This window comes from Polypterus senegalus, chromosome 18 (genome assembly GCF_016835505.1).
Source record: "Polypterus senegalus isolate Bchr_013 chromosome 18, ASM1683550v1, whole genome shotgun sequence".
NCBI lineage: Eukaryota > Metazoa > Chordata > Cladistia > Polypteriformes > Polypteridae > Polypterus > Polypterus senegalus.
In genome coordinates, this window is record NC_053171.1 from 40,523,030 (window position 1) to 40,595,118 (window position 72,089).

Below are 72,089 nucleotides of genomic sequence, written 5' to 3' on the forward strand. Positions count from 1 at the left end.
GTTTGTTTGCCCAGTTGATTTCATACAAGGGACGCTATTGGCGGATGGCTTACAAGCTACCAAGTCAGAGCACGTATTACTGATTAAATAAAACTCCTCAATGAGATACGATATACTTCCCACACGGTACTTGATTGTTTGCATTTCTCTGTCTCTCTCACTCTCTGTGACATTCTCTGCGCCTGACAGAGGGTGTGTGAGCAGAGGGGCTGTTTGCCTAGAGGATATGGCTGCTCCTCTAAAAAATGCCACTTTATCGCGGTGCTTCGGCATACTTAAAAACCCAAAAGCACATATTGATTTTTTGATTGTTTGCTTTTCTCCCTCTCTCTTGCTCTCTCTCTCCGACATTCTCTGCTGCATGTATTCTTTGAAGAGGAAGATATGTTTGCATTCTTTTAATTGTGAGAAAGAACTGTCATCTCTGTCTTGTCATGGAGCACAGTTTAAACTTTTGACTAAAGGGTGTTATTTCATGTTTAGAGGGCTCTAATAATGTTAACAGTGTGGGAGAGTTTATAAGGACTTAAAATATATAAAAATAACCTTACAAACATATGGTTTCTACTTCGCGGATTTTCACCTATCGCTGGGTGGGTATGGAACGCAACCCCCGCGATTGAGGAGGGATTACTGTATAAAGAAATATAAAAGTATTGTGTGGAGTTGTGCGTCAGGGGATTGTGTTCTGTCTGTGGGTACGGGGAAGACGTAGCCACAGATGAAGAAAATAAATAATTATTTGTTTTATAAGTGTGCCTCTCGTGTCTGTCTATGTCGGGTTGGCGCTCATATAGTGCCTTTTTGTCACACCATGTAAGAGGAAACATCATCCTTGAGAAGGCTTTTCATTCTTGTTTTTGTGCTTGTCCTCTGTTCTTTTCTGACTCATGCTTTGAAAAGAGATGCTATGGTTTACAACTGGAATGTCCTCACCCAGATGACGCAGGCATATGATGTTTTCATTGCCCGTGGTTCATTGGTGGCACAGGGGTTAACAATGTGCCCTCACTACTTCAGAGTTCTGAGTTTGTGCCTGTGTGGAGTTTTACGTTCTGCCCATTTTAACCTTGGGACTCTCTGATTGTCTTTCTAGCACCATGCATGGTAGGTTCACTGGCAATTCTAAATGTGCTGTGTATGTGTGAGGTGGGTGTGCACATGAGTGTGCTCTCCAGAATTGGTTCCGATGTTATGCCCAGTGCTGCCCAGACTGGCACTGGCCTGCTGCAGCCTTCTACTTGGTAAATGGGGTAGGAAACGAATGGGTAGAGGTTATCATTTCAGAAACTTTACATTGCCCATGAATGGCAGATTGATAAGAGATTTCAAATTTCTAGAGATGGCTGGCTGTTGACAAAACAAACATGACTTCATTTATGAAGAATATTTTAGAAGAATCTGCTTTAAGAACTATTCTTCAATATTTCATTCTCCAATATCTTTAAATAAATAAACTTTTCATTGAAGATGGCCTGAAGAGCCCTGTGAATACATTCAAGTTTAATAGACTTTTTATTTATTGAGAGGAGAGGGCATAATGATTTGTTTTACAATATGTGCAGTGCTGCACATCGGGAGCCGTTTTCTCTACAAAGGGACCGTCCTTCTGATCAAAGCTGCTTTATGTTTTGCCATGAGGTCCTTGACTTTGTATGCCATAGCCTAAGGCAAGTTTTTTTAAAGAAAATTATATTCAGTCGAAAAGTAAATGAAAAGATGTCACTAAAATGTCAGGTAGTCCATTTTGAATGCCTTTATAAACACAAAACTGTGCATTTTAATTGTGAAAAATCCAGCTCATATAAAAGAGGAAATGAAACAAGCAGATTTTTTTTCTTTTTCAATTTGCTTTGAGAAGGATGTGATAGACAGAGACTCCCTGTAGCGATGAATTAATGAATTAATAAAATCATTTTTTTAATTGGCTTCAGTGCAAATGGACACAAAGGTCAGATGCTTTAGTCATTATAGGATATTGTGCCAACTGCTGCTGGATATGTTCTGTTGTCTGAGAGGTCATGACATATCTGAGAAACTGGCAAAAAATGGCACAGTGCTGTAGCGTATATGAATGTAGGCCACGAACGCTACTGGGACCTGGAGACGAGAGTGGTGGTCACAGACTAAATAGCTGATATTAAAGTTACCTAAAAGCTATGATTTTAGACAGCCGAGGAACTGAAAAAAACAAACAAAACAAAAAAAAAACAAGAAGTGGTGAAAGTCACCACCTAAAGGACATTATTCTAAGAAAAGAATAAGGAAATGGACCTGAGTGACTGGTGGTAAGACCCCTGGCAGCTGGACTGGTCTGAAATGTATGTGGGCATACAGGGCAGGTGCCTGAAGGTGCTATGGTGGATAATGAAGATACAGTTTTAGATTTTTAGAAATCGAGGACAGCTATTTAGAATAAAGGAGTGTATGAATTAAGATGAAAACACTGTGAAGATCAGGTGGTTAAACTGTACATGCAGCAAGCTTGTTGAGTTGACGCTCATTCAGGGCGCGACCAGTGTTACATGGAAGTGACCAATTAAAACACTCCAATGAAAGCCTTGTGGGTATTTGAACCACTAAAGAAGGAGCAGAGAAGGTTTGAAAAGAGTCATTGGAATTAAGATTTGAAAACCATCCATTGATACCAATGTATAATCTGATGCTACGGACAGGTTTTTCCCTTGCATCAGGTTGTTTATTTTTTAAAACACATTTATATGTCTAAAAGGTTTTTTTTTTAGAAGTCTTTTTGATTGTAGACAGCAGAGGCGGCCTTAGGGGTGTGCGGGACCTAAAGCTGACTGACCCCGGTTACGTCAAACACTGTTACCGGTATGTGTGGACTGTATAAACTTGTGTGCGAATTTAATAAAAATAATGTTAACATACAGCGGATTTTCTCATTACAGTATTCAGTTAAATTTTTGCAAGATAACACGCGGACTTTAGCAAAATATAACTGGAGAATATAACTTGACAAATCCAATCCAACGAGACATGCAGACCTCAGAAGCGGGGCCCCCTTAGGCACGGGGGCCTGGGGTGGTCGCCCCACTTGCCACCCCAAATACTGCTCTTGGTAGACAGTTCATTGTAAAGCTTGCTGTCTGTCATCCAGGTTAACGAGCGCACCTCTGATATTTGCCTCTACTTTGAGCACTGCTTTCAAGAGACGTTCACTTGGCTTAGAAATGTGACACTTACTGAACCGTCTAATTGTTCCTACCTACTTTTAAGCAAAAATTACTTACGGTTATTTCCAGACGTCAGTGAGACTACTGTACACTAAGCTGTTAGCAGGACTTTTGTTTTGAATTATCTAGCTGTGTGATGTCATATCCTGGGGAGGAGGAGCCTTCTGAAGTGCTGTTCGGCAGCTCTTAGACAGCAAACTTAAGTAGAATAAACTCTTTTGACATAGAAGTCAACGTTAAAACAGTTAAATATTTTGAAATGCATTGGTTACTTGAGTTCTTATGTTGCAGCAATTCCCATACTATGAAACCTGACATTAATGGAAGGAAACCATTGGGGAACATATAGACTCCACACGGAATCCCAGTCAGCAATCAAAGTAGGGGCAAAGTGAGGTAAGGTGGCAATAAAGGAATAAGCCACTTAACTCACAGCTGAAATGGAGCATAGACTTTGATTTTGTAATTTAAACATTCTCCCTTAGAATATGAATTCTGTTTTCTTGTAGCGCGTAACAAAATGGCATAACCAAACTAGAATTGTATTAAGACTGAATTAAAGCAGGGATTACTGTTGAAACTGGCAGTTAAACTAACCTTTCAGGCATCAAACTATGGGCCAGATATTAAGCACTGCATTGTTCATTTTGTTAATAAGCTTACTTAATATATATGTTACAGGCCAAATCCTGTTTAGGACAAACTAGTTTAGAATAATATGTGTGACCACAGATACCCAAGACAACAGACACAGGCACAAGTCCAGCAGCACACAAGGCTTTTATTCAGGGGGAAACATTTGCCAGTTTCTCATCAGCACTACGTACAATACAAAAGCACAATACAGCACTTTTGTTCTTCCTTTTCCTTCTGTCTTCTGCCTCCATGCCTCCTTAGGCAAGAGTTGTCCTCTCCCTGTTGACTCTGGCTCTCAGAGTAGTGGCATTCAGCTCCTTTTATGTTATCCCCAGAAGTACTGCTTCTGTCCTGAAGGTTTGTCCCAGGAGCACTTCTGGGTAAGGCTGGAGCTCCACAAAGTAGGGCTCCCCAGTCTCCGCAGCACCCCCTGGTGGCACCCACAGAAGCCAACAGGGCTGAGCTGACAAACTCAAAGTCCCATGATACCCTGTCAGAATCTGTGGTGCTGCTGCAACCCAGGTGGGCTGCCATCCAGTGTTCCAGGGAAGTCAATGCCCTGTGCATGCCACCTTCCCTCGTCCTTGACATCTGAGGGCGTCCCAGCTGAACCAGACTCTCTGCCATCTCTCACATATGTTACCGGCCAACCCAATGTTAGGACAGAATAGTTCAGACTTTTTAATAAGGACTATCGGAGATAATGATTAAGGTTTGATTTGTATCCTATCACAATTATTGTGTAAATATGCATTATCAAACTGCCTTACCTTAACCTGTCTTGTCTCTATTTGTTCTGTTTCACTTCTTTTTCTCTTGTTATTTGATGCAACCGAGAAGGCAAATTTCATGTTTACTTGTGTAAACATGAATAAATAAAGCAATGTGGAACCTTGATCCTTGAACCTTGAAAATGCACATTCAGGAGATGGAAGGCTGTTTGAGCTGAGATATTTACACAAAGACACATTACTACCATCTAGTGGAAAAACACAGCTCCTAAAAAACAGCTGCGACAAACATACGCATGTCTTTTTATATAGTATACCAGGTTTAAAAAAAGACCTGTCAGGATAAGACCTATTTGAAGAGAAAACCAATCTGTGAAAATGAAAGACTTAAACTATTGTAGGCCAGTCTTATCTTCTGGAGATTGCTGCATGAGACTCAGTCACTCCAGTCCAGGTCCTTTAAAATGCCAGTGGGCCAATAGGGGTGCAAACCCCACAGGCACAAGATGAGGATTTATTTCCAAATTTGCAGGCAGTTCTAAACTTGGATGGAACACAAACAGAACTCATGGATGTATTTATGGAATTAATTTCACATACTGTGCAGTACTCATAAATACAGAGATTGCTTACTGAAATATGTACGTACTCCCTCACCCTATCACTCCATCACAAAGCAGATTGCTGTGCACAGCATAAGAAAGAAACCCCTGAGGAGCAGCGGTGCTAGGAGGACACTGTCTCATCACTGGAATGTCCTCAGGCAAGGGTATATATGACAAAAATTAATGGCACCAAGGGGAAGAGCAGCACACATAAAGATGAGCCTCTCTGAGCTTAGAGGAGTATGAAGACCCTAAAATATAAAATGGCTCACTAAAAATATTAAAGGAAAAGAAATCAGAGGCACAAGACTGAAATCATCTAGCAGAGCTGTGTAGCCTCTCTGGTATTCTGAAACTCCTTGGGATCCCTGGAGGACAACAAGCTTGTGGCCAGAAATGACAACTAGACAAAGCTATTTTCAGATAAAGGCAAAAATGTGGGGGCATAAAAAACGATCAACTAACTTCAGACTGCTGGAAGGTGCCAGTCTATAAAAATAATTTTATCCTTGGGGTAAATCTACCTTGGTGGAGCAAGCATGTTCCCATGTCTCTATCTTTGTGGTTTACAGTTAATAGAATTAAGAGATTTTGATTTTCTTTTCTTTGTGTGAAATCCTTCAGAACAATCGAAGACATTCATTTAACATATGAAAAATGTAACAGTGCTAGTCTGTCCCAGAAGACATCCATCCAACTTCTTATGCAATTCTGGGCCAGCAGAAGCCATAGACCAAGAAGAGATGAAGCTGCTATGTCACCGCCCTAACATGCATATGCCTAAGTCTCATCTTCTGTGGGATGAAAGCATGTGGCCAGACTCTTCATAGGCAAAGTGGCCTTGGACGTGTCTTCGTTTCCCAGTTACCTGGCAACAGTAAATACTGCGCTACCATATGATCGGGGTTCATATTTGATACTCATGTGTTGAGTCTTATAACTGTCTGATTTGCAGTGTTTGTGACTCCAGCTTATGTTTTTAACTTAATATCTGCATATGAATTTGCCCGGTTTGGAATTTAATCTTCATCCTTGTGCTTGCCTGCTTCTTTAAGATTGTTCTTCATTTCATTTTTGGCTTATATGATCTGATATCATTTTAACTTTGGTTCATCATCTGATGGTTGCCATAATTATCCCCAGAAATCCATCCATAAACTTGGTCTTACTGGCTCTCATCTTATCAGATATTTCCAGAGCTCACCATAGACTCTAACCTCAAAGTGGAATAAACGGTGAGTGCTGAAGAGGTGTAGAAGTGTGGTCAGTGGTGGCATGACACAGACGGGGAGTGGAGTCCATTCAATTACAGAGCACTCACAAAGGCACTTGTTCGAGTGAGTGACCTGGTTGAACTCTTGTAGACAGAAGATGGACACCCCGGAAGAAATCTGCACAAATATAGGAGGTTTGTTCTAAAGGTATCCCTCTTGTCTCAATACCTTTGCAGTCTAGGAGTCCCTTCTGTTTGGATATGATGTTGGCTAAATTGTCTAGGTTGACCTGCTACGGCAAAGAAATTAGTTTCTACTTTGCATCTGTTGTTACCAAGTGAGGCTCCACTTTGACTACTCTTTATCCTAAAGTGAATTAAGTGGGCTTGGGAATGTTCAAATCAATGAATTCACTGGATATTTTATTAAAATATTTGATTTAAGAGGGAGGCGCAACACACAGATCCATCAAACTGGGTTTGAATCCTGCATCCGTTATTTGTCTGTGTGGAGTTTGCATGTTTCTATTATGTCTGCATAGTTTTTCTTCTCCCACACTCTGAAAGATGTGTCAGGTTAGGTTAATGACAGGTTGGTCAAGTGTGAATGTAAGTGTATGTGTGTGTATGAGTGGACCCTGAAATTGACTGGAGCCCTTATATCACTGGGCACTTTGGTTAGTACATGCTATACTTTAGCCATATGGATGTAGTGAGAAGTCAAGGAAAATTACACCTTTAATTGGCTAACTAAAAAGATTACAATATGCAAGCTTTCAAGTTCCCTTCTTCGGGCAAGAGTTGAGATAAAAAAAAGATTACGTGAGGCTGGTTGGCCTGACGTTTTGCTCAGCATTTTGACAAGGCCTATATTGTGATGTAGAAAATGTAGGATTCTAAAACTGAGACCTCATCTGAGACTTGCTGTTTACAGGATTACTGCTTTTTACCAGTGGTTGCTGGGTAGTGATGAGTGAACCTCGCTGAATTTACATTGCCTTGAGTTTAGCAAAATCATAGAAATGTTTGGGAACTCCACCAAATTAAAGAAAATGTACTGAAGTCAAAGGGGAAGGAAAATTGAACTAGTTTTGAATGGATTACAGTGGTGCACTGGTTTCTTAAGTGACCCTGAGGTTTTGAGAAGAGTGTACCAACTATGCTGGCTTGAATATTGTGGCAAAACAGTTACCTGAGCCGTAAAGTTGCAAGGCTAACCAATACACCATTGTACCTTTCTGAGATAAAATTAATAAAATTAAATATCACCTTCTCAATTATTTTAGCAGATCAGGGATAAACCTCACAAGTAAATATAAAGATCATTTTCAACAAAATTTTGCTATCTGCATGGAAAAAATTAAACCAAATGTGAACAGACGGTCTGCCCTCCATCTCACATTAGCAGGCAGAATCAACACTGTCAAAATGAACATTCTTCCAAAGCTTCTACTTCTATTTTGGAGCATCCCCTTTTACATTAACAAATCATTCTTTATGAAATTAGACTCAATTATGACCTAATTTATTTGGAATTCGAGACATCCACACATCCAAAGGGCTACTTACTCTACAAAGACCTAAAGCAGAAAGGGGCATGGCACGACTTAACTTTCAATTTTATTAGTGGGTGGCAAATATATGAGCTATAAAGACCTGGACGTTTGCACAAATTGATGAATATACACATGCCCGGTCTGCAATAGAAATAAAATCCTGCTGTGCTACTTTATATGTCCTACTTTATGCCCCACTAAATGCACATTATTGTCAAAATGCTGTTAATCCAATTGTCCATCTATCACTCAGAATATGGAACCAATGCAGGAAGCACTTTAAGACAGAGGAGCTTTTATCTGTTGCACCTCTGCATGCTAGTCACCTTTTAATACCCTCTCAAACCTACCCAGTATTAATTGCTTGCAAAATGTCAGGGATTAAAACACTTAAGAGATTTTGTATATAAATAATGTCTTCCCATCTTATTAACAATTACATTTCAAATTGAACATCCCCTCAACACAATTTTTCCACTACTTTCAAATCAGAAACTTTGCTAGACTGAACCTGCCTAATTTTCCTCACCTCCCACCCATTTCTATTTCAGTGGCAATACTGATCAGTCTTGAAGAGTCAGACAGTATCTCAACAATATATTAAAGCCTTTTAAAGTCTCTTCCTTGTAAAAATCTAAAGATACATTGGAGAAAGGAGAAATTTGACATCGGAGTGGAAGGCAGCAATGCATAGGATACACTCGAGCTCCATATGTACAAAGCAATCAATCGTCCAATTTAAAATCTTTTATCAAACCCATTCATCTTGTTTAAAAGGCCAAGATTCAACATGTGAATTTTGCAGTCTAGCTCCAGCCTTACTGGACCACATGTTTTGGGCACCAAGTTAACATCATTCTGGACCAAAATCCTTGCATGTCTATCAGACAGCCTCAGTGTCACAATCACTCCTAACCCACTAACACCATGTTTGGTGGACTCCCAGATGGGCTGAAAGTGGAGAAGGACAAGTTGATTGTAATTGCCACTACTATACCACACTACTAGCATGTAGACTTATTTTGCTCAATTGGAAGAATCCCAGCCCACCTCTTTTAAGTCAATGGATGTCCTATAATATTTAAAATTGGAAAAAATCTAATTTTAATTTTTTTTTTAAATGGCAGCATCTAATCAATATAATTTTATAATAAGCTTCTATACTGGGGAAAAGGACATTCTCCTTTCCAGATGCTTTTAAAGATTTGCCTTTGCTGTTGGCTCTCCTCTCTTTCTCTCGGGCAGGGGGTTGAGTTCTGGTTTGTTAAGTTTGACTTGAGTGCATGGAATGTTGTTTTTTTCAAATAAAATCAATATTATTTATAAAAGGATTGACAGAGACATAACAACTGGACAGACAGACACAAAGACACTTATTCTTTTATTAAGGTGGACATTATAAACACAATAAACATATACATGTACATTACCATTACATTGAACTGGATATTGTCTATTCTTTCTGGGGCATTATGTCAATGTGGCCTCATGGGTGATAGAGGCCTGGATGATCAAGCAAAACATTGTCCATTAATGTAAGTCCAATTTCCAATTGTCAGAGATCAGCTACATACTGGAAAGGAAGGACGATTCCATCGGCAAAGGACAACAGTGTGACTTCAATAGAAATATCTGAATGAAAGCAAGTAGTGGTAGAAGAAGTATTGTCACTTGCACAGAGTACAGTATAGCCTCACTTGTAGTTTGACCACCATGCCTATTCATTCTGTATTTGAATGATATTTAAAAACTATTCCCGTGAGGCTGTTTAAGTGCTCATTCAATGATCTTCTCCTCTGTTTGCTTTTTTGAAGTCCATCATATGTGATGATACATCCAGTCCAATGCAGACCAAGTGAAACCACAAACATATGAAGAAAGACAAAATGGCAAAAGAATTAGTAATTGCAACCAGAAACAATTACTACAATTAATTACAAAGTAATTTGAGAGATAAATGAAAAGCAAGTCAGCAGTGCGTCTGCCAAGGATATGCTATGCTAAACTAATCAAGCATTTTATTTCTTTACTAAACATTAAACCCGTTAAAATAACGAGCGCTAGAACAGTAGTGCATAAACATTTGTATGAACAGTCTATATTAAATGGCAAGGGACCTTGTATGTGGCTGTAATATACGTCACTGTATTGTCTGCCTTTAATTTTCTCTCTCAGTAATCCTGGTTTGTATTTCCGTGAAATGCCTGTAATTTTGTCTGACAGTAATACAGTGGAACCTCGGTTCACGACCATAATCCGTTCCAGACCGTATGAACTGTATGTAAATATATATTTTTAAAGTTTTTAATCACAAATATAGTTAACTATACCATAGAATGCACAGTGTAATAGTAAACTAAATGTAAAAACATTGACTAACACTAAGAAAACCTTGAACAACAGAGAAAACTAACACTGCAAGAATTTGCGCTATAGCCTTAATGAGTTTTAAGCACAGGGGAAAAAATGAACATTTGAAAAATCTGTAATTTAATAAACAACCAAGAAAAGTAACATTGCAACAATGCACGCGCGGCTGTGTGTGTGTCTCTCGCGTGTGTGTCTCTTAAGCGCATGCCTCTGTGTCTGTGTGTGTGTCTGTCTGTCTCTCGCCTGTGTGTGTGCGTGACTTGCGCGCGCCTGTGTGTGCCAGTGGTGGTTGGCAGCAGATGCAGTAGGTGGCTGTGTGACAGCTCTGACACAGGCCTTGAGCTGCATAAGTTTATGGAAATGTTGTTGTTTCTTTTCATCTCATTCCCTTCTTTTATATTTATTTACTCTACTTCAGTTGGTCATTATGCTTGTTTTTTTTTTCACCATGGGCACAAACTTAAATTGGTGTGTTGCTAATAAGTTTACATATTATTTTTATTTAAAGAGTTCTTAGTCGATGAAAATGTTGTGTCAACAAATTATTAATAATTATTATTATTAGCGCGCGCGCCTGTGTGTGTGTGACTTGCACGCGCCTGTGTGTGTTTGCGTGACTCGTGCGCGCCTGTGTGTGTGTGTCTGTTTGTCTGTCTGTCGTGCGGGCGCGCCTGTGTGTGTGTGACTCGCACGCGCCTGTGTGTGTTTGCGTGACTCGTGCGCGCCTCTGTGTGTGTGTGTGTCTGTCTGTCGTGCGGGCGCGCCTGTGTGTGTGTGTGCGTGACTCGCGCGCACCTGTGTGTGTATCTCTCTGCACAGGGAATGCACAGGAAGAGACTGAACACGTGCTGTGTGGCCCCGCGCATGCACACTTCACCAGAAGACACACACACACGGACACTGGACGCACACAAGGGTTTTATTAAAGAGGATGATTTTGACTTTTTCACCTTCTACTCGAACTGTCCAAGTTAGCTTGATTATTTTTGTGTTTCTACTACTGCTTGTCCCTTTACGTGGAGTGCTTTAAACCAGGCCTGTGCTAAACTCCTCGCACACCCCCCCTCCTTATTCTGTAGTATAAAAAGCAGGCACATTTGGTTGATGGGTGACATTTAAACTGGCTGGGCGCAGGTCTGTGAGGTTGGTGCCCCCTTGACGGGTTGTGTTTGGCTCCTGCCTTCTGGCCAGTGCTGCTGGGATTGCTCTGGCTGTCTATGACCGTATAAAAGGTCTATAAAGTGAGTGATTGAAGACTGAGCTGAACATGCTGAACCAGTGTGTATTTTGGGTGACAGGCAGATGCTGAGACTCAATTGAGACCCCGTGTTGGACTATAAAGCCCAAGGTGCTGCACTTCACCTCACAACTCACTTCTATACCCCTGACACTGAAACTGACCAAATGGGCTAGAAAATGTATAAACAGCATGTGTGGAAAAGGCTGCTCTTGCTTGCCAAAATGTAATGACGGGTGTTTTAAGTTTTAAAAGACTTTTGCTGGCTTACTTTCTTACCATTGTAATCTGTCTGTGATTTTTCAGGTTAAAGAGACAGACATTTTGAGGCGTGTTACTTCTAGTCACTAATCATAGCGCGGGGTTGACCTGACGTGTTACATGCATGTAAGAATTTCTCTGCACTCTGTACACATGACGATAATGAGCCTATAAACCCATATCTCCTAGTGATCCTACAGCAGAAATATTCCAACTATCATACTTTTCAATTATAATTTAGTTAGTCTTAACTCTTAATCGAAAGACTGAGACCAGTGGACCTTCTATAATATTAGTGATTCAATCTTCTTAGAGTCTGTGCGTCTCAGGGAAAGGAAAAAAACGAATAGCAGAGTCACCTCATCTCATTCATATGGGTATGGTGAGATAACACTGAGATTTTCTTGCTCTGTTGCCACTCTTAAAAATAAAGGTGCCAGAGTGGTTCTTCAGAGCAGTGTAAAGGGGAACCATGTTTGGTTCCCAAAAGGCCCATCTGCATGAGGGTTCCAGAAAGAACCTTTATTAATTTAGATATGTAACATGCTCTATAGAGTTTACAACCATGAATAGATGGTAACAGATTTGTGAAATACCAGTGGCTGGTGATTTTAAAGGGACTCTTGCTGCATATTTACTGTATAATAACACTGGTGAGGTCCAAGTTTTTTTAATCTGTCTTTATCCTGCAAGGTTGCCTACGATACATTAAAGATTTCAGGTTTTTTTTTTTTTTAACAAATTATTAGGAAGTTTTTCAAAGCACAAATAACCAACGTCATATCCAGTGAACCATTCCCAGAATAAATGGTTCTTTGTGAAGCAATGGTTCAACCAGGAACCACACAACCAAGTAATGAACCATAAAATGCCCTTAAAGAACCAGGATTTTTAAGAGTGGGTTTCAGTGGGAGCCTCTAGCTGAATAGATAACTCAGAATTTATTTATTTATTTTCTTGTTATTGTCCAGCTCTGCACTTGTTAATCAGGACATGGATGAAAACTTTTACTTGTGAAAGCACTACTTCAATAGATTAGGCAACAGATGATGGGCATGCGGTGTACACGCCGATTTTAACAAGAGGCTGATAAGCTGGTGTGCCACTTTTCTTTGTACCCATCCTTAAGGTTCCCAGAGTTCCTCCAGAAGATTGCCTTCTGCATTATATTCTTAGCTTTAGAAAATTGATCTGCGCTCAAAGCTGACCTCTGGCCTCTTCAGCCAGTACCAGCAGGAGATCTCGGCTGACTCACAAACAAGATTATACAATTTCTGTATCTGTCTCTCTGCCTGTGCACACAGTATCTTTTAAACTACTGAATCAGTTCAGATCATTGTTTTTGCATTGGATGCAGAAAAGGATATATGATTAGCACACCCAATCTTATTATTAATCCAAAGAATGAGGCTTTAACAGATTAAGAGGTGTACTATTTATTTTACAGCCACTGTGTGCTCCTTATATCATGCGTGTATCGATTAACTCAGAAGCACACTAAGACCCTCTGTCTGTGCCAGTGGTGGTTGGCAGCAGATGCAGTAGGTGGCTGTGTGACAGCTCTGACACAGGCCTTGAGCTGCATTAGTGTATGGAAATTTTGTTGTTTCTTTTCATCTCATTCCCTTCTTTTATATTTATTTACTCTACTTCAGTTGGTCATTATGCTTGTTTTTTTTTACCATGGGCACAAACTTAAATTGGTGTGTTGCTAATAAGTTTACATATTATTTTTATTTAAAGAGTACAGATAAATAAGAGAAGAATGTTCTACGTGGGGAGGTGAATTCGTCAGTGGAGTCCCTCAGGGGTCTGTCTTAACATTCTATTTGACTTTTTAATTGCTTCTGTGCATTGCTTAGTCGATGAAAATGTTGTGTTAACAAATACCCCTAAATCCTTTCCAGAGGTTGCCTCCTGTATGACAGGGTCTCCCATCTTCTATTTATAATTAATGTTCCTTTTTTCCACATGTAGCCAGGAAGCACTTTGTAACGCAAAGATTTGTGGGAATCTGAAACTCTTGACAACCTTTAAGAAGTGCCTGAATGGGATACTGGGACAGCTTAGCTATTAGCTTCACAAATGAGCCTGATGGACTGAGTGGCCCCCTCTTCTTTGTGAAGTTTGCTATTTTCTTATGTATAAGGAAAAACGTTTCATATGTAAACATTTTTAAGATGTTTTACCCTTCCACTTTTTTAAACAATAATATGCTTATATTATAATGTGTATGCTACATACCTGTGTTTATTAATATTCTTGACATTTCCTTTTCTATTTTTAACTCCTTATTACTACACTTCTTGCTTTGTCCTCCATTTTTAGTGGGGTCCTTAACTGGTCTAACCGAGGCTCTGGGTGCAGGCTGGCTTTGAAGTGCCTGTCATGAGCTGCACATGCTCAGTAGTGTTCTGTACTAGGCGATTACTGCTATTTAATCAACTTATGTTTTTTTTTGTTTTTTCTATTGAAAGCCAATTGTAATTAATAGCTCACAGGGAAAAATATTTTTTATATTGTATAGTTGTAAGTTTAATAATTTTTGAATTTTGTAAATAATTTTTCTTTCCAATATCAGTGATATATTCTTGAAGATGGCTGTTTGTTGCTTTGCACAAATTAGTTATATAGTTATAATACAAACTATTAGTTGTAGTTATAGTTAATTGATATTTTAGTTAGTTTAGTTTAGAGTTTAGAGTTATTTTGTTATTCTGTTTATTTAGTTATTCTGTTTGCACTATTATTACTGATCTTTTTAACTCTTTATTACCTTATCGTTATTCCTCTTGTTGCACTGAGCATGTATATGACAAAAGAATTTCCCTCGGGATGAATAAAGTTCCTATCTATCTATCTATCTATCTATCTATCTATCTATCTATCTATCTATCTATCTATCTATCTATCTATCTATCTATCTATCTATCTATCTATCTATCCCCTAAGAAGACACATGAAATATTTAGAAGCGACTGTGAGAATAGCAGTTATCAAATGAACAACTTTACCTTACACCAACTGGCAATGTGGGAGAAGCCAACTGCTAACCAGTAAAATTTAACAACCCAGTTAAATGGATAATGAGCTGACTGAACTCATCCATCCATAATTACAGCATGTCTGCTCAATTTAAACCTCATTTATTGCCATCAGTGTCATGTTGCCTGCACAAACATTCAAGAAGCATATAATGCCACAATCAAAAGACATTCCTCAAGAGCAGAAAATGCTGTTGACTTCTGACAGCCCAGAAAGGCATACAAAGTCATTTTTAAAGCTGTAAGCTTTACACAACAGCAGTAAGAGTCAAAATCCTAACCTTGAAACCTGGAAAAGTATCGAGTCATCACAAGGATTTGCTGGCCTGAGAAAATGACTTTAAGATCGCAGTGTAAAATCATCCAGGAAGTAACAAAGAATCCTAAACAAACTCCAAAGAACTGCTGGCTCCTCTAACCTCAGCAAAGATCAGTGTCCATAACTCAACAGTCAGAAAGACATTGGAAAAAATGGGCAGAGAACAGCACAGTGGAAAACGCTGCTAAACAAGAAGAATATACATTTATGTCTCATGTTAGTCAGGATGTGACTGGATGAGCCTCAGATATCTTTGGAGAATGTTCTATGAACAAATTAGACAATAGAGGATCTTTCTGGATTACATGGATCCCATTATATCCGGTGGAAAGCAAAAGAACCTCATACTTCCAGTCAAGTATGTTCGTGGTGTCAGTGTGGTGACATAGGCATGTTTTCCTGTCTGAGGACCAGGATAACTTTCCATATATGAAGTAACTATGAATTCTGCTCTGTATCACAAAATTCTTAAGGATAGCCTTCTCCTCCCTCAACAAACTGAAAATGAGGTGCAAGGCACAATGCAGCAAAGCAAATCCACATCTAGAAGGCTATAAAGAAGCAAAATCAAAGTTTTGGTGTGATCTAGAAAAAGGTCCACACCTACACTCAATAGAGATGTTGCAGCAGGACCCAAAAGGAACAGTTCATGCTCAAAGCTCACCAATATTTCTGAATTAGAGTAGTTTTGTGAGGAGGAGTGAGCTAAAATTGCTCCACAGTGATGTGAAGGAGGGATACTGAATTATTGGATGCATTTCCAGCAAAAATAGCTCCACCAGTTAGTAAGCGTTTGGGGTTATTTACTTTTTCACGCTGTGTTGGATAACTTTGTTCATTCAATAAATGATGTAAGTAAGGCAAAATGTCTTTTTATTTACACAGTTGCCCTTAGTCTAATAATTACTGTTAAAATAAACATTTAGTGTCAGAAATGAACAAAACAGAGGAAATCACAAAAGGGCAGATACTTCTTCATGGCACTGTATGAAGATAATAATTAAATTTTTTGGTTAGCTACAGAGATATTAGCTTTTTTTCTGTGGCCAAGGATAGATACAAAACCGGTCAAAAGTATTAGAACACCTCAATTTTCCCCATTTTTCTACAAATTGAATTAGTTGAAATACAATGAATGACCTAAAATGGTCAAAGGGTAAGCAGTAAACTACTAGAGGTTTAAATTTAAAGTTTAGGTTAGCAAAAACTGAAAGAAAAAAAATGAAATATGAGAATATTACAAATTGATCTTCCTCAGGGAACAATTAATAGGTTACAACCTACAGAAGTTCGGCAACAATAAAGTAAATGAAGCCTTGCAAGTTGAACTAAAACAATTTGCACAAGTGTCCCAACTTCTGTTGATTACTTAAAAACTCTGTCTGTCTTAAAGCACAGCTGGAACAGACTGTCTAACAGTTAACCTAATTTCAAATTTAAAACATGTGGATAAAAAATGGATTTTTAGAAAAAAAACCCCACAAAACACAAAGCCAGAAACATACCAAGAACAAATGAAAATTCTCAAACTGGAAATTTGCATCAACTGATAAAAACAATGGAATCTTTCTTTTTCTGTTACAAAATGGTTAACTTTCTTTTTTATATTCTTTTAAAAAGTTTTTGGACAAACCAGTCAATTCACATCTTACAGACATACATATCTGACACATGAGCTCTGCTTAACACTTGCTTTAATGCACAAGAGTGCCTGCATTTCCCAGTCATGGCGTGTGAATGAACAACACCCTTTGACTTGTATGATGCGATTCACAGCATGTCTAATGATGACATCACCGTGCAATGCAATCAATACAAAACTCACAAAATAACCAGGAAAAAGAACCTGACAAATAGCAAAAACTCATAAAGACCCTGAGCCCCTGACAGCAGCATGTCTTTCATTTGACGGGAACTGAGCTGATTTGTTACTGGCAACTGACAGTTTTTAGCCAATATGTATGAAATCAAAAGCACAAACCTATCACAATTTGACTCTCCTTATGCAATTTTTATTTGACGTATTTGACACCCTTCCCCACTTTTATGCTTCATTTTTTTAATTCTTCACATATTTTCCAATCATCCCGTATCTTTCATTTTAAAATGTGCCTGATATATTGCGATCAGCAGTTCAATTTTCATTTCTCAACACTTTAAGACTTGCCAATATGTTGCACCATTCGTTGGGAGTATTTGGAAGCCAGTATATCAAGAACACGTTCAATTTAGTCCGCCTCTGGCATGTAAAAATCAAAGTTCTATTTTTCTGTTACAGGTTTTTCATGCTAGTTCTTCTCTCAGGAGGTTTGAGTTGGTGTTGTTCATTAGGCAAGGCGCTAAATAAAACCCACTGAGGTCTGTAAGGGAGCAGAGGGGCTCGCAATGACAGGGTTTTTGATAGTTGCAGGTTTTTTTTGTTTTACAATGCTTCCAGAGTTCTCTTGTTAACATCTTTTACTGAAAGAAGTGCATCAAGCCAAATCCACCCAAAAAATAAAATAATCTAATAATCTTAGCTTTAGGCAGATTTTTTTTTTTTTTGCACGTAAGTCTGGTTGCATTCTCAAAACTGGGAGAAAGATCAATGCCATTTATATGAGCATTGGTATTTCACAATATATTCAGTTGCTATGGTGAACTTATTGACTGCCTGACAAGCTTCGATATTCCCCTGCAGGTTTCTCAAACATGCCGATCTGGCATTTTAAATGAACTCCTCCACCTTTTGACTCTAAGCCTGGGGCCTTTACAGCAAACTAAAGTGACCCATCTTTACCTAGAGGCCAGCCCTTCATCAAATCAGGAGATGTGCAGGACTTGGCAATGTGGCCAGAGATCCGCAGAGAACAACACAGCAATTGAAATTGGAGGGAGAGGAAGAGTCGGCCAATTATTAATGCTTCTCCTGTGACTGACCTGCAACTGGAGACACACCCAGGACACACACTGATCCATATGTACAACCAAACATACAGTGCACAAATTAATAACAATGATGCACATGTAATGCTACTCATAAACACCAGAGACGTGAACAGGATACATAAATACAGACACAGAGAAACACGTAAACATATTAAATGATCAGACATACATATGACTACACTGAAATCATACACCAGCACACAAGTGTCCAGACATTAACATGTAAGGTGACCCAGTGTCTCCTATTTACCTGGACATCTGTGCATCTGCCCTAAATGAGATGTCCTCGCATATTCATTAAATGTTTTTATTAACTCTGTGTTTTAGACATTACTGGTTTATTTATTTAATATACCTTATTATTCCCTGATGAGAAATTGTCTTTTTGCATGACCATTTTGGGGCCAGAGCGCAGAGTCAGTCATTGTACAGCACCTCTGGAGAAATTTTCAGGATTTGTGCTCAATGGCACAACCGAGCAGTATTTCTTCTGACAGTAACAGGTTTTGAACTGGCAACCTTCTAGATACCAGTGCAGTTCCTTAATTTATTTCCTAGTAACTTATGCAAAAATTGCATTCTGTATTATTGTATGTAGTTCCTGCTATCTGTTGCCATACATGCCACTGTAGGGACCACCTTCTTGGCTCTGATGAGGTAAGCAATACCACCCTGGAACAAGAATTGGCACTGACGCTAACCTTATCTTCTCCTGTGTCCTCCAAAGCCAAGAAAAATTGCCCAAGAAGGACGACTGACTTCATCATCTGTCTGAGAAACTCTGCCCCTTCCAGTTCCTTAAGTATAAAGTCGGCTCATTCCTGCTGGGTATTGTCAGACACCAAACTGACTTATACAGAGGACAGAGCTCCTACTGTCCTAACCTAGTCCTAGTCCTAGTCTACTCTGACTAACTGCTACTTGTAATTTCGATGTTTTACGATTTTTTGTTTGAGCCATTATCTGCTGTATTTTTAGTTTGCAATTAAATGGGGTTACCAGGGTGGTACCAAAACCTTTCCAGGCCTCTCAGAGTTGTCTGAATAAATGGTGACCTGTTACATATGTACACTCACCTAAAGGATTATTAGGAACACCTGTTCAATTTCTCATTAGTGCAATTATCTAATCAACCAATCACATGGCAGTTGCTTCAATGCATTTAGGGGTGTGGTCCTGGTCAAGACAATCTCCTGAACTCCAAACTGAATGTCAGAATGGGAAAGAAAGGTGATTTAAGCAATTCTGAGCGTGGCATGGTTGTTGGTGCCAGACGGGCCGGTCTGAGTATTTCACAATCTGCTCAGTTACTGGGATTTTCACGCACAACCATTTCTAGGGTTTACAAAGAATGGTGTGAAAAGGGAAAAACATCCAGTATGCAGCAGTCCTGTGGGCGAAAATGCCTTGTTGATGCTAGAGGTCAGAGGAGACTGGGCCGACTGATTCAAGCTGATAGAAGAGCAACTTTGACTGAAATAACCACTCGTTACAACCGAGGTATGCAGCAAAGCATTTGTGAAGCCACAACACGCACAACCTTGAGGCAGATGGGCTACAACAGCAGAAGACCCCACTGGGTACCACTCATCTCCACTACAAATAGGAAAAAGAGGCTACAATTTGCACAAGCTCACCAAAATTGGACAGTTGAAGACTGGAAAAATGTTGCCTGGTCTGATGAGTCTCGATTTCAGTTGAGACATTCAAATGGTAGAGTCAGAATTTGGCGTAAAAAGAATGAGAATATGGATCCATCATGCCTTGTTACCACTGTGCAGGCTGGTGGTGGTGGTGTAATGGTGTGGGGGATGTTTTCTTGGCACACTTTAGGCCCCTTAGTGTCAATTGGGCATCGTTTAAATGCCACGGGCTACCTGAGCATTGTTTCTGACCATGTCCATCCCTTCATGACCACCATGTACCCATCCTCTGATGGCTACTTCCAGCAGGATAATGCACCATGTCACAAAGCTCGAATCATTTCAAATTGGTTTCTTGAACATGACAATGAGTTCACTGTACTAAAATGGCCCCCACAGTCACCAGATCTCAACCCAATAGAGCATCTTTGGGATGTGGTGGAACGGGAGCTTCATGCCCTGGATGTGCATCCCATAAATCTCCATCAACTACAAGATGCTATCCTATCAATATGGGCCAACATTTCTAAAGAATGCTTTCAGCACCTTGTTGAATCAATGCCACGTAGAATTAAGGCAGTTCTGAAGGCGAAAGGGGGTCAAACACCATATTAGTATGGTGTTCCTAATAATCCTTTAGGTGAGTGTAAATACAAACTGTATGTTTAATAAATAATATTAAATGTAATTAAATGCATCTTATTAAGCAGCTTGCTTCTTATTTTATTATCATTGTTAGTTTGATATGTGTAATACATTGTCTACAGTAGGCAGATAGATAGATAGATAGATAGATAGATAGATAGATAGATAGATAGATAGATAGATAGATAGATAGATGGGAAAGGCACTATGTTAGATAGATTCCATAGGAAAAACAGCAGTGTTAAGCATCTGACACTATGCAGAATACACAATTACACTTTATACTTCTGTTTTTATACTTTATGCTGCCTCTGTTACTTATTATCTATCTGCTACTTATTATTTATGTTTATCTTTATACGATGGTTTTGTCATTTGGTGTGGACAACAAAGAAAGAATTTCATTGTACAGGGAAACGTGTTTCCTTACTGTGCACATGACAATAAACTTGAACTTGAAAGGTGAAAGATTCAGTTAAATAAATGAATGCACAATTTTCTTCAAAAATACCAAGTCGGCAGATGGGAAGCACATCCTTATGAGTAGATTTTTTTAATTTAGTTTTGTTAGTAATGTGATTGGCTTTGGTATATATTACAAATGTTGAGTAAACTGTATCAAAAAAATCTAAGCAAATCAGTTTGTTCAGAGATTTTTCCAGTAAGGAAGACTGATGCTTTGTGGTAATGTAATTATACTCACCAAGTATGGCACCAGAGGGTGGTGACGTGTTGCATGTTGATAGGCACGTGCAAGTAAGGGTCCCTCTGCACTTTGCACATGTGACAATAATAATATAAACTAATGGCTCTGAAGTTCAGTCCTGGAGGTGTCCCTGAGGCCACAGGCTTTGTTTCATAACCAGTAAGTCATTTTTTATACCTTTCTTTCATCTCATTGTTTAATTAATTGTGCTTTTTATTTTTCCCTTCTTTTCCATTCAGAAAATTGCAATAAGTGTTAGCTTTATATCTATACAAATTCAAAATTACATCACACTGATATTTTTTGTATCTTTCTTTTTAATTCACTTTTTCTGAGGAGTTTGCTCTCTTAATTGTACCCCAATGTTGGCAATTAATGACAAGAACATCAGACAGCAGGACAAGTGACACTGTCTGCTATAATACTGTTACCCACTTGCGTGCTTATATGTAAAAAACATAAATAACCAGAAATTTATATAAAAAAACAAAATACTAAAAAGCAAAAAATAATTGTCATGCATTTAGATGCATGTTTCATCCGGACAAAATTAGAGTAACCAGTTTGTAATTTCCAGATTTATCCAAATAAAAACCATAAACTGGGACGTAGCAATTAATGTAGATGTCCAACTGAAAGAAAAATTGATTAGGATGACAACTTGCAGCTACGGGGGACTTGAGAAGCATTACAAACCCAAAAACCTACATAAATAATTTAAATTAACACATTAAAGTGGAAGAAAACTTAATATATCCAAAGCTTATATTGTAATATCTCCATGCAGCCGTTAAGAAAGGCGTCTGATAGGACTGCTCAAAGCAGTGTGCTGAAGGAGCTCTGCACGTTGATCAGGATGTCATGTCAAGCACGCTAGACATTGCCCATGATAGCCAGCAGCTTAGTTAATATTGTTCTCTCTTCCACTATCTCCAAAGAGTCCAAACTAATGACCAGGACTGAGTCATTCTTGATTAACTTACTTCTTCTTGACTTCTTGATTAAGTCATTAATTTGTGTTGGCAAGTTCTGTTCTCGTCTAATTTCATCTTGCTTTTTGAAAATACTTTTCTTGGTCACAATGGCAGCAGGCCAAGCAGTTCAACACAGACTTCTCTGTCCCCAACAACAGATTCTGGCTCTTCCTAGGAATTTCAGAGGTGTTCCCCAGCCAGCTGAGAAATACCATATAATACATCCAGCATGCCCTGCATCTGCTGCAGGGTCTGCACCCAGTGGGATATGCCAGGAGCAGCTATAGGAGGAACCACCCAACTGGCATCTTTACTGACATGCCCAAACTACCACAGCTATCTCCTCTCGATTCAGGGGCGTGGTGACTTTACTCTGAGCCTCTTCTGAATCGCAGAGCTTCTCACCCTTCTCATGGAGTTTCAGCCCAGCCACCCTGACATGAAATCTGATTTCAGCCATTTGAACTTCTGATTTCAATCTTTCTATCATTACCTACAGCTTATGACCACAGATGAGGACAGGAATTTAGATTGATGGGTAAGCTGAGAGAAGTTTTGCCTTTAGATTCAACTTCTACTTCTTCATCAAAGACTAGTCCAGATCAGCACAGACCAGTTCTACCATTGTGAAATGGCAGAAAAACCCATGTCTGAAAGAAAAGTTGGGACACCAAATAGGTCATCCTTTAATTCTTTTAACAAAGTACATAAAAATAAACAGACAATGTCACTGCAAAACTTAAACACAGACTGTAGCTTTGCCATTGATTCAAAAGTGTTGCTCGCTAGAACAGGCCTTGTCTTTGTGTGGAACTTCATCCTTCTGTCTGGCTCGAGTCAAAGTGACACGCTTCTTTCCGTGGGTGCGTGGCTTTATAGGACTTGTCCCACTTAGGGCCGGAGTCAGTCGCCCTCACTGGGTATCTTCTTGGAGCTGTGGAGATAGAAACATGTGACAAAGATAGCTGCAGTGCCCCTCTTCTTTCAGGGTGGTATTACATACCTCAACTGAGTCTGTAAGGTGACCCTCTGATGCACATGCGTGACAGTCAATAAAAAGAACTAAGCAAATGAGTATCATAACAGAACATAACATAACAGACTAGAACAGAACATGAGATTCTCCGACCTGCTCAAAGTCCATGTCACATTTGACAACTTTTCCATCGCTTTCAGTCATAGCCTTCATTTACATAATCTTAGAGAGTCTGAAGCATTCATCTACTTTGACATACCCATGGACTCACTCCAACAGTCCAAGACTTGCTGTGATAAAAACGAACAGGTTTGATTTTGTCTTCATTTGTAGGGGTGGGCTATGTGTGCATGAGAGATGACAACCAATGAATGCTAATCTGAAAGAACAATGCATAGAATGCAGAGACTAAGAATAAGGAACACGGGTGTTTTGGACATCACAAAGAGATGAGAAGCTTGTCTGTCTGATGTTTTATGTTTTACATGACAAAATAGAAAAATGGGAAATAAGGCCTGAGAATGTGGCTGATTTGCTGTACTTGTTAACCCTTTGTACAGCACCGCTCCTTCAGGCATTATGGTGTTAGCAATTACAATAGTGATGGAAAGTTATCATGCAGTCACTAAATCATGTCATGTAAATCAACATGGTGTGGTGATGAGATCAACAATACAATCGCCAAGTCTGACATCCCCAATGACTAGAAGTCATGTAATGTAACATTGGTTTATACCAACTCAAAGCACCACTGGGCCCAAGGCTGCAAACATTCCTGAATGGGCCACCAGTCCATTGCAGGGCTCACTCAAGTTGAAACCACACCAAAACTGACCAGAAGCTAATTTGGAATTGGTAATAACCCAACCAGTATGTGTTTGGGGATGTGGGAGGAAAACTGAAGTTGACATTGAGGGAATGTGGAAACTCCACACAGATAAAGTCTAACAGTAGGATTTAAACCCTCTGTGCTCTCCACTGTGCTTCCATTCTACTTGTAGCACACATAAGAAGTACAAAATAAACAAAAACAAAACTCTTAACTCAGCAAACGGCTCAGGGTGTGTTTCTGTTCATGAAGATAGCCTACTCATGGGGAATGTCTCCGCTCTTATAGTCTTGGCATGCACATCACCCTGTCAGGGTGCCTTGTCCTCACTTCATGACCCACCCAGAACCCAAAATTACGTGTGCCCTCTTTTATTTACATTTGAGAGGTAATATGTTTAGTCAATTTATTGATTGCAGTGCAGCAATGTACACCATATCTCTTATTCATTCCCCGGGAAGATTGAGCCCAATATAATGGGTGACACTTTATTTTCAGTGGGGTTTAACCTGCAGTGCCTGCTTACAAAGTAGCAAGAAATGTCTTTGTGGTTAATCCTTCCTCAGTTATTCAAGGGCAATTTTATCATCCATTTACAGCTGCTAATATAAATCATTTTATATTAATCAAATTATTGGGCAAGAATCCGAGGAAAGTTGCACCACTAGTGTAAGCCTGCTCAGGCTGCCATTTCTAGAGTGCTTTTCTTAGCTCACCTCAGTAACCCTGAGGAGTGGCACGTGGTGTGGCAATTTATTCTCCTGTCAAGGCCATTTGTCAGCCTTCTCCTGCCGTCTAGGAACATATTTTATATATGAGCATCCATAAACACATCCTAATAAATGATTAACAGTGATTAGCCACTGTAGCCCTCGCCTGCCAAACTCGGTTTTGCACGCTGGGGTGTAACGTCTCTTGGGCACTGCGGGCTGATTAAAAACTCTCTATAGAAGGCCCATATTAAAGAGGCACCTCATGGAGAAAAAGAAAAGGAAAAAAAGTCTGGCTCTAAAAGTCAAAAGACTAGTGTTTGGATAATAACATATAAGTAATGAAAAAAGGAAACAGGCAGCAGGAGACTCTCGAACAGGGCAATCTCATCGATGCTTTCCATTGGGTTCAGCACCAGCTCCCACTAAAGCTTTAAATGTCACTGTTTTCTCTGCACTAATCCATCCATTCATTTTCTCCTTGTCTGGCAAAGGATCTTTACAGTTTTGACTCCTCCCATTATTTTTGTAAATTGGTTGACTGGTGAGAATCTCCCTGCCTTTGGCTGAAGATCATATTTCCCTTCTGTTACAGGCAGATATGTATTTTAGTTCCATGTGTACACACAGTGGGGGATATCCTCACCAAACAGACACCCCAATATAACTAGATGAACTGTGACACTAAAGCAAGGTCCTGTCTGGCTGGTGACACTATCATGGACCATAAGTAGTGGTGAATTTACTATATCAGCATTTAACAGGGCTTCATACAGAAGAACCCATGATAATTGATGGCACTGTGGCAATGACACACCAGAGTGTATATACTCACATATAAGTCGGGTCTTGAAACACGAAAAATCGATCATAAAATCAGAGCCCGACTATAACGGCCGTTCAAAAATGCGACACTTAATTTTTTTTTTACATCTTCTTGCCTCCTCCAATCTCGCATCAGTTTTTCAGACGCATAGAATTTTTTTTGCAGCTGCACAGTTACCAATTTCTTTTGCTACAACGTTTAATTTAAAACCAGCTTCATATTTTCTTCTGATCAAAAGCTCTATCGTAGATAAGGGATGCTCTTACGATAAAGGTGTATGAGGGTGTGAGATACAAAAAAACAAATCAGTGCAAATGTTGCTTCGGAAATAGTTTGGGTATTACCACATAGGCACAATAGAGAGGGAGAGAGGTTAGGAGCCCACGCTGATACAGCACATTGCCGCACCAACGTAGAAAAAAAAGGCAGTGTGCTCTGTGGTTCTTCTCTCAGGTGGACGTTAGCATATCATAATCTCTTGGACCGATAGCGTGAGTTTTCTGCATTCGACTTATACAACCGACATTATAAAATACCAGAAATTATACTGTAAAATCAAGTCCCGACTTATCTGCGGGAGAACTAATCCATGAATATATACGGTAAGTATCTCTAGCTATAACAGCATGTCCTGCCGAGCGAGGAAAGAAGGCTGAAAAATTGAATACATGCACAACACTTACAGCTGTAAGAGCAAAAAGAGGATGAGAAAATATATAAATAACTTGTACACTAACAAGTACCTATGTATGCATGCTTCTCGTCTAGAGTGTTCTAATGTTCTAATGACGTTGAGGTCATTTGCACAATGGGATAAAGGTCAGCATTTGCACAAAGATTTATCTGATCTGCAAATAAATCCTTTAAACTCATAAAAAAACTGCTATTGATCTTTATGTCTTGCCTGATTGTTGACTTTGATTCTTGCCTCTTGTCTGGGTTTCGGTAGCTTCATTTATATTTCATTTGTTTTATTTTGCCTTTTGCACACATCTCCCCGTTTGTCTCAAAAAAATTAGCTATCTGTTTCTGCTGAATATGGACAATTAAGCAATGAAGAAGATGTAAATGGCCCACATGTTTGTACCTCGAAGTATTGAAGGAAAATGAATGCAGTAATATGGTTACAAACACACACACATATGCTTTAGCTTTAAAATCTGCATTCTTTACATGGGTTGTCCAAATTGGAGTTTTCTGATGTACCTTTATTACTATTTACATATTCACTGTATTCCCTGCTGGATGCTGTGTAGCGTTATGCTATATGCTACTTTCGAATATCCACATGAGATTAGCATTTGTGAAATCTAATGTGTCATCTGTGAGCAATACAAAGATACATAAATTATTGAGTGTTTTATTGTGCTTTCAGATGCACCTGGCCTGAAAGATACCAACTAACCACTCAGATTCTTTTATAAATGGAGGATAGGAAGAAATGTCAAAACCAGTTATGCACCAATTACCTGTAACCTCTTACCTGTTTCACCGCCCTCGCTGTACCCTGCGTATTCAATACTAGGAACTACTAATGGCAGACTGTTTAAAAGTCTAGGACCAAATTTTACATTCAATTCACTGTTTTACTTCAACCCAGTTTACCACTAATAGAGAGCTTCACAATAGTGTCCTCTCATGCCTTTAAGAGACTGAAGTTAGATAAAGAGCTCTCAGCCACACTAATAGCAGTAAGTCAGCGATTCTTGTTTTAAGCTTTCACTTAATTCACTTGTATTAATGTGCATCAAAGGCTTATAGCAGCAAATGTATAGTGACACGAAAAATTACACGACCTGGGTGGTTTCATGCAGTCTTCACTCAGTCTCAGATGACACTTCTCATATGGTCTAGCTTTATATATCCTCAATCAAAAATGAAAAGAAAAAGATTTCTCGCTGGAGACAGAGTGTCCAGCAGCTAAAAGACAGAGGTCCATTTAAGTTTCAATCTTTTTACAAAGGAGCAGACACAAAGTCTCCTTGCAGAGTCCATTATTTCAAATGAGCTGAGCTCTTTACAAGAGTTTCAGGAAAGCAGCAACTAAACTAAAATTGCTTGTTATCAAACAGCTGTTGAGAGAAAACTATGTCTAAAAAAGGCGCATGCTCTCCTATCTAACTTCCTGAACACATGAAAGATCAAGCTTACTTGTTTTCATCAACTTTGGCATAGCATGCTAACATTTTTAGTTTTCTAAAAACACAGAAAATGTGACAGAATCATTATCACTAAGCTCAAGGTTATTTCCCTATGGGAATCAAAAGCTGCACTTTCTAACTAAGCAAAATACTCTGAATCCTGCTCTCCTTTCAGTTTTCCCAGAATATTATTTCTTCCTGTTTAGCTTGACAACACTTTCAGGCTAAGCTCTATCACCTGAGATCTATCAGTTGAAAAGGCAAATGTTATCTACTATACACTGAGCTCAGGATGTTTTTTGTGAATTAAAAAGGCTATCATTTACTATCAGCTGACTGCAGGTGGACCCCGAACATGTGTTGCAATGGGGCTGCTGTTATCAAATAGAAATATGACTTATCCACTTTTTCTTGATCACAGTTATTTTATGACTCTAAGGAGATACTCCATCTAGTTCTTTTGTGTGCCCTTGTAATTGTATTCCATTGTGATGGTGTCTAAGCCTTTAAAATTAACAGTTAGTATTGAGGTCAGATCAAGGTCTAAAGAAATAAGTCCATTTGAACCTCTTAATTCAGTTCAATGTCTAAAGCAAGCAGATTAATATAAATTAAACAGTGGCTTCCTGGAGATGTTCTGTATTAACATGTTTTATGTTTTTTTTTATTATTTTTGTTATTTTAGAATTATTATTTTTGATTTTATTTCTAAATTAATTGTGTACGGTCTCTTTAAGTTTGCCTGTGGTTCTTGTTCTTTGTGGATGGAGCCTCAGGAGGCAGTGCCACCCTGATATCACCAAGCTTGTCCTCTCCCCCTGGCTATTGGAGATAACTGTGTTTGTGTGGTGTGTTGGTAAGTATTACCATTTTAGCTGGATTCTCTGTTTTTGGTTACTTTTTGCTCCTGTTTCTGAATTTCGCTTTCAGATTATGTTTGTTGGGACTTGTTTATGTAAGATTGCCCTTTATGCAACTCCTTTTATGTTAATTTGAGCATTTTGTTTCTATTTTGTTAAATAAATCCTTTCTTAATAGAGATTCATTATTTGCTCTTTTGTGCACAAACCAGGGTTTATGGCCATCCTCCTCCTTGTGTTTTTGCTATATTTTGGAACATTTCTTTATACAGTGGAACCTCGGTTTGCGAGCATAATTCGTTCTGGAAACATGCTCGCAATCCAAAGCACTCGTATATCAAAGCGAATTTCCCCATAAGAAATAACGGAAACTCAGATGATTCGTTCCACAACCCAAAACTATTCATATAAAAATGATTGATACAAAATATAAAGTAAAATACATAATACAAATTAACCTGCACTTTACCTTTAAAAAGAATCATGGCTGGTGTGAGTTTCTAAATCATCAGCTCAGTTGTGATCACATGACGCTCAGCAGACAAAGTGTATCCATACTACTCGTATTGCAAGATATCACTCGTTTATCAAGTCAAAATTTATGAAAAATTTTTGCTCGTCTTGCAAAACACGCGTAAACCAAGTTACTTGTAAACCGAGGTTCCACTGTATTTTGAACTACTAAACCAGTGTTGCCCCACTTTGGGCTTAACAGGGTTGAAGCCTGCAGGTTTATTTTTAGATAAGCTGGTCTCTTTAGAGCTGACCAGTGAAGATCCTGGCCTGCTTTATGGCTTACTGTGAAGTTCCTATGAGGGTTAAAATGATTGTAATCAGTCTTATTAGCAGTTAGACAATCAATTACGATCCGATTGGCCTTGAATCTAAATTGGATTCAATATGACTGGCTGGAGAGAAGTAGATTTAGATATCTTTGTTAATTAATAGGAGTGTGGCTGCATGGACAGGGGACAGAAAGGGCACAATATTTTTGATAGCATCCTATTTTATATAATTTAATTTGAATTAAAAGAATGGAAAGAAGAGAAAAGGTTGTGTGGACTCTGAGCTACACATGCCTAAAGGGACATGGCAGCCCCTTACAACTGAAATGCTTCTCCTAGGCCTATAATTTGTGGGACGTCTTGTCTATCTTTTGCCATTTCTGTTATCTTTTGCTTTAACTTGCTGAGTCGTCCTGCTTCAGTGAGCTTGCAGACACCTATGGTGAGTTCTGAGGCTCCTGAGGAGTTTGGAGCCATTAAGAGCGGAGTTGCCCTGTGTGTTGTAGGTGAGTTAAAGTTGAAGCTGAAGCCAAACAAAGAGACTACTGCATTAGGCTGAACTCTCTTGTCCTCCCCTATTGCTTTTAGTACAGATTAGGGATGCTTGACTTCCACATTCCCATTTCCTTTACCTTTAAATTAGGGAAAATTGACTTCACTTTCCCCAAATTTCCTCTCTGTGTTTTCACAAGAAATATTTAAAGATTTAAATAACAGCCCCTGGAGCGGGGCTTTCCTCCATTTATTAAAAATGTGATCAGCATGATGTCTTCACTGTAGTCTAATTACATTAAAATGAAGTCCAGGTTTGGCCTTAGCTCCTGCTGTGGTTCACCTCCACTGCGCACTTACGGCATCAGTGTGGACTCATAAACAGACTGAAGTGTAGGGCTTTATCTTTCTTCATCTTTAATAGAAAAACCTTTTTTTTTTTATTGTTTTAGCACCAATCAACAGTGACTACCACCACAGGGCACATTGGAAGAATAGGATAATTTGCACTACCAGTCAATAATTTTAGAACACCTCAGTTTTTCCAGTTTGTATGGAAATGAACACAGTTTAATGTCTCATTGTTTCATAAAGTCAAGTCATAGAACAAATAGACAATAGCAAATAGAAAAATCAGTCAAGGAATCATTAACTGTACAATATTTAATGCTAATTTTTGATTCATCAAAGTAGACACCTTTTGCTGATATAACAGCCAAACTGTGGTAACTCTTGATTCAGAATTGCACTCACTCTGTGCAACTCAAATCGATGGCATACAAACACCCTGAGTGATAAAACAAAGATTTCAAATTTTGATTAATTGGTTCATAAGACTTTCTTCCTGTCTGCAGTAGTCCACAGCTGGTATTTAAAGGCCCTATTTTGTCGTTTAAGGAATAGCTTTCTTACTGCCACTTGCCCTATCAAATCTGCAGCACAAAGTCTCCTTTTCATAGTAGAAACTGAGACTTGCATTTTTCAATCACTGTTAAGCTGCTCTTAAAGCTGTTGTGCTGTTGGGCGCCTATCATGCAAGCTGGTGACTCTCACAAACTTGTGACTTTAGGTCTGCCAGATCTCTTCCTATCAGATTTTCTTTCAGTTTCTAATTGCCTTTGGATTTTGTGGAACACCACTGCGCTCACTGACACTTTGATTGCACCAATCATGAGCATCACATTGCCTCTGCTGGTATACCTTTTACCCATAGGGCATCCTGCTACCATGTTTTCTCCAGGTGAACAACAAACACGCACATGGTTTTCTAAAAGAAAACATGATTCATCAGACCAGACCACCTTCTTCCATTGCTCTTTGGTCCAGTTCTGACGCTCATGTGCCCATTGCAGGAGCTTTCGGTGGTGGACAAGAGTCAGCACCGACACTCTGACCGTTCTGCAGCTACACATCAAACTGCGATGCCCTGTGTGTTCTAACATCCATCCATTATCCAACCCGCTATATCCTAACTACAGGGTCACGGGGGTCTGCTGGAGCCAATCCCAGCCAACACAGAGCACAAGACAGGAAACAAACCCCAGGCAGGGTGCCAGCCCACCGCAGGGCATGCATACACACACACACACACACACACCAAGCACACACTAGGGACAATTTCGGATTGCCAATGCACCTAACCTGCATGTCTTTGGACTGTGGGAGGAAACCGGAGTACCCGGAGGAAACCCACACAGACACGGGGAGAACATGCAAACTCCACGCAGGGAGGACCCGGGAAGCAAACCCAGGTCTCCTTACTGCGAGGCAGCAGCGCTACCCACCGCACCATCGTGCTGCCCCGTGTTCTGACACCTTTGTCTTAAGTTTTTCAGTAATTTGTGCTACACTAGCTGTTCTGTGGGATTGGAACAAACATGTTAGCCTTTGTTCTCAATGTGCATTAATGAGCCTTGGGCAATCATGACCCTGTTGCCAGTTCATCAGTTGTCCTTCCTTGGACCACTTTTAGCAGGAACCAACCAATGATTGCCAGGGACCCCCACAAGACCTGCCATTTTGGAGAGGTGCCATTGTAATAAGATTATCGATGTTATTCACTTTACCTGTCAGTGGCTTTAGTGTTGGGGCTGATCGGTATATTTATATATGTGTATATAAAACCGATTTCCTACTTTTAAAAAATAACAAAAATAGCACATTCTTTAATGAAATTTTGTTGACAATATTTTTTTTTAATATCATACAAGATAAACTGATAATTAGGTTTTTAATGTGACATTGTTGCATGCTAGAAAAAATTGTAAGAAGGAAATTAAGGGCAATATGCTGTTTCATAAGTATTTAATCTCAGAATCAGTCTCATCCCCCAGTAATCATTCAAAGAACTGACATATTTTCCAGGAGATAACTCCACACTTAAAAGATCATTATGAAGGTTGTGAATGTGAAGGACAGTTTTAAAATGAAGAATACAGAGCATTCAAAAGGTGTTAGAGATCAAATAATACAATTGCATAAATTAGGCTAAGGTTATAAAACAATATCCAAGCGCTTGCATGTCACAGAGGAGGACTGATGGTTCAATTCTCAGCTATGTTAAACCACCCACGCTGCCTAAAAAGGTCCTCCCTCAGAACTCTCTTTGCAGACTAGAAAGACGCATGTGAGGGACATCACAGACAGGCCAACAATCACTTTGAAGGGGCTACAGAATTTGGTGACGAAGACTGAAGTAAAAGTGTACTGGCCAACCGTATCAAGTGTTAAGAACATTTTGTTAAAAACTGGATGGGCCACACATTTCGACTGAAGCATTTTTCAACGTCCCTAACTACTACTATTCTGTCATCATTTTGTAGTTACCACAGAGAAAAGCTTTTCTGTTTATGGCACTGCAAATTTCTTTTTACTTTATATTAATGACAGGCAATTCATAAATGATTTGTTCTTTTTAAATGACTCTTTTCAGTGAATCATGGGAATTGATTCACGAGTAGAAAGAAATCGATTCAAAAGAACTCAATGGGAGTGCTAATACACATGCATGATGCCATCTGTCTTTTTTGTTTAGATGTTCAAAGTGCATGTGCAAGGACCACCCATTAGACTCAGGATTCTCATTCACTTCACGTATGATTCTTTCAAGTTATAACTAAACCATTATCAGTGAATGAGAACTCTTGTATTGATCATTCTCTTATTCATCATACAATACTGTAACAACACATTTAAATTAGAATGTTTTAATTGTTTGTTTAGTACAAGTTCTTATTGGAAAATTTTCAAAGAGAATATATAAGTATAATATTAAACTAATAGATTTATGCCCCACTGTATATTCAACAAATTAGTCATACAGAACTGTGATGGTCTGGGTTGGCTCCTGTTGTGATGTAAGATTTTGCATATAACTTGATAAATGTTTTGTATGTCTTTATTTATAATTTAGGCAAACCAATGTAATTTAGTTGTATCTTGGTGAGAGGCATTCTTGTTTATCCCCCCCATGTTTACGACTTTTCTTTGTAATTTTACGACAGGATTTGGGGGATGTGTCTTAAACCAGTTTGATGAGCATTTCTTTGCTAAAGTCTTTTCCCCCATCCCCCACACAAAGCCAGGTTAGCGTAATATATGGTCTTGGGGGGGCAGGAGATAAGATGTTCTATTTCACCCATTGGTCTGAGGTATGGCTGTTTGGAATTGGCTTGTCTCAGAGGCCTTTAAGTACCATGATGTCCTATTGGTTCTAGGAATTGGAGAGAACATCTATAAATGTATTTGCTCAACCACATTCTCTCTCTCTGACCCACATATGATGGAAGAAGCATCTCTCTCTAACCAACATATGATGATAGAAGCATCTCTCTTGCTAACCTGTGATGATGAAGACAACACATTGAAGAGCACAGCTCAGCAGCCATATTGAACAGACATGTGGCTGAAAGCTGAGCACCAACGATGCCTTAACTAGAGACATTTTAAGTAACTGCAAGTCTGTGTGCCACCTGAATTACACATCACCATTTTATCAGGTTGTATGGTTGCCAATATTCAAATGTACTTTGCATTTTGTTATTATTTATGAATATTATCAGTAATACATTATTTTATGTGTGACTTAACTCCTGCTTGTCTTTTTACTACATCTATTTGCCTGAGGTTATAGATATAGAAGGGAAGGTGGGGAGAAGTTATATAGAATAATACCTTATATACAGTGGTAAGTCTGTGAGATTAGGCATTCTAAGGCTACATATTAATAATACAATAGGGGAAAGTAGAGCAATATATATTACTCTACCAAGATAAAACAGCTCCATGCTCCCATTTGCCTTTGGGGATCCTCTTGTACCCAGATTGTTGATACTGTAACTGAGATGAGCCGGGCAAATGAGGACACACGCATACAGCAAGGGCTAGGTGCATAAGTGACATATTCCTCTTATTAAAAAACAACAAAAACCAGTGTTCAAATAAATAGTGCAGTGCTCCTTCCATAAATAAATAAATAATTCATAAAAACCATCCTTGTCCATGTGCACGTAGAAAGCCATTAATAAACATAGTCCATAAAAACAAGGTTTAAAAATTCTGAGAGACAGCTCCTTTAAAACAGCCGTTAGCCCCAATGCTGTCTTCTCAATGCTGACTTCTTCTCAGCTTATCCTATATGGGATCAGGCAACTAAGGAAGTGCAGTTAACTGTTATATACAGGACTGGGGCCCGTTGCCTGGCCCTTGGCAACCGTGGGGTCCCATGCCAAGCCACACACTTCTTCCACTGCCTGTGCTTCAGTGTCTGCAGGAGACACTGCATGTCGGGCCACTCCTACACCCTGGCAATAACTCAATAGGAGTGCCCCCTTCCTCAGGTCAGGCTCCTGCAGCCCTGACCACCTGCCTTCATTCACTTATGCTGGACTCTCTCTCCTGGGGCCTTCTCTTCTTTCTCTTTTAACCTCTGCCCCTTCCTTCCTTCCTTCCTCTTTTTGTTCTTTCATTCTCTGACCCCTGCGCAGGCTTCTCTTATATCACCTACCTAATTGGGCACAGGTATGTTGAACTGCTTCCTCCGAAGGCACCATTGAAGCGGCAGACTGTGTATATGGCACCTCAGTTAATGATGGAGTGAAACACACTTGTGCACATCCACACCCAATTGAAGCCTTCACTTTTTGGGGCGCGATTATTTATTTTAAATGAATTGATCGTTATAACAATATTATTTTAATTTTAGCAATGATTTGCTTTCAACTTTACTTTAGTGCGCACTTTCTGTTACTTATTGAAAGCACCAATCATATTTCATTCACTGCTTCTTTTGACTTTGAACCAAATCATTACCGAAAAACGGATAATGAAGTTGCACGCTTCTCATTCATTTGAGTGTCAAAGAAGTCACATAATTCTCGCTCGTTTGATTGGTAAACGAGTCACATGATTTTCATTCGTTTGATTTGTGAACTGAATCATTACCTGAGAACAAGCATCATCATTTCTATTCACTTATGATTCTTGAACATGGTGTCTTATTTTAATTATGTAAATTCAGTATCTTGTCGTGTTTTGTGTTTTCAAAGAGGCTGATATTATGTCATGTTTGATATATTGTATAATTTAATAAATCTAAATTATATCTTATGATTAAATAAATAATTGATTTTCAATTCATTCAAGGAGTAAAGAAAGGATATGTGATATGTTTTTATTAGGGATGAATCAAACAAATCAAATGAATTAATTCAGTTACTTGTTGTAATCAGAATATGAGTTTAATATGTCACTGTGCTCTGTGCAAATATTTTAAATCTGCTTTTCTTTTCTTCTCACATTTACTGCTAACACAAAGCCAAATTTAGTACAGGGGCCCAGCATTTAGAACTGCTAGGCAAGCATCTTAAGACAAGACAAGTTAAGGACAACTGCGAAATGGGCAATGTGCACTATTTCTGTGTGTCAGAGTCAGCGTGGCATTTGATCTTCTTTCCTTGTTTGGAATGGCATGATTTACGTAAATGGGGCCTGCACATGGAGAAAGAGTAAAAAGCCTTGGAACATTGCCCGGCACACCTTTGAAGCCGAAGGATGGATGGGAGATAACGTCATCCGATCCGGAAAATCCTTCCAATGCAGCAACGAAAATGGCAGACTCTGTACATCGGGCTCCCACTTCAGTGATGGTCTTGTTATGGCTTCCTCGTCTGTTATGCCACTTAAACCATCATTAAAGAAAGCTATTTCTCCTATGTGATTTCTTACTGTTGTATCATTAAGGGAGGGGTATTGCCATTTTATATTATATCTATATAGTTTTGGTTTATGTAACATGCCGCAATTATTAAATAACTTATTCCAAACAGGGAGCTAGCACCCTCTGCTGGATACACTTGTGTAGTTTGAAACAATCAAATCAGTAAAGTGAATTGAAATTCCCATCACTACTTTAGATAATGGTCTATTTATCCATTTTCTTAATCCACTTATCCAGGACAGGGTTACAAGGAAGCTGGAGCCAATCACAGCAAGCACTGGGTGCAAGGCAGGAACAATCCTAGTCCATCACAGGAAGTGTTTTTCTTTATGAAATGTTTTATTTAAATTAACATGGGAATAAATATATCCGTAGTGTTTGCATGAAATGTTTTTTTGAAATCATTAGCACTTCTTTAAAAATGTAATCATTAAATCATCAGGGAGAAGACCAGACACGTCTACTCGGTGATACCCCAGCCATCTGTAACCTCCTGCACTTACACTGTTAATTATTCATCAATGTTGATATTTATATTTGCAAATTTGGACTGTATAGCATATATCTGCTGTCAAGGTGAATAATTAAGGTGTAGAAAAAGTAAAAAGATTTTTTATAGATTTAATACACACTTTCAGAAGTTCAAATCCCAGCCAGGGATTTATGAGCTTTTCTCTGTGATTTAAAATTCCTCACACCTTACAAACATCTGTTTTTTTAGGCAAACTGGTCAATCTGAGTTGTTAAAATTATGGCTTATTTCACGATTGCCTTTCACACCATATATATAATGTTCTGGATGTTCATCCATGCAGTGCCCTCTAGAGTGGCCTTTCTAATTCCAATTCAACTCTATCTTACCTTACATCTGTGGATGGCAGAAATGGCCAGCAAAAGGATTGCATGAAGCCATCAATTTCAAGATAAAATGGGACGAGTCAGCCGACGACTATACTAGGAGACACCAGGCTCATTCAGTCATAAGGGCTGAAGACTCACGCACCTGAGTTCAAATGTTCAAGTCAGCTTCTGCTGGTAGTGGCACACTTTTTTAATTGCTGCTTCAAAATATCTAAAAGAGGGTTTGACCTGTACTGTACAGTACACCAACATGCAGGCTTGCACCGCACCCCATCGCCCCTCGCATCACCTTGGATCTCTTAGCATTCAGTGGGTAGCACTAATAAAACCATAATCCAGACAGGGGCACTCTGTGACATTAATTCTGAAAGGCAACTGTGAGTCACTGTCTATTTTAAAATAGATTCATGATCGTTATTAATATTATTAGGGATACCAGAGCATCATTTACATGAATATCAGCGTCAGCCTTTCCATATATTAAAACGTCCCTAAGCAGAGTTTGCTTTGAGTGAATGTTCTTCAGTTTCTTAAAAGCTGCCATCATGAGGAGAACCCAGGAGCTTTTGTGCAAGGACAGTCGTCTACATTTAATCTCAACAAAAGAATAAAGCTATTAGCTGTTAGTCAAATAAATATCCCATAACAGCACCAGGTTTGCTGTTTGTCAGTTCATGTAACTCCATGAAAACACCAGCTTAAGGCTGAGTACCAGCAGAAAGTGCTATTAATCTGGACAACCCCGAAAACCTTTGCCTTTCAGAAGTAGCAGAAAGAATCCGAGCACTGGATCGTTAATTTTTTTAATCAAGACTGAAGCGTCTGACTAAGCTTAATCTAACTAATTTGATTCCCTTAAATTGTAGTGATTCTTACCACATTTCAGGTCCATTGGCCAAATTAGTCCTCAGTCTTGTGCAATCCATCTGAAGAAAGTTAACAGTAGTACTGTCACAGAGTTAATATATTTTTTATTGTGACGAAAGTACTTATTAAATGAATATCAGGAAGAAATTAATTTTTAAAAAAGCAATCATCAGATAACAACACATTTTTTCATTTCGCTTCTGACCTTTTTACTCGGCTACTTGATTCTCCTGACTTTAGGCATGAAACACATAACGTCGTAAGTGACAATACATTTACTGTATGCCGTACTATGGAGAGTTATTGCTCACTTGAATGCCCAGTAATGAAACTGAAACAATGGAGGTGGAAATTTCTTTTTTGCCTGCAGAAGAGAAATTGAGGAGACATGTGTCCAGGCCGCCTGTCTTTAAAAGAGCTGCCAGACGACCATTGTTGTGCCTCATTTAAATTACATATTGCCGGCTCTGCACTCCATCAATGAGGGAGGCTGGATGTGGCAATTCAATCAAAGCACAGAAATGATGGGAAGTTCTTCATCCACTAAGGGCTAATAAAGGTGATTTAAAAAGACTGATGATGATGATGATGATGATGATAATGATGATAAAAGATCTAACTAGGGCGAAGAGCTTGTCAAGAGGCTGCATTTAGAAGTGTGCTGAGAAATGGTGGTGGTTGTAATGATGATGATGATGATGATGTTGACGAGCACTGGAATGAATGCAGGAGTATCGACTTTTATGGCAGAAGAACAAACATGCGGAAATATCTGGGAAAATTAGGGTGGCTGATGATGATGTCGATGAGAATGACAATAAGACATATAGCGGGGGAAAAAGAAGTATTGTTAGGTGGTGTTTGACAAAGAAATGGAGATGAATGTAAGGTCAGCCAGCGGGGAAAACACAAAGGTCATCAGAATGAAGTAAGGATTTAGGAGACAGCAAAGGCAGTGAAAAAGCAGACAGCTCTAGACGTCTGGGTTAGAACATGGCCAACGTCAATGTGGAGGCTAAATGTTCTCCTCTGTCTGGTTGGGCACTCTTATCGGGTAGTCTAAATGTGCACAGAGTTTGTGATGAAGTCACTAATATGACCTCTTAACAGGAAGATTCTGCTGGTTCAAGTGGCATTAGGGCTACTTTAATGAAGAACCCACTGAAATCATTCTTTAATTTCCACTGGATAAAGGTTCAATCATCATCTTAAATCCTTGAAAGTAGATCTCTTTATAAAGCTTTCCATTTACTGAATCTGCTTATTTCAGTTCATGGCTCTGGAGGCAGCAAGACAGAAACCTGGAAGGGATCTTCACTCCATCACAGGACACACTCATCCATACTAAGCCAAGCCGCCAATGTTATGAAAGCACTTCTTATTTAATTTTCCTTGACCTTTTCTTTGATTTATTCTTCCAAACTTTTTCTCATCTTGTGGGTGTGGGTTTTTCATCATGGAAATTTTGATTATACTGTAAGTTTCTTGTTTTGATATCTCGTTGGCATTGTTTAAATAATCTTATATATAAACGTCTACACGTGGAAGTGTGTGTCTGTCCAGCCTGGAAAAGTCACTTAGCTGCTAATAACACAAGCGAGGCGAGCATGTCGACAAAACAAAACCTCAGAAGAAAGTCGCTTAACCACTAATATTGGCAAAACGGTTTCTTTTTTACTTTTCCTCCTGCCACTAATACACAAGCGAGGCGAGAATGTTGGCAAAACGAATTCTCCTAGGAGACGGATGCCCAGAGTAGTTCCATTCAATTATCTGACATCTCTACATTTAGATTTTTTTTCTGACGATTTCAATAATTTCTAGGACCTTCTAGGGCTTACACAGCTAGTATTTTATATTATTATAAAATATTATGCCATCTAATCATCATATTTGTTTTCTTGTGGCCACCACCATTTGTTGTTTTCTTTAAAGGTAGCTACTTGGAACATAACATCATCGGAGCGACAGAATAAAAAGTTGCCACAAATGCCTTGTCTTTATCCGAGATTGTGGATAAGTCGTGTTAGGTAAGATTATTTTATTATTTGGAAGAAGTAATCAAGAATTTTAATTTGGGTGGGGGTTGAAATTAGTTCTGTTAAGCTTGATTTGATTGTATGGAATGTTACTTGCTTTTAATAAATCAATAAAAAAAAAGAATTTAAAATGTACCTTAGTTATCTTTCTTTCTTTTATTCTTAAATGCATTTTCTGGACAATAAGAAAATTTGATCTCTGTAAAAGCAGAAAGCTTTAACCACAGAAAGAGAAAGTCTTAGTAGAAATAGCAGACCGAAGGCTCAACTAGCAAAAATTAGTCTTAACAGCAAAAGGGTGGTCTGTCAAGATCAAAAGTCAGAACTTTAAATGTTAAAGTGGATTTTTCACATGTATAAAGACCTCAGACCATTGATTATTTTTATGCATATACACCTCGTGAACATGCACAGATGTGATCCGTCAAAATGACATTGGACTGAAAGGGGCGTTCACTTTGGCCCTGACAAGCTTTAAAATGTCATCAGGTTAAAGTGACTGAGTAACTGAAGAGAAGAAAACCAGGAAGAAGAGGAACGGAGAAGAACACAGCCTACAAGAAGACCCATGCCTTGAGATGCAGCGATGTAACATTAAGAGACTCAAAGCCACACACACTGGGTGTGTCGTTCAGCATCATCAGTGACATCTTTTGAAATACAATGATTTTACAAACGTTTACAGTACTTTAATTTGCTTTCACTTTCTGGCACTTAAGAATATTTAAAAATATTGAAGACTATGATGAGCGAATAAAAGTTGATTACTTGTTCCTCATACTTACTTTTAATATTTGCTCTATCCTGCTGCCTTAGGTATTCATGAAGAGAGAAGAAATTCTGTAATGGGGAAAGCCCAGTAGCACCCAGTTCTGGTTGCAGAATTGACCCATACTCCCAGGAGTACATAACAAAGTTAGGTTAGGGTCACCCCCAAAACCTTTCCACAATAACACGACTCTCAATATATGGTGGTCCGGATCTAATTATGCAATTTTCATTACGCTATAACTTAAGTTTATTGCATAGAGAATTCACAAAAAAATTTTTTGTTGATGGCAGCACCTGCCCTGCATTACAAATTGGCGGGTTAACGGTTGTCCATCGAAAAGCGGGTGCGATGTGTTCGCCTTTTCATAATTGCATAATTAGATCTGGACCACACTGTAGACTTTCAATTCTCAGTTCTCTGGTAACGAATGTTAGGCATGATTTCTCATCTTTGATTTTTGGTTCATATATTGCTTTTGACATAAACATTATTTGAATTTGGTTCATTTAAACTTCTGATCTTTTTCTATTCCTCCCGCTAGTTTGTTTCATTCTGAAGAGTACAACAAATTAATCAAATCCACATTTTGGGTTGTGGTAAGAAAAACAGAATACCAGCAGAGAACAAACCACACAGGAACTCCACACGGCTAGGGTCCAGAGTAGAATGTAAAGCCAGGACACCAGCTGTGAGGCAGCGGTGCTAAGCACTGTGCCACCATGACACACTCCTGATAATTCAAAGAACGAATTCACCCAGAATTCAATTTTGTATAAATGCTGGGGCCCCTAAATAGCACTGTCAGTTTGTGAAGGCGGCTGCCTAAAGGTGGGAGTATTGTCTCCCTGCTTGTCTGCTCCTTGTGAGCTCTTTATGGGGGTTGACAGAAATTCACCAAGGCTAATTATAGCTTGTGAGCACCTGAATCTCAATTAATGAACACATAATAAATTATTAGGTAAATTCTGAAGGTGAGCACTTGTGAAGGTCCCCACAGATCAGAGCAATAACTTAGGGAGTGGATATTCAGCAGATTTGGCTGCTTATTGCAGCGGCTGTTATAACAGTCGAGGATCTCAGCAGACAACCAGCTTTCTATCATTTAAAATCAAACCAATCAAATAGGAAGACGCTGCTCCCAGCTGAGAGATTTCACTCGGCGTCGCTCGGCTGGCCTGCGAGGTCACCACAAGACCGCACACAGATGGAGGAGTGTGTGGATGTTATAGATTTCAGCATTATGTGTTTGTTATTAATCCTTGTGCCCATTGCAAAAATGATTTTCAAAGCGGAGCCATTATTTTTCTGTGCTGATGTTCAGTCGCCCAGCAGGTCATTATTTATAGTCTTTCTGTGTATTTTTCTTTAAATCCTTTATTCATTTACTTTTTTTTTCTTTGTGATGTTTACACAATTTACTTTTCTTGTTCTAGAAACCAACATTCTCAAGTCTATTTCAAGCTTTCCGCTTTTAAAAGACGATGTTATGGCTCATTTACTTTATGTGACAAACACATTTAAAAAAGAGAACTAAGAATTATTAATGCCAAAATCTGCCAGCAGTATTATTAGCAGCCTCATGCAATGGGAACGTTTCAAAATAACGTCAGCTGTCATTCAAAATATCCTTTATCTTTATGCGCATATTGCCAGTTTTAGGAAAATGTGTGACACTTAAAACTGACTTGTCCTGACACTGACATCCACGTTTTCTGTTTATTTGTATCTGCAGGTTTAAATATGAGCTGAAGGCATACACAATTCATCATTTCAGGTTTCATATACACTGGAAGAGCTGCCTTTTCCTTACTGGTTTGCCAGGTGAGTCCTCAGCACTGAACCACTGGTGCTACCGCAGCAGAAAGGCAATGTAAACTGGTGTATTAGGTCTTGCACTTTTGGATGTTGTTTGATGGAGAGAGGGATGCTATATAAAGCAAAGTTTTTAATATGTTTGCATGTTCTTCGTGACATCAATAACCCAACAGCAGGACAAAAAACTGTGTCCAAATGGCTGCACTAATTAAAGTGAAGCTGGGAAACATTGCCTTAATTCCCAGTACGATAGTGTTTGCCCTTTTGGCTGCAGGGTAATCGGTGTTTCCGAGAATAGCAGGCTGACCTGTGTCTACGAGATGCTTCTTCTCTCATTTGAATAATTGCCTTGACAAATATGCATGAGGTACAACTGAAATTGTTTCCCAGAATGGCTGTCCTGGCAGGTCTAGCTGAATGTTTCCTCCCTGTTTTTCGAGTTTACAGCAGCCAAACTAATCAAACTGACTGAGGTGCATGTGGGAAAGGTTTCTTTTTTTTGTGTGTGTCCTTTTAGAGATGGATTGAATGGGAGGACTTTTTTTGGCAATATATTACGGCAGCTCAATGATTACAATGATTAGTGCTGCAGAGATCCAGGTTTGATAGTCATTCTGGTTGCTCTCTGTAAGGAGATTGTGTGTTCTATGTTGCTTTTCTGTAAAGCTCCTCAAGACTTGAATGAATATGGGTGGGTATGTGCGCTGATGTGGCATTCCATCTAGGGTTGGTCCATCTAGGCTTACATAATGGAGCTCAGAGGACTGTGGGTCTAGTCCTTCTAAATTTACATTTCAGTTTCACTAGAATGAGCTTGTCCTTCTATGTATGTGGAGTCAGTGAGTTCTAAGGGCTTTAAACCCTGTAAGACCCTAACTGTGAGACCCCAAGTGAGCCTATTAATCCACCTCTACTCCAAATGTATGCAAACAATTCAGTGCCATCACTATTGGCAGTGAGGGTGGCAGCGTTACGCCTATGGTTGACCTCATAGAGGCTAGATGCTTATTAACATGATTGCCTACTTGATATTGGAAGGAAAATGTTAAGGGCATTATCATTCCTCCATCTTCACAGAGCATATGTCTATTATCTTTTTATGTAACTTATATGCTTGATGTATTTCATCGATGGTGGTCATTTTTAATTGGATTTAATGTAATTTCACGAAAGGGGGAAGGACACAATTATTTTTTTTTTTTTGCACTATGGTCCATCAAATTCTAGTTATGCCGCCGAAATGCTTGTACTGCATTCTAATCTTGTAAATTGCCTTGGATTAAGCTGTCAGCCCAATTTGATTCAGTTTATTGCTATTAAGTGCATATCCATTTATATGGCCAGCACTGTATACAATACTTAAAAATATAACATGAATAAATGAATGCAAAACAAACATAAAGGATAATGTTGAACAGAAACAGAGAAAGAGCACAGAACCTACACAAATATACATGGACACTGTCACACGTTGGGAGCCTGGTGAGTCTCTTATAAGAACCGAGTACACAAGTGAACAGGGAAGGGAGAGGGTGTTGCACAATTACTGAGCCATTTTCAGATTCTGCTTTTGGTTTGGAATACAACTGCCTCGTAGACTACCAATGATATCACACTATAACTCCTTCTGTTCTGGCTGACAATGAATAAAAAGTGTCACAAGCATGAAATTGTTTGGTCAGCACTCCAGCCACCTTATTGCAAAACTATTTTTGCACTGAAAACCTTTGTGTTGTGGCAATACAAACATGGCAAGAAAGGCGACGAGGCTTCCACAAAGTCCCACAAAACAGGTTAGAACCTTCACTAGCCTCCCCAGATATGGCCTTAGCCCAGGCAGCCAGCCTTCAACCACCACGGGCAGGCCACTAAATTGAGGCTCTGGCTTTTAAAGTTCAAAATAGAATTTTATTGTTACAACATTTACCAGAAATACCCCACTGTTTTGAATACTGCAGCCCCACTAAATAGTAAAGGGTTAAGGCCCACATAAAAGCTCACAGAACAGATCTCACCCAAGGCAACTCTGGCCCCAGGAAGATGGAAGGCTATAGGCCTAACTAGTTCTCAAAATGGAGATCAGGCTTTTAATATTCAAAACGAAATAGCAAAGAGTTTCATAAACTTTACGTATGCCTCTCCAGGTGGACAACTGTAAAAAAGATTTTGATATTAGATTGTGATTTTTAAACTTGTTTGCTTTGGATTGTCTTTATAAGCATTTCAATTTTGTCTTAATTTTGCTATTGCACTTTTATGCTTTTTTTTATAAATAAGCTTTCATTTATATTAAGGTAAAGATTGCATGTTGGATTGTCTCCAAGAAAGAGGTATATTTTTCTTGTGGGTGTTATGTGTTAGGGATCTTTTTTGCTTGTTTTTGATTCATTTATTACAATCATTTATGGTAATATTGTTATTTATTTTTAATATTTGGCTAATTATGTATGTTTTGGGGCGGCATGGTAGCGCAGCTGCCTCGCAGTTAGGGGACCCGGGTTCGCTTCCCGGGTCCTCCCTGCGTGGAGTTTGCATGTTCTCCCCGTGTCTGCGTGGGTTTCCTCCCACGGTCTAAAGACATGCAGGTTAGGTGCATTGGCGATTCTAAATTGGCCCTAGTGTGTGGTTTGTGTGTGTCCTGTGGTGGGTTGGCACCCTGCCCGGGATTGGTTCCTGCCTTGTGCCCTGTGTTGGCTGGGATTGGGTCCAGCAGACCCCTGTGTTCGGATTCAGCGGGTTGGAAGATGTATGGATGTTTTGTCAGTTTTGTTCATTATCTACTTTCTACATGCTAAAATTTGTTCTCTGATTTTCCATGTATTTTGTAGGTGGTTCCCGGAGGGGCGGTGCCACCTGTCAATCACAGATGAGGGACTGCCCCCAGCCCTATAAATATGTATGGGGCATGCAGTCCCTCACCATTCATTGATTGTGCTTGGTGTTTTGGTGATTGTGCCTTTTCTGATACTGCTATCTTTCAGCTTACTGGTTTTTATTTTTTTTTTACATTTCTGGCTCTGTCTTTAGGATTTTGTTTTTTGATTTATATATTGGGACTTGCAGGCAATTCTTTTTTGCCTTCTTTTTGTCTTAAAAACATTGTGTGATATTTTCTGTTTTTTGTTAATTAATCTTCAATTTTAAAAAGTTTGCAATGTGGACTTTAATCACGTCTGAATTGTTTGATTTGCAATTTTAAAATGTGGAAGAGAGGGGTAAATCAAGGAAAAATGTGTTTGTCCACATTATGAAGGGCATTCTATATACTGTATATATACAGTATTCATAGATAGATAGATATTACTTTTAGTAGATATATCTAAACAGAGTGGTTTTAAATCTACATTTTCTATGTCTTACATGCACAGTATACAGGTCAGGTCAGTATGCACAATGATATTAATAATAATGTTCAAGTCAGGTGTACTGTATCTTCTTTTATTTATCAGATTACCAAAGCTGGCTGGACTGGCAGAGGAGAGACTATGGAGTGTCTCCCAGTATGACTGGAGAACACTTTTTCGCATATAGACCCCCACCAAAAACTGAAATCGAACTACTCTTCTGCTGTAAACTGGAATTATTTTTCCGCATGACAAGGCTAGTCATTCACACCTTTTTCTTAAATGTAACGGAGGCTAATCTGTCTGAGGTGTGGCTCAGAGAAGTGTTTTGTCCTGTGCCCCAGTATAATTGCATTGGCCGGTCTGATAGAGATGCTCCGTGGAGAATTTTGTTTTCCTTTTCCCCAGTGTGGCTGCCCCTGGTCAGACAAGTTGGATATGGAAAGGCAGTCTCTCTCCTTAAGACTAACCCGATCCCTCAGTCTGTCTCTCTAGAAGAATTCACAGTGGATCAGCGGACTTTGCGTTCAGCCATTGTAAATTCACATTTCGTCCAAACTAGAATGAGGCTTTCCTGCTTGCTGGGCTGAGGAGCTGATCAGCTTATTCAGCTAACACCACTAAGAGGGTCCCTCTAGAGGCACTTGGGGGGTGGGGGGAGAGGGTGGCACAATTTATTATGCTCTAATATTGAACAGATTTATTTATCAATTAAATTAAAAACTATTGAAAAAGCAGGTTTCAATGGATTTTCCCTTAGCAGAGCACTGTTGGCAGAAGTCCAGCAGGAATGGTTCCCAATTAAAAGTAATTATTAAGATAAGCGAGATCTGGCAAAATGTTTTACAGAAGATTATGGAAGCGCCGGAACCGTTAGGGGATTGTTTCATTAACAGCTAATGCGCGGCTGCCTGGCAAAGACGTACACTCAAAGATATTTAATTGCAGGAAGAGAACAGAGAGTTTAATTATGCAGTCCCAGGCTTTGTTATTCAGAATATCACTTTTAATACAACTGGAGCACATAGTTCTGCCATATCTTAAAAAAGGAGAGATACAGAAATCAGAATTCCTCATTTGCTACAAGACAGATTACCTTTAAGCCCACGTAATTGGAACTCTAGTTGTTCCCACCTTGCATTAAAGCAGTGCTCAACTCGGGCTTTATCTCCTCTGAGTTACACGGTGAGATAGAAGGAAGTCTTAATTGGCCGTTGCAAATCGCCACATTATATTAACCCCCACCCCCCACACACTTCCGGCGGCTGTTTGAAAAGCATTATGCAAATTAGCATACACGTTTGTTTTGAGAGGTCTTTCATTTATAATACTGAAATCTCTGCTATTTGCATCCACATGTCACCAATAAAGTGAGTGCATATGCCCAGTGCTGCTGTTCAGCTGAGACAGAGCAGACGTCAAACACTTTTAATGGGCTAATTGAGGGTTCGGTATTAGAAAGTCTTGCAAGTGTTCACTTTTGTGATCACAGGAGATGAGAACTTCAAGCTGTTCAAGATATCCTGGAGAGATGTAGAGTTCAGTCCCAAGAATCTTCACCTCTGCAGGAGGTTCTTTGGAGGGTCATTTAAAGAAGACCTTTGCATCGAATACTATACTTATTTAATGCAAGTACAGTCGTTATGCAAATAAGTACTGTCAACAGAATTGTGGGAGATTAGCTATGCTGTCGCCAAGCTCCTCAGTATGTAAATTGCATGCATATAAAGCTGTACTAGGAATGGATCATTATCATGTCAGCTTTGTGCACTGCGCTCTGGGTCGCTCACGCAGCACTTCTCCCTTATGACACTTCTGGCATTCACTTCACATTATTAAATAATGTGTACAATTTTAATGTTGGAAGAATTGTGTGAGAGTGCTGAACTGCAGAATGGGCCTGGAAAGAAGGGCTCAAAGTAAAGAAATACTTCAAGCAAATGATGAAAGAACTAAATTGACAATTTGGAGAGTTTTGAATGAGCAAATAAAAGCGACGGCAAGAAAAGGAAATGAGGGCGATGATAAGTAGCATAAAGGAGGCCCTTCGGACTGCAAGGCACCAATAGAGCGGAAGGGATGGAGACAAACAGAAGATTACACCCAGAATAAAATAAAGTAAAAGAAATATGGCTTAGAACTTTCTTTTTAATAAACTTAGAATTAGAAGAAATGCATGAAGAAAATATAACATGCTGAAGACTGGGGCTGTATGTTTGTAGCTGAGGAGCAATCTTTATGGAGTTCATACCTTGTTCACATGGCTTTTGTCCATATATTCCGGTCTTCCTCCTGCATCCCTAAGATGAATATGCTCAATTGATTGGCAACACTAATTTGGCCTGGTATGAGTGGGTTTGTGTGCCCTATGAAAGACTTTCATCATATTTGGGGTAGTTCTTGCCTTGCCCACATTTATTCTAGAATAAGCTTCAGCTTTCCGATTCCTTGTAATGAAAGTCACAAGTTCAAAAATAAATGGATGGACAAATGGAAGACTTAACCCTAACCTTAACTCTAATCTAGAGTGAAAACTAAGTCTAGGGAGTCCCACTGCTGCATCCATCTCCTTGTGGTATGGGATGAGTATTTTGCCAACTAAGAGATGCCTTAAATTTAAACTAGAAGTCTACCAAAACTTAGCACTGCAGGCAGAGAAATGTATGGTAGTTCTGATCTTAGATAGACTGTGCCTTCCAGCTACCGACTTGTTCTCCTGGATATTCCGGAGTATCTTTGGAAGGTCCTGATCTACATCCAGTATTTTTAACCCTAAACCTTACCCTAACACAAGGAGCCAGAATGAGACTGGTGACCTGATTCTTATACGAATAGCAGCAGAGGAGCTAAAGGATGATGGATTATCTCCTGCATGGTCACATAAAAGATATGGAGGAAAATCCTGTGCTTTTAATGTTGAAGATGGAAACTGGTTTGTCTAAACCAGGAAAGGAATAGACTGTCTCTAGGGAAAAAAAAAACAGTCAGAGAAAGAGGATGTGTCATATACTAAGAAGTTGGGAACGTACACGGATACAGTACATTGCTACACTCACCACTGAAAAAAACCACCCCAGGATCACCTGCGTGCAACAGGTGACACCTCAGCACCACACTAGTTCAAATGGAAAGGAACTGGGTAAGTTTCTTACAGTGGCTGGAGTGCCAATCCTGCCACCAACCCCCAAATTTTTCCTGCAAGTAGTCATACCCAGGATGGAGGAATTGCAGGTTAAGGGTCTTGCTCCAGGTTCCAGCAGAGTGGAATCACTGCTGGCATTTATGGGATTCAAACTAGCAACCTTCCGATTGCCGGCGCAAATCCCTAGCCTCAGAACCACAGCTTCAGATAGTTGATTATTAAACATAAAATAAAGCAAAAGTCAAAGTCACCAATCAAAGCCAGAATTCTTAATCCTGTAAAACAGTCTTTCCCTAATTTTAAGTGAAATTCAAGGACCAGGGGCCTCATGTATAAATGGTGCGTATGCAGAAAAAATGTTGCACAAGCCTATTTCCACGTTCAAATCGTGATGTATAAAACCTAAACTTGCCATAAAGCCCTCCACATTTCCACAGTAGCTCATACCCTGACGTACACAAGTTCTGCGCTCGGTTTTGCAGACTGGTGGCACCCAGTGTCAAAGCAGTGCTACTGTTCCAGTGTGATTACCCTTCTTTTTTAGATCCACATCCCTGACGCGGCTTTATAAATACAATGAAATTAACTGCATACTGTTTATTAGTTTAATGCATCTGATTGTAATTAACCGATAACAATATAATGGTCCACAAAATGGTCTAACTACTCTAAATACAAAACTGCTTTAGCGCGATTACTCTCACTGCACCTTCTTCTTCTTCTTTCAGCTGCTCCTGTTAGGGGTTGCCACAGTGGATCATCTTTTTCCGTTTTACTCTCACTGCACCACTCGGAGCAGCTGATCAGAAAGAGAATTATCGGTATACAGCATCAAGCACACGCTGCCTCAGCCATGCTGTCTATTGAACTGCTCTCACACGGCAAACGCTTCAAAACCTTTCCTGTGCGGACCTCGCGGTCCAGAAACAGTTTCATCCCCAGAAATATAACTGCACTCAATCAGTCCATCAAGTGCTTCCTGTAGAACTGTTTGTACTTATTAGTACAATCACCTCACTGTAAATTTGCGATACAGTTATAATATTGCACAACCTGAGCCATTTTTTAAAGCGCATATTTACATATGATAACGATATCATTTTTAAGATGAAATGCAGCAAAATATGTTTATTATATTATACAGATAAAACTTTAACTTCATTTAAATAACCTATATTGTTAATAATTAAACATGTGAGGACACGATGTCAATGCGGTAGCAAGGATCTGGTGCTCCGTTCACGGATTGTTCCTGCCTCACACTGTATACTTGCTGGCACTGGCGTGACACTGGAAGAATAGAATAATTAAACATGTACTATGAAGATATTTCAATGTTCCTTAAAGGTTTTGAAGAATTGGTGTTCCAAGCTTACAGATGGCTTAACATCTATCACAGAGCTGATTGTGTGGCTATTGCGTATTTGGAGAAAGAAAAGTAAGGACAGGAATTGGGGGTTAGTACGTTTGAAAGAGGCAGTACTGCTGCAATAAATGATTTCATCAAGGTCGCGCACGGTGCACGGTCTCATCTTGCGTGAGACATGAACAATCACTGTGCCACCGTGTTTCCATGTTTAATAGCATGCTTTAACTCCTATTATCATGAAAATGATATCAAGTATACATCTCAGTATTTTAATTATTCAGAGAGCTGTGATACCACGAATGTAATGGATTCTGTGTCCTGTCGGAGGAAGAGTAAGCCCGGAATGCACGTAGTGATTCACACACATAGAGCCCATAGAAGATCAAATGCAAAACAAAGCATTTAACATGCTACTTTAGTTACGATGGGATTTGAGAAACTAGTAAATTAAACGTTTTAAGATGAATTTTATGATGTTCTGCTTTAATCACAAAATAAACTATGTGATTAAAGTGGAAATTTCGAGATTAAAGTTGACATTTCATGCTTTTTCCCCACTGTGTGACTTTTTTTCTCTCTACCCTAATAAGCTCTCGTATGACACTCAGACGGTGGGCTACAACTCGCCTTTTTACAGCAACTTTGATATCTGACAACTTCTTTTTTATTTCAGGCACTGTGCAACTTTGTGAACTTGAGCTTTCGAGTTTCTCTGACACTCTATGTCACTCAATGAACTTTTGTTGTTTATACCACTGTTTAAACCAACAAATAGTACGTTTTTCTTTGCCTCCACTCGGTATTTGCTGAACTTTTTCTATTTCGCTCCGTGCTTTTGCCATTGCCTTTTCACAGAATGCTGAGCTTAAGGGCTATTTATATTGATTTGCATATTCAAAGAGGCATAATTCTGGGAGGAGGCGAGGCGGGACAGGCAGGCGCGTGCACATGTGTTTCTTTTCACGCTGACCGGGATTTATGTAGTGGAAGAACGTGGAAGTGGGTGAACACACAAATTTATGCATCTGGATTTTTTTGTGCGCAAGCACATTTCCGCTTTTGTGCTTACGCCATGTTATAGTGTGAATTCTACGCACGCCATTATGAATGAGGCATCAGGATCCTAACTGCAAGGCTAAACTTATGGTCAGTAAATGTTATAAATATTTTCTTTATAGAGACAGAATACCATGCATCAAGCCCAAAACATGAAAAAGAAGTTAAATTCTGAAAGTTGTAAAGTAAAAAATTGCAAGAACCAAGATATTAAACAAAATATTGACAAATAATTTCTTGGACAAAATGTTGTCACAATGCCAACCATGACACCTAGTGACAAGTGCCAGCTGCTATGTTTCATTCAGGATTTATTCTTTCAATTTTTATTATTATGTACTTTTTTCTAATATTACTATATATTGTGTATATGAGCCTTAAGGCCTTAATTGCTATAACGCAATGTAATTTAGTTAGCTGTTTATTGTTCTACTTTCACTGTTATAAATAGTTATCAGTACTTACCTTTAACAAAATGAGTTGGTGCAAGCGGCCTCCAGTAAGCTGATGGCTATGCAGCTGCACAAGTGCGCTCACCCGAGGCACACACATTCATAAAATGCTGACTGACCCATATGCACTTCGGGGCCATTAAAGACAGCAGCCCATGTTATTCATTAGCTCAGTGGAGAGTGTTAGTATGTCAGCAAGGGGAAAGCTGGACTAATAGTGGGAATACTTACTGGAGAGAGAAATAGAGTGTTGAAGCTTATCTAGCTGTGGACATGCACCTTCCGCTGAGTGTGTAAACTCTTAAGTGTAGAGTTCCTGATTGAGAGAGCATGTGACGTGCACTCCAATTGATGGGGATGGATTAAGCATCATCACTTGTTGATCATGCCAACCCCGAGGCCATATAAAAGAACATGGCGAACACTAGAGGTATTATTTTTTTTCCAGCCAGCTAGGGAAATGTAACCTTTGAGAGCAGTGAGATAAGAGAAGGAAGAAGAGAGCAGGGAGTAAAGTCACAGGGGTAATTAGTGAGGCGGAAAACTAGTGAGACAGACATTTGTGTACTTTTGTGAATAGTTTTCTTTTTGAAGAATAATTTTTTGATGACCTTTATTTTTTGTGGAAGAAGAAGGAAAGATTAATTTTCTTTTGTAAATATTTTCTTTGTAATTAATTTTCTTTCAGTGTGCGTTATTGCTAAGGTATGCGTTTTATAAGTAATTGCATGACCTTACACTTGATTTTTGATTTAGAATTTTGGTATTTGTTTTGAGCACCTGTAAATAAAGGCTTACATTTTTACAGTTTATTTTTGTCCTTTTATTAACTCTCTTCAACACTGATCAGTTCAGTCTATGAACTACTAAATACCAAGGTTTCAAGGTGGTGCTGGGGTCCCATAGGCATGGGGCATCACAGTGGGGCCACCATGATGTTACTGCACACTTAGCCTTTATATTTTGGTGGAGGAGATGAGCCCCTCAGAGATCATTGAATGTTCAAAGTTTAACATCATTTTGTGTGTATTGCTTTTGAGTTTTGATTTATTGGATTTTTACTTGTAGTTGTTGGGTTCTGATTACTGGTTTGCAGACTAAGATTTGTAAGCTTTGGGTTGTCTTTTAAGGCATTCCCGTTTTGCACTTGTTTTACTGTTTTTCCTACTTTGACATTCTGGGCCTCTTTTTGTTAACTCTTTTAGGGCTAATTATTATTTTTTTTTCCTTTTCTCCCAGGGCTGAATATTTTCCCAAAAACCTCAGTTTTCTAAAAAGTAATGGTGTCACATAATTCAACATAAAATACTTATTTATAACAATTTTTTTTTGTTCTAAGAGCCCCTACAGTATGTAAATTCGCAAAGGACTTTGTTTAGGAAAGCATATTAAAAAAAATGCTAAAATTATTGTTGTTTTATCTCTGTTTTTATCTTGCTTTGCCTTTGTTTAAACTTTTTATGTTGCACTTTGAGATTTACTGCTAATGTAAAGTGCCCTATAAATAAAATTAATTATTATTATTATTCCTTATTACATACCTGTTTGTCTCATCACTTATAAGCTGAAAGGCATTTTCTGGAAAAAAAACAGCTACCTGTCTTTCGTTTCGATTTCCAGATCATTTGCAATCAAATCACAAATTACAGTAAGTCAAAGTCTGATCCAGAGATAACACGCAAACAAAATAATTAAATAAATAAATAAATAATGCACACAACGCATTTCGCTTTGTGCATTCTCTTCACTCTCTTGCCTGATGTCGATGCCATTCTAGACGTAGTTTACTCTACGCTGCTCACATACACGCTGAAATTCAACATAAGTCAACGAGTCTAACAGTCCTCCTAGCAAAGAGGGTCTACCTATAACGTAACAGTGAGTCTTGTCGACATCTACAGCTGATTATCGCTCTCTAACCCTCTGCCCTCAAGCCCTGCTGTCGGCAAAAGTTGACATCCGCCCTAAAAGAGTTAATATAAATAATTTCTCCTTTTTAAAAATAATCATTGTTTGCCTTATTTCCACAGTCCAAAGGTTTTCTGATTTTTCCATCGCCCTTTAAGCACGTTTTTGTGTATTTGGGAGATTTAAATGTATTTTTGAACTTATATAGCCTAAAGTCCATTTTGGGACTGACCAGAAATGTAAGCCTACTTCTTAAGTTTGGGGTCTGGCCGCCTTTTGTGAGGCCCGTTTTGGAGTTGGCTAGTGTCGTGATGGTCTGTTTTTTTTGTTAAGTATTTTGTTGCTGTACACCTTTCACCAATCACATACCATAAACAACTACATAACAAAAAAAAACAAGTCATAAAAGTTACAACTTTCTAAAGCAACTCTAAAAGTAAAAATTAATGAGACAAATGAAACCCCTAACTATTAAATATGAAAATGACCAAAGGAGAGTGCAAAATTAAATGAAAAGTCAATATCATTATACGCTAATTAACTCTATACACACAAGATTCAAAGATTTAGCTTTGAAAATCTGAAGCATGGGCACTGGGCTGAGAGTCTGATGAGTCACAGAACGTTTTGTCAGTTATCTGCCCTGTCTCCTTTCAGTAGAACAAAAAGAGGCAGAGCAACCAAATCAGGCATGAGGAGCACTGGCCAAGCTAAGTATCTGAGGGGAAGCTACAGTTACATTGGAGATTCAGCATTTCATTGTGGTTCTCAAATTCTGTTTTTATGATCTGTGCTTTATGTTTGGATTTACTGGCCTGTAACCCCTGCATTTGCTATAAGATATTGGATTCTGATTTGAATTTGTTTGTTTTAAGTTTTAGCCAATGTTCCTCCCATGACTTATGTTTAAATTTCTTTTTTGTTCTTTTTTAAAAATTGTTTATTGTTTTTAATCACTTCTGTTAACATTGTTCTTTCCATTCATTATTTGTCAAATAATAAATTTCCTGTTAATTTCATTCTTTTTATGCATTATTTACTTTCTTTGTATGTAATGATGTTCTACTATTTTTCTAGAATTTTATGAGTGCATGGCCAAGAGATGAGACCTCCCTCAACTCGTCGCTAGGGAATCCCTGCCAGCCTTTAAAGGAGTTCCTTGAGATTCATTGTTTGCCCTTTGAAGGAGTTTTGAGAGTTTTGTTTTGTGAGTATTACCTTTCTGTTGCTTAGTTGGATTTCTGAAAGTTGCTGCTCTCTATAGTTTTTTGATTTCTGGATTTGCTTTGGGACTTGGCTGCTGTGGCTTCCCTTTTAGGCAAATCCTTTTTGCCTTCTTTGATTTTGCAAATGCTTTGTTGTTCTTCTATTTTTTGGTAGTCAGTTCTCCATTATTAAAGATTTGTTATTGCCTTGTTCTTTACAAGCCAGAGGTTTATGGTCATCCCATTCCTTGAGGGGCACTTTTGATATATTTTGGGGCATTTCTGTATATATTGAATTTTAGAAATGTGTTCCCATTTTTTTTCCTCAGCAGGCAATTTCACAGGTTAGGTTGACTTTGGTGAAGCTTTTGTAGACATTATTGTTTAAAACCATTCCTGTGTAGCTTTGACTATGCTTGGTGTTGTTGTCTTGCTGTAAACAAATCTCTCCCAAGGTGCAGATTTCTTGCAGACTGCATCAGGTTTTGCTCCATGATTTCCCAATATTGTGATGCATTCATTTTTCCTTCACCCCTCACAAGACTTGTAGGACCTGCTGCAGAGAAGCATCCCCTACAGTAGCATTTCTCAACCTTTAAGTATTTACGACCTGAGATTTCATAATAGGTTTAATTGCGCCCCCCTAACGTTTTTTTGAAAGGAGCCCACTAATACCAATTTGTTCTTTTTTAATTAATGATATATCATAGATACATATATTATTATACCTACTTAACTTTTATCAACATTTATCTAACTCTATATTTATTTTTCCAGTATCAGAATGTAGTTTAAGTTAATTATTAACTTAATTAATAAACTATTATCGGTACTGACCCCCTACTCTCTTTTCTGTTTCTTTTTCCGGTTTCTTTGTGGTGGTGGCCTGCGCCACCACCACCTACTCTAAGCTTCATGATGCTCCAACAATGATGGATGGATTAAAAGGCAGAAGTCTACGTGACCATCATCATCATCAAGCCCTTCCGTGAGAATCCTAAATCCAAAGAGGACTGTTTCATTTATGTTAGGTAGAATGCCCAGAGGGGACTGGGCGGTCTCATGGTCTGGAATCCCTACAGATTTTATTTTTCTCCAGCCGTCTGGAGTTTTTTTGTTTTTCTGTCCCCCCTGGCCATTGAACCTTACTCTTATTCGATGTTAATGTTGATTTATTTTGTTTTATAATTGTGTCTTTCATTTTTCTATTCTTTAATATGTAAAGCACTTTGAGCTACTGTTTGTATGAAAATGTGCTATATAAATAAATGTTGTTGTTGTTGTTGTTGTTAATTTGTTTTGGTTTCAATAGATGTATTTATCATATTTTTGATTGTTTTCGTTTTTTTACATCTTCGCACCCCCCTTTTTGTTACTTCACGCCCCCCAAGGGGCGTCTGGCCCACAGTTTGAGTACCACTGCCCTACAGCCTAATGAGCCACCACCATGCTTCACAGTGGAGGTGGTGTGTATCAAATATGGCATTCAGTTTGAAGGCCAAATAGTTTTATTTTGGTGTAATCAGATCACAGATACTTCTTCCAGATAACTTCAGAGTCTCCCATGTTCCATCTGGAAACTCCTAGCGGAGATGTCTAGTGCATTTTTTTATCAGCGGCTTTCTCTTTGCCATGCTCCCATAAAGGTGAGACTGGTGAAGAATCCGGGCAGCAGTTGTTGTCTGCACAGTCTTTACAATATAATCCAATGTAGCTTATAACTCCTCTGGAGATCTCATAGTTCTCTTGGTGGCCTCCCTCACTATTTTTTTTCTTGCAGTATCACTCAGTTTTTGTGGACTACCTGCTTTAGTCAGTCTTAGCTGTGCCAGCGTCTTTCCATTTCTTAATAAAAGATTTAACTGGACTCTAGTGGATATTCAGTGACTTGGATATGTACTGTACTTGTGTTCATCCCCTAACTTGTTCTTTTCAATCCCTTTTTCATGGAGTTGCTTGGCATGTCGGTTAGGTCATCATGCAGATTGACCACAAGTTGGACCTTCCAGATAAGGTACATTTATAAAACCATAAATCGAAATCCCAGACAGGGATTTCCAGTTGGCTGTCACAATGATAATTTAGGTTTGCCATATTAAGGGGTGAATACTTATGTGATGCATTATTTTGTGTTTTACATTTGTAATTTTATTTTGACCATTTTGCAGCAATCTCTTTTCACTTTGACATTAAAGAGTCCTTTTCTGTTGATCAAATTAAATTCAGTGTGATTCCATGTGGTATAAAAATACAATGTAGAAACGTCTAAGAGGTGAATATTTTATATAGACCATGTATGTTCATGTGTAAAGGGGCTTAGTAGGGTGGATGTCATTTGTTACCTAGTAGATGAGAGCAGTATATTGAGGAGCTTCAACTCTCGCCTTTGTATTGCATTGGAAGATTTACTTGAATATTAGCTTTATTTTCTCAAAGGGTTTCTGATATTCTCATTGTATTGGCTTGAGTTAGGAATTTATGCAATTTAAAATTGACCATTAAGCTGAACACAAAGTAAGCATTGTGAATAATACAGGGCAGGACGACAGACAATTTTCATTGTGTATTTTGGATGTACAGTAGTTTTCATGTCTGTTGAGGTCCTGGTGTATGTCCAGTCTTGGTGCCGTCAATGTTATAAACACAGGAGAGACATCTAAAATGCTGTAGAGTGTGGCTTAAAGGTGGTAACAGAAGATGACGGAGTAGGTTGTAAAATGCCTAGATTTACTGAGAAGTCAGAGTTCTTAGTTGAGCTGGTGATATCACATGAAGCTATCGAGTTTTGTTGATGTTCATTGACATCGATGTTCCCGGTGTCATTGAAGGAGACTTTGAAGTTGATCACATTGATCATATTGTTATTAATGCAAGAGATTAGATGCTAGCTGCCAGAAGTCCATGAACAGCATGATCCGTGTTTGATGTACTTTGTTAATCCCAGAGTGGTGTGGTCCCCGGCCGGGGTGCCCAGGAGGACCAGAGGAGGGCTTGTGCCTCCTCTAGACCGCGAAGGGGTGTCCGTCCTGGTTATGTTTGGGGCCACGTGTACAGGGCTTGGAAGCCCAGCCCTGTAGGGACCCGTGGCCACCGACAGGTGGCGCCCCGATTCCGGAATATCCCGTGTGGTCCCCGGCCGGGACGCCCAGGAGGACCAGAGGAGGGCTTGTGCCTCCTCCATTCCGCAAGGGGGCATCCGTCCAGGTTATGTTGGGGGCCCAGGTGCCTGAGGAAGGAAGACGACAGGGGACACCCGGACGGCTTCCGGGTGCGCAGCTGGCACTTCCGCCACACGGGGGTGTGTCCGCGGGAGATTGCCGGGAAGCAGCTGGAGCCCCTCTGGGTTCCTATAAAAGGGGCCGCGCAGTAGAAGTCGAGTGGAAGAGGACGGAGCTGGAGTGAGGACTGGAGGCGGCCAGAAGAGAGAGAGAGAGAGAGAGAAAGAGGCATTGGACATTGGGGGTTCGTGAGTGCATGATAAGACTTGTATTTAACAATTGTAAATAAAACAAGTGTTTGGTGGAACCAATGATGTCTGTCTGCCTGTGTCCGGGTACAAGTTCACAGTGGAAATCATCTTTTTGCATAACCTTTGAGGGTCACAGTGCAGGGTCAGCCATCGTACAGTGCCCCTGGAGCAATTTTCAGGTTAAGGGCCCAATGAAGTAGAGGATCTCTTCTGGTCATGTAACGGGATTTGAACTGGCAACCTTCCAGATACCAGTACAAATCCTGAGGCTTCACTCCATCCTTACTGTTACTGATAGAAATGAAATTAATGACCCCCTGGTCAGGGAATAAATGTTTCCCACATGCCAGTAGTCCAGGAGCAGAGGCAGAGAACAACAAAGCTAGTGGGGTTATCTCCAAAGGGCCAGTTTGTGGAGGTAAAATGAATGCCCAAAGGCAGCTACCCTAGTCAGTTAGGCCCACATAAGGTAACTATCGTAGGTCTTTATGATTCTGTCTTTCTTTGTGCTTCTTAACTTTACTTTTCCTATAGTACTTAAAGAAATGTGCCAAGTGCAGACAAACACTCTTCCTACCATTGTCTTTGAACATCTTACCCTTCCTTCAAAAAGACAATATAAATTCATTCTGCACCACTGAAATAAGACAGAGAGGAACTAAGAAAAATGGTTCTTTTTGCAGGTGTCTGCATGTCAGAGGGTTTTATCTGTTTGGGCAGAGAGGACTGAGCAAAATCGATACAAAATAAAGCTGAGTACAAAGAAAGTATAGAAAAGACATCAGGAAGCTAAATGGAATCATTAGCAAATACCAAACCTGCCTGGAGTGCAGCTCGCTGTCATCGGTCAGCCCCCAAGAGATCATACTGTGGCGGCAGGACCCTCCAAGCGTGGCTCCGCGTGACAGATAGTACCTGTGGTCTGAGCAGCTCATTGTGGGGAACGGAATCGACTCTTTTAAAGATTATGCAGACTCAGTATGAAGGGCTCGTCAGAGTCCCATATTTAAGGAAGCACAGTTAGATGGAGTATGGTTTAGTAATAATCTCCTGATGTTTTGTACTTTGTGTAAGTCAGTATGTATGGAGGCTCAGACTGGGTTTACTGAAAGGTGACCTCAGAGGGTTAATATTGTGACTCACCACATACCAAGTGGAAGTTAAAGACTCTTCATATTCTGTCACCTTTATTTGTGATACGAGGGGCAAAGGAAAGCTGGTAATGAGGTGACAGAGAGCAGAGCAGGAGCAGACAACCCTGATCCTCCAATGCCTGTAAAGGTGAGACTAATGACCCAATTTTGTTGACCTTTTACTAATAATAAAACTATTGCTTTCTTGCTTTACTCTCAGTCTTTAGATTCGAATACTCGCTGTCAGATACAATTTCCTATGCTGTACACAAAATAACTTGAAGTATTAATCACAGTATCAGTTTCTCTTCTTAAACATTGCTGCAGTTTTAGAGCAGTCAGAGGTAAGTTTTGAGTCAATGGTGAGCCTTGGACTGGCTACGTCATGTTTTACTACTAGAACACACTGCCTGCGTGTAAATACAGTCAAGTATTGTTATCTTTTTCAACATATTTGAACATGCAAACAGTAGATCTTCATGCAAAAAGTGCCTCTAGATAAAGGTGATATACTTGAATAAAAGGACAAGGAATACTTAACTTTTCTTCATCAAAAATACCAATAGATGTAATGGTCAGCTGGGGAAAATGTAAGACCCCCCCTTGCCCTCAGAAGCTGGTATTGATCCCTTTAGCACAAATGACTTATTGTAGGTGTTTTGCATAACTGCCCACCAGTCTCTGAAAAGAAAGGTAAGCTTATTGACCACTCCTTCATGCAAAATTCCTTAATATGCAAGACATTTGTGGGTTTTCTTGCATCTGCTGCCCATTTTTAAAGCTTTCCACATCAGTTCAAGGGGATTTAAATCAAGGCTTTGACTAGGCCAGTCCTTAACCATCCATTTCTTCTTTTTGAGCCATTCCTCTATCCTCCCTGGCCATCAGACCTTACTCTTATTCTATGTTAATTAATGTTGTCTTATTCTAATTCTTACTTTGTCTCTTATTTCTCTTTTCTTCATCATGTAAAGCACTTTGAGCTAAATTATTTGTATGAAAATGTGCTATATAAATGTTGTTGTTGTATTTGCTGGTACGCTTCAGATCATTATTATATTGAGAGGTCCATTCCGAGTTTAACTTTTGGACAGATGGCCTCACATTGCCCTCAAGCACACTTTGTTATTATGCAGAATTCAGAGTTGAATCGATAAATACAACATTCCAGGCCTAGAGACAAGAAAGTAACCCCAACCCATAAAATTTCCACCACCATGCTTCACAGCTCTGGTAGGAGGAGGTTCTGTCTTTGGTTTTTGTCAAACATGTCTACTGTTGCTGTGACCAAACAACTCTATCCTTGATTCATCTGTCCAGAGCACATTGTTTCAGGAGGCCTTATCTTTGCCTGGCTCTTCAATGGCGAACTGTAGTCCTGCTGTAATGTTCATTTTGGACAGCAAAGGTCTTTTCCTAGGCACATCTTGAATGCAGCTCAATTTTGTGCCATCTCTTTCTGATTGATGTATGCACTTTGACACCAACTAACAGCAGATCCCATATTGAGATTTTAGAGTTCTTGGAGATTTCTTTTAGTAATAAATAGTCATCTCTTGTTGGGCTGAATTTACTGAGCCATCCAGTCCTGGACAAATTAGCAGTCGTTTGAAATCTAAGCCACATGTAGATAATTTTCTTTACAGTGAAATGATTGATTTCAAATAATTTGCAGATGTTTTTTTAATCCTTTGCCAGACTCATTCGCATCCTTCTTTCTGGTGGCTGTAGAGAGCTCATTTGATCTTGCATGATGACAACACACACTTCAGTAGTAAAGTGGACACGTCAATATTGTCAGAGGGGGACATTTTTTTGCACACTGGGTGGTTCCATTAGGCACCCATTGTTGGGACTGGGGGTGAGAAGTTAAAAGGCTGTCTGCAGAATGTAGGTATTTGCTGTATTGCAAAAGAGTTACCACTTTGAAGTTTTTGAATGGTTGAGATTACAAACAATGCCAAGTTGTGATAGCAGAACTACTCCTTGCTTGGAGGATGTCTGTATTTACCTGACTTGGAAATTAACATGTTTGACAATATTGGCTTCTAATCAGCAGATCTGTGCTCATTAATGGTTGGTAACAATACATTTTGTTAACTTGTGTTTTCATTAATTGTTAAACCCAGGAAATTTAGATGTGCTATTGTTTAATCCGATTGTCCAGAACTGATAATGGCAGAGACTGAAGGAGATTTAAACTTCTGGGCAGGAAAAGGCAGTGGAAGGGACTGTCCACTGAGAATGCTGCAAAGACACTCAGAAAGAGCACAGGGGCTCGTAGGCAGACGAGGGTACCTGGCTGGCACGACGTGAGGCAGAAGGACAGCAACACTTTCTTCCAGGGAGGAAGAGACAGCTCCACAAGGAGATGCCGGTTGTGGTTAAAGCGAGATAGGGAAGCTGCATGAAAGGACCAAGCAAACCTGGCAGACCAGAAATGAGACGTGCCTAGATCACAGCAACACAAGAAGCCCAGAGTGGAAAAAAAGGAACAACAAAGAGACGCTGACAGGGAGTCAACAATTTGACACAACTTCTGTTGGGAAACGAGTGTCCGGTGAACAGAGTGCATCGGTGGACAGTTGAATGATTAAGTGTTGGGGTAACACTTTGCGCAAACTGGACTCTGCACCACTAAAGGTTGTATCCTACAATTCTTGTTTTTAATGGACTTTTAGAGTGTGGACTGTGTGCTTTCCTTTTTTAAAAAAGGAATTTTGTTCCTGATATTGTTAGATTTTGTTTATGTTCATTTATCTTTTTAATATACTTATTATTGTCTTGTGTAATAGAAGTTACTGTTGTTTTTCCTGGAATTACTGTTGTGTCTTTCATTGTGTGTTGACTCACCGTCCAATTTAAAGAACCCTGAGTGCTATTTTCTATAAATCCCAAGAGTTCCCAGTCTCTTAATAAAACCGGGTGGCGTAGTCGGATATTTTAACGGTGTCTAGGTTAGATTACCTGTAAGTGTGACCAGACACCTGTCACAATATCTGTGATTTAAAGAAGATGGGGTCCACCTGCATACTCCCTAAGGAGGTGATAATCATTTCCACCTATTCTGGACATCTGATCTGAATTTTATGGATCTGAACTGGTGGTAAATGTAGAGGTGGACTAACTTTTTCAGGTGACAAATCTGCATTTTTGTTAATTTAGAATACAAGTATAAATACATCATGTCAATTTTATGTGTCATTTGTTTAGTTATATCACCTTCACCTGTAGGCACTATTTTTATGAAGATCTACTGTTGGCTTATTCAAAACTGTTATAAATGTCAATGATTCCATTTGGGTGGACTTACTTTATCACATGACTATATGTGTTCTGCTGCTGTGCCTGACAGTAGTTGTACAAATTGTAGTGTTAATATTCTCACATGTGCAGAGAATAGTGAAATTCTTTCTTGTATGTCCAATCAAGATGTGACTTGTCGTCATTCTCATAGTGAGAAGAGATGCATTCAATTGCTGAGCAATTTCTAAAATGGACTTTTTCCTCAAGGCCTTCAAAACATTTCCTCTGTAAAATTAGATCAGGTACATTTACAAGGACACAGTTGGGGCTCTAGCTGGATACACAGTGTGCCCATTACTAATGAAGAGCCTACTCAGAACTACTCAGAGCTACTCAGCGTGTTTAAAAGATGGATGGATGAGTGGCTAAGTCATTAGTACTGCTGCCTCAGAGCTCCTGGGTTTGAATTTCAGAGTTTGCACATTCTGTGTAGTGGTTCATGTCAGTATGACTGTCTCCTCATGTCTACTCATATAAAACATTATTGTGCACGCAAGAAATAAGAAGAAGCTTAGGGGCTCCGTATTTCAGTGAATTTGGCATTTTGCAATTTTAGAATTGCCATTAAAGCAAATTTTAATGCTATGTTTGCAAAAATATATGGTAATCAAAACTTTTTTTGTTTAGCTCATCACTATTGATTACTGAGTCAATTATTTGTTTTTGTGTTAATGTGCTCTGTTTCTCTTTCTTTAAAACATGTGTCCTTTTTTGGCCTTTACTTTCCCCTAATCCCAATTGTCATTTTTCACTGAACATATAACTTCTTACCTTTTAACATTTGAATATACAGTTGTTCCTTTATTGCTCAACGTGCAGTGCCACATCTGCTATAAACTTGTGTTACTACTTGGTGTTACTCACTTCCATATTCTAGCACAAGGCATTCACTTTCAATTGCTAAATGAAAGGGCCAAGGGGGTATAGAATAAAAGGTATAAGCTGATCATAGACTTTTCATGGTGGTGCTACTCTGTCATTGTTCAGAGTGAGGTAGGAAGTGATGAGACAAGAGAACCTCAGTAATTGCTTAAAAATGTCCCAGCTTTGATGACCCTTTCATGTGTTTGCTAAGTAAAGCATTGCCATATGCAATGCAATAATTTAAAACTCTTTGTTAAACCAAAAAAAGTCCTTCACACACTGGAATCTTGACATTAAACACGTTGTTTAGATTTAATCAGAAGACATCTGGTAAAATGGTTTATTTTTGACGCCATCTCCTGTATCAAAACAGCACTTGCTGTATAAAATGATCAGAATCCTGCCTCCTGACTGATGTCATTTGAAACTACCCCATCCCCATTAGTCCTGCTTCGAAGATACTTACACCTGATCAGAGCAAAACAAACAGATCATCTGCATTTGCCCATCATGGTCTTGGAGGAAGTTACACGGTGGAGGGGTCACTCTGGAATGGAAATATGATGTTAAGTGTTTTGTAGTGTAATGAACATGATTTCCCTTGTGAGTCCTGTGCCTCTTCACGTTTTCTTGGTACATGACTCTCTCTGCATGCAGACACACTGTTGATGGTACATTTTCTAGCAAATTAATTTTGTAAAGTTATATTGATTTTTGAGTAAATTAAGCTTAAAAAGACAATTGCTCTCAGGAGCAAATCAGATTTTATGCATCGATTAGCGAGCCAGCAATTCATGGTAATGCTTTTGGCTTCTTAAGATGCCAGCTCTTATCTGCAGATATATCTTCTCAGTAGTGCCTGGGAGCTTTGTAATTGCGAGGTCAGGGCTTGAAGGGCTGGCAGATGATCCGTGAGTTTTTGTGCCAACTCTCAGCAAGCCAGATTTCCATAGCAAAGCAAGAAATTGGAGGCCTCCTATCTAATTTTCCAGATCACTTTCTCTTTCTATTCCTGTAATGTGCAACAAACCTTGCTGTGCCACATCATTTGCTGATATGGATAGAGAGAATGAAGGGAATAATTTGGAGAGATTGAAGGGGTAGCAGAATGGAAAAGAATGGGATGAACAGAAAAGTGATAAGCAGGTCAAGGGCAATGAAAAGTTAGATAAGGAAATGGGAAATTAGTGAAGATGAGGGAAGTATGGAGGAGTACAGAAAAATTGGGTAATGAAAACTAGATACGGTATAGGAGCAAAGAGGAACTCTAGTAGATGATGGGAATACAGAAAAAATGGGAGATTTGAAAGGGCACAGGTGAGCTGAAGAAGGCACAGGAGTACTGAAGATATGAAGCAGAATATGAGGACCAATGCACATGAAAGGTAGGAGAGCATGCTACACTTACATATGTTACAAAAGAAGAGTCAACAAAATAACTTATTTGTAAATCAAGGTACATCCTAAGCTGATAGTCTGGATTCCTGGAAGAATGCAATGCAATCCCTACTTTTTTCATCAGAGTTGATGGGGAATGTTGATGTTCCTGTTACATGTTAATAGTAATTGAAACAAAGGATTTGAACAAATAATGAAAACAGGGCACATCAGTGCCATTGCCACTCTCATTCTCAATGGACAGCTCAAAGACCAGGAATTACTCTCAGGGCTTCTACTTGGAAATGCACCTACATGAAACCCTGAACCAAGCAACAGACTACTCCATGACAAAATGCCATATCTGCCAGAATGATCCAAATAAACATAACACATTAAACCCCTTGCCCACCATTTTGTACAGGAAAGACAATCTGGACACATCATCAGAAAACAGATAGCAAAAAAGGTCTATTGGAAATGAAGTCCACAACAGTAATAGCTTGAGAACAGTACAACTTAATAAATACGCCGACCAAATAAAAATAGCTCAGATGGAGAATAATAACTTCATAGCACTTGACGTATGAAAGCTGAGCCTTTCCACATCACCCCAAGAGAGTAGAAGAACCACCCAAGACATACAAGATGTCTTGTGACAATACAAAAAGGCAGGAGAGTCCAGCTCTTCTACCAGCAATGGTATGTCAGGAAGGGCGAGTACAGACACATAAATGTGAACGCAAAATAATAATGTCATCAAGACTGGAAGCAGAAGATAACAATGGTATTGAAACATTAGTATTGACTTGATGCACTAAGAAGCTTTGGGAAAACAGTCTCAGTGTTATGATTTTCAGATCATTTAAATGGTGCATTCATGAAATTTTATTATTACACTTATCCATGACACCATCTTGTGTATTGTTTTCTTGTTTAGACGTCACCATTTTCAGTAGTCCATGGTAAGTTTGTTGTTGGTCATGGCACCTGTTGCTATCCTGTGAAGACCAGAGTTGACAACAGATTTAGTTATTGCACTACAAGTATTAAAGACGCTGAAACACTACTAAAATTATAGTAAATGTCCAAAAACCTTGCGATCAGTACCTAGCTTTTAAGGTCTTTTGAGAAGTGAGAATTTTCTAAAATACTTTCGACTTTGTTTCTGGTTAATTCTTAAGCGGTGATATTTAGGATTCTTAAGTTAATACTGTATTTTAAGCGCTGGTATTTAAGTTTCTTGGGTTAATAATGTATATTAGGCTGCAACATTTTGGTTTCTTATTTAATTTTCATGATATGTCCCTGGTTAATGATTTCTCATTTCATCTCCTGCTGCTCTGTCATACTTTTTTAATTCCCTGAAGTAGTACCCACAAGCCATTAATAGTCTTCAGAGAAGTTGTACAAATCTTGAAGTCCATCTTGTAAAAGAGAAATAGGGTAGCCAACAATGAAATTGCAAGCACTGGTAGTTACAATGAGATTAAACTGAAATGGCTGCGGGAAAGAGACCAAAGAAGAAGCCATTATAGAGGTAATATTTCAAGTAGCTTGTATATTGCCATTAACCTCAAGAGATGGTCATTGGTCATCATAAATCATATTTCATAATGTGTCAATTAGTTTGAGACATGCTGGCTGCAGAAGGAATGGCTGCAACTCCACTTCACAGTCTCTTCTCATTATAGGACTCGTCACCTTCGTAGCTAAAGTTGCTCCTGGGCTAAATTCGGGGAAAGGATGAATCCACTGGCCCTAAAATGATTGATTTGGAATAGTACAAGGAAACTGATGGTGAGAATACTTGAGAAACCTCATCATCAAGAGCTTTGGGAGTGAATAGACTCCTTTAGGAATAACCACTTTGTAAATCACTGGAGATAAATCATGCAACCGGGAAATAGAAATGGCCACAGTTTTTTTTCAAAAATTGTATTGGGTTACCATTGTTTGAATTTCCCTTTGTCCTTATTCTGCAAACATAGTCTGTTTTTTGATTGCTGAATCCATTAATTTGGAAATTGGAGATGTAACTTGGTGTTTCAATATCTGAACTTTATTGCAATCATGTTCACCAATGACAAAGCCACCAATTTGTCTTATGCTTTTCTTTGAACTCGTTCCTGTTTATCACGTTGAAGCTTGGTATGCTCTTTTTGAAAGCTGGACTGTACAGAGACCTTCATAGGAACTGTTCAGAAAAATTTGATTCCTGTCACAGAAAAATCACTAAAACAAATGCAAGAACATACAATTTGTGCATATTAACACCACAGAATTATTTTAGAGATACAGATTCCTAACAGCAAGAAGCTGGTCCACTACCATCTTTATATCTCACTGAAAGAGGCCATATTAGTCTTGCTGATGTCTTCATTGAAGGATGCCTCAATGCAATGAGCTTTCTAAGCCAGTCTGACGTTTAAATTTGACTTTCTTGTAAACATCACTGGAACCTCTGAACAGATATGAGACAAATAGAGTTTTAGGTTGGTAGGAAATATATGTAAAAAAATGAAAGGCCGCTGAGAGCTACCCTAACTGATGTCCAGCCACTATGGAAAGTCATGTAGTCCTGTTTAGCCTGATTCTTTTATGAACAGGAAAAATCAGAACTCAACTCATGAAATGTGGTGGAAAATTCAGATAAAAACAGAGTATAATGGGAAGTTGAAATTATAAACAGAAGAACACAAATTATACCTAAAAGAACAGACCATTCAGACTCTGAGGCTTATTTTGTTAGCTAATATCTAAGTTGACCATTTAACTCGTCATGACATGTTGTAATGTCTGCTTCAATAAGGTGACTTGCTAGTTTGTTCCTCATATCCCTGACCTTTTATTTGAAAAACTGCTTTTTCAATTAAGATGGATGATTTCAAAATATCTTACAGTAACATTGATCATTTGCATCATATTTTCCCAGGGGGCAGATACTCCTTGACAAAAAGCTATTTTATGTTGCTGCCTTAATTAACTGTCAAATCTTTCTATTCACCCACCACAAAGTAGGGAAGGGATGGACAAAACAATTATATACTAGAGCAGGGGTCTGCAACCTTTCAGCAGTGTTGTGCCAAACCTATCAATGTTATTCCACGTGCTGACATAATTCTACCAATTTTCTTAGATATAGTATCAAAATTGGTCCGGTTATAATGGGCATACTGTACTTTTAAAGACCATTATAACTGGATTTTATATTATTGGTCATTCAATATTTTAAAATATATTGGATCGTATGTGAAGAATGTTTTGTCAAATTTTAATTTTCAACACATTTATGAAAAATTATATTACAAATTCTAAATTGCGAATTTTTTCAATACAAAATTCATAGTTTGAATAAGAAAAAATCATCAAGAATTCTAATATGATTACTCATTCTTTACTATTAATCAGAGTTATTAATCAATTAATGCAAAGCAATTGTATAACTACATTTGGTGGGTTTATTTTTGGTTCCAATTATTTGACTTAAATAAGTAGTTTGTTTCTGAAAGCCAGAAACAACCCATTTATAGCTTCACTTTTCTCATCAGAGTTTTTAAATGTGGACTGATGTTTAGTTTTATAAAGTCTTTGTACACTTGACATACGACACACAACATTTTTCACACACAGCACGATCCTTTTGTTGTACAATTCCATATTCATTTGTCCAAGAGTCTTGAAAAGAGAAAACATCAAGTTTTTGTCTTTTATGGGTCATTTTAGGTCAGTACATTACTTAATGATATCAAGAGGTTTGTTTTAATGTACCACAGTCTGCACTGAACACATGGTTTCCCTATACATTTGAGTCGCATGCGCAAAACGTAGGTGGGGGACATGGAGCGTGAACACATGCACTGTGATTAATATATAATAGCAAGGTTTGTTTTAACGTACCACGGCCAGCATTGAACACATGGTTTCCATTTACATGTGAGTCGCATTCACAAAATGTAGATGACGACGCGAACGCAGGCACTGTAATTAAAATATAATTTTTTACTATATTTCAATTCAATCAGAGTGCCTTTGAAAATCGTTCTCTGTGCCAAGTGTGCCGTAGCTTCCCGACCCTTGTACTAGAGAAATACAAAAAATAGATTTTTTAAATGTTGGCTTATCTTCTTTAAGCAAATACCTGTGAAAAACCCAAGAAGGCAACACATCATTAGTATAAGAGTCTCTGGTGCAAGTGGATCAAAAGTGAGTTTCTTGTCTGTTGTGAAGTTATTGACAATGGCAGAGTCCATGGGATTTCGTTTAGAGAAAAGGTCTAAAGGGTGCATTGGAGTCATATATTATACCAATGAGAGTCACAGCACTGTGTGGTGGCTACGCTTCTTATCATCTTATTTAAATTTTGTTTAAAGAATAGTTTAATAAACAACACAACTGCTCTAACATGTTTTGCCTGAACTTCAGAATAACCTGCTTGGATATTTACACTTGAAAAGGACCTTTTCTTAAATTGTTAAGATCTTTCTCATAGGGTTATGTTCACATCTCTTATATATATTTCTCTTCTGGTTCGTCCTCCTTCCACTTCAAAACCGGTCCCGCCCCACAAGCAGCCGACACGGCATTTCTCGATTCCTATTCGTCCTCTTCCAAACCCTTCCCCATGCTGCCTGTGACCTCCCATACACCTTACTATTTTCGTTATACTGCGACAGTTGTTTCCTAAGCCTTTGTTATAAAATGAACGACAGCATCTTCTCTGTCGACAGTTTTTTGTACAACGTCATCTCTATTCCGGGATCCGGCAACTGCCTGTTCCTATCAGTGGGTTATTTCTTGACACAAATCGTCTCCAGCAAAACACCTATTCACAACTGTGTCTTTCAAGAAGAATTTCTTTCTTCATGATTTCTGAATTCCTTTCTCACCGTTTTCCATTCCTATTCTTGAACAGCCGTATGCTATGGCGGGCATCGGCTAGTTACTAAATATTCACTTAAAAAAGGTGTTTTTAAACATAAACATGTATGATAGTGTTTTCACATTGATCATGAAAGTATCTCCGTCCACACTAAAATAACTGAAAACACGTATAAGGTTGCCGTTTACATACATCACGGCATGTGTACATCAGTTGAAAAATCCTTGAATTTAATGAATTTAATTTGATGGTAATGTTACCTGCCGTAGGATTTATCACAAAACTAAAGTGACTGGTGAATTATTTGCCCTTTGCACAAGTACTCATCAAACAGTACTAAACAGCTAAGCAAATCCTCTCTGTCTGCTATGTTGGAATGAGGTTTTCTTCAATGAAGGGTAACCAATCAGAATATGAAATATTGTAATGAACAGGATCCAATCAGGGAAGGGATACGTGGTATACACAAACCAATCAAAATGCAACTAAGAGTCTGCATCTTCAAAACTCCACTCTTTCCTGTACCCCACTTTTCAGAGGTACACAGCTCTGGAAGGCATTTTTCAAAAGTCTCTGTTTTCAGGGATTAAAAATGGCCAGGTAGTGTGAACAAAAGGTGAAAATGTCTGTGTTTTTACACCAAAACACAGTGGTATGGATGCAGCATTAGACTTTGTCTGTCATAGTTAGTGAATAAAAAGACAGCAAAATGCACAGAGAAAATTAACTTATAACAGGAACAAGCCACATATCCATACCTGTACCACTGGTTTTACAGTCCCAGGTTTTTTTTTTACCTCTAATTGACTGAATGATGAAAAGTTTGACAACAGGAATTTCAAAACTGGGTTTGCTAAATTTTCTTGGAATACAGCATGCATGTACAGTATATGTGTTATGTGGGATAATTTAGTATTCTTTATCTTGGTTTTGAAAATTTTCTTCATCATCATGCAGTATGCACACATTTTTAGGAGTGTATTTTTGTGACATTGAAGTTTATTTACAAAGAGAATCTAATTCAGATGCCTGTGCTGTATTTTGAATTGAATGTAAGTAGCTATATTTGATTTTTATTAGTATAGCTTTCATTATTCACACAATATTGGGAGTCTTGATTACATGATAGTGTTATCCGGCTTGTCACGTTACAGGATGTTGAGTATAAATATGATGCCATTCATACTTTCAAGTTATCCCTTGGAGGATACAAAACTCTCTAATCCTTAATAGTTCTAGTTAGCTTCTTCCTAGGTAAGCCCTAGTGTTAGGATTGGTTTACAGGTTTTTGGTTACTTAGGTTTTTAACTTTTCGGCTTGCTTTTGGTTGCCTGGTTTTGTTTTGTGTTCTGGTTATTTTTGACCCCTGCCTTTCCATATTTGACTACGATACTTTGCATTCAAGTCATCTCCTAGCCATTTCTTGCCCTTGTGTGATAACACATCATTGTTTTCATTTCCCTTTTCTGGGTGTGTTCTGGTTATTTAAGCTGTAGTTCCCTAATGATCTGGCAAGACGTTTTGACACTGCAGCCAATCAGCATTCAGAATCATTTGCTTCCTTGGCTACTCCGCTCATCATTAATTGTAATTTTTAGAATAAAATGAAGGGAGCAAACAATACAACAACTTCCCAACATTAAATCACAGAACAAAATGTGTATTAATAGGAAAACATTAAAATAGGTTTAGAACTACATTTTTCATTGTAAATCTCACACAACTGCCCTTTTCTAAATGCAGAAAAAGAGAAGAGTAAAATAAGGGAAGCGATTTAAACAATGAAATCAAATTAGAGGGAAAATGACTCTGTGATGGAGAAACTGCAGCCACAGTGGGCACCAAGATCTGAGATTGGAAACCACTGCCTGTAAATCCTCCAAATGTTGAGAACAGTTTCATGAGTTTCATGATGACTGCTTCAGTAAGGTCATCATTGCCAAGGGATAAAACTTTTTTTGTTTGATTTAATTTCAAAGTGGTGGAGATACAAACAAATCCTGCACAGGTGAATGCTGCAGATGTTTTCTAGGTGCAAAAAAAAATCAACACATGTGTATTCTGTACAGTTACAGTAATATGTTCCTTAAAATAAAAGCACAAATGGCCAGAAAAAAGAGTTGTGGGTACCAATTAACAAACCCAGTTAAACACTTCTTTGGAAGGACGATGTTCTTATTTGAAACATTTCTGTCCTCATTTTCCTGGTTCCATTAAGCAGTGGCACAAATTCAGCATTCCTGCTCAAGATTGCCAGAGTCCAAACTGGGGAAGGAGCAGACAGAGGTTTGAGTCCCCGGGTCTCCCTCACAACTTGTCCCAGTGAC

The 72,089-nt window shown here is 38.9% G+C and overlaps 1 long non-coding RNA gene across 1 annotated transcript; it reads left to right on the forward strand.

The window, feature by feature from the left end:
- Nucleotides 1-41,527: 41,527 nt before the first annotated feature.
- LOC120518708 lies at nucleotides 41,528-55,435 on the forward strand. Its single transcript, XR_005631282.1, has 3 exons — nucleotides 41,528-41,772; nucleotides 42,173-42,261; nucleotides 54,604-55,435. It is a non-coding gene; the product is annotated as an uncharacterized LOC120518708 (long non-coding RNA).
- The last annotated feature ends 16,654 nt before the right edge of the window (nucleotides 55,436-72,089 follow it).